At 40.1% G+C, this 72,089-nt stretch overlaps 2 protein-coding genes across 8 annotated transcripts in view; both read left to right on the forward strand.

Annotated features, from left to right (window-relative positions):
- The first annotated feature begins 4,078 nt into the window (after window positions 1-4,078).
- ano5a (anoctamin 5a) lies at window positions 4,079-54,762 on the forward strand. 7 transcript variants are annotated; one of them, XM_077211437.1, is made up of 22 exons: window positions 4,124-4,394; window positions 8,247-8,308; window positions 10,365-10,496; window positions 14,602-14,643; window positions 26,356-26,463; window positions 29,234-29,302; window positions 30,084-30,368; window positions 31,101-31,211; window positions 31,354-31,469; window positions 32,157-32,291; window positions 33,137-33,242; window positions 33,347-33,407; window positions 39,231-39,382; window positions 40,354-40,434; window positions 46,160-46,388; window positions 46,739-46,917; window positions 47,113-47,210; window positions 47,570-47,700; window positions 49,524-49,729; window positions 50,843-51,045; window positions 51,141-51,246; window positions 52,578-54,762. In XM_077211437.1, the coding sequence occupies exons 1-22, from the start codon at window positions 4,322-4,324 to the stop codon at window positions 52,812-52,814; spliced, it is 2,922 nt and encodes a 973-aa protein (XP_077067552.1). In that variant the 5' UTR covers window positions 4,124-4,321; the 3' UTR covers window positions 52,815-54,762. The 7 variants fall into 7 exon arrangements, with proteins under 7 accessions (XP_077067556.1, XP_077067552.1, XP_077067553.1 ...); XM_077211438.1 differs by lacking the exon at window positions 40,354-40,434 and adding an exon at window positions 40,701-40,775; XM_077211439.1 differs by lacking the exons at window positions 14,602-14,643; window positions 40,354-40,434 and adding an exon at window positions 40,701-40,775 and having other exon boundaries at window positions 4,125-4,394.
- Window positions 54,763-67,487: 12,725 nt separating this feature from the next.
- Window positions 67,488-72,089, forward strand: part of slc17a6a (solute carrier family 17 member 6a) — a 22,830-nt gene continuing 18,228 nt past the window's right edge. Inside the window, exons 1-4 of the mRNA XM_077209946.1 lie at window positions 67,488-68,071; window positions 69,536-69,791; window positions 70,014-70,132; window positions 70,943-71,057. Coding sequence (XP_077066061.1) covers window positions 67,986-68,071; window positions 69,536-69,791; window positions 70,014-70,132; window positions 70,943-71,057 — 576 coding nt within the window. The 5' untranslated portion in view covers window positions 67,488-67,985. The remainder of the gene's footprint in view (window positions 68,072-69,535; window positions 69,792-70,013; window positions 70,133-70,942; window positions 71,058-72,089) is intronic.

Consider the following 72,089-nt stretch of genomic DNA (forward strand, 5'->3'; position numbering starts at 1 on the left):
CCTTTAAACTGTGTAAATAACAGCTATCACTAAGAAAATGTGCCTTTTGCACATAGTGTAAAAATTATCTAACGCTATTTACACAATGTTAATAGCATCTATTGCTATTTGCTTTTAGTGCAAATAGCCTCTGAATTAACATTCTTCTTCTTCCTCTTCCGTTTTCTTCTGAGACAAATTTTTCTGAAAACTCACCAAAGAGCTTTAATGCTAAAAGGACCAAACTCGGCACAGAACTTCAGACTGTTCTGTATTTTTTTGCTAGATATTTTCAAACTGATCTGACATGTACAGTTTTCAAATAAATTACAATAAAAAAAATGACTTTGAAAAAAAATTGACAATTGACATTGGTTCTAATACTAATGCTGTCCTATAGAGGGGCCACAGGATAATAAATATTTTATGCCTACTCTATTACTCTCCGTTTCCATCAGTTAAAATGACAAATAAATTCATACTCTGAGTGCGCTTCACAAGTTATGTTTTTACCATATGGATTTTTAATATTTATAGGGTCAAGTCAGGTCACATTTATTTATATAGCGCTTTTTATAATACAGATTGTTTCAAAGCAGCTTTACAGAGATAACAGGAAAATAGTGCAACAACGTTTGTTTCCAGAAGAAAAGCGTCACAGTCCAGCTTAAGTAAGTTCTACCAGAAAGAATCAGGAGAATAAATACTGTAACAATTATACATTTATTGACAGCCCAGCAAGCAATATAAAGTTCTTTGGAGTAGGCCCCACCATAGCTCGCAATCCGAGGGTCCGGACTCTGCATTTCCTTCCTGAAGACGAAGGCCGGGGTGCAGCCGACCCCCTGGGAGGTATAGGAAGGGATCATCCTGGTGGTGGTGGGGAGGATGGTTTACCTGGATGGTATAATGGTGTCAATGCAGGCAGATCAATATTATTGTTGAAAATTAAATTAAATGTTAAAATTAATGTCCCCAACTAAGAAAGCCAAAAGCCAATGACAACAAAGGTGAAAAAAGGCCAAAAAGGCGACAGTGGCAAGGAACCAAAACTCCATCAGGTGGCAGAATGGAGAAAAAAACCTTGGGAGAAACCAGGCTCAGTCGGGAGACCAGTTCTCCTCGGGGTCAATGCATGTTTTAAATAGTTTCTTTTGTACAGGTTAAACTGTGTTCTAAACTAATGAGCAGCTACATTCAGACAGTAGTGCACACATCACATGCACACTCTCCATAGTGTTTATTCAGGAGAGAAGAAACGTGAGTCGGACGTACCGTACTGATTGGGATCATGCTTAGAGAGCCTGTCATCTTCGAGTATTGATAAAACGAGCCAATACACATTTGCATCTCGCGCTCCGCCCTTCAGCGTGGGTATAAATACGGAAGTGGATGCTTCCATTTGTTTTTCGCTGAGGAGCCGAGCAGAGCCCAGAGTCAGCGGTGATCCATCAATAGTGGCGACGGGACTCAAGTCTCCGTTCCCTAATTTAGGGAACGAGGTTTACATACTTAACCAAGATGTTCCCTTTCAGTTCGGTCACGTTCGACGTTAGTGGTGATTAGAATCCCAATTAACACGCCACCTAGTGGTGCCACCTTCCAGTGCCTAGCAAAAGCCTCCTGATCCTCCCGATGGGACAGGGCTAAAACCAGGGAAGTCCACTGCGGTTCTGCATGACCCACTCAGACAGACTTGGATAACACTGGGAAAGCGTGCCCTTTCGGTGGAAAGGGAGACGCTGCGGAAGCCACATCGTTCCCGTAGGGAGTTATCATGTGGAAGTTACACGTATAGACTGGGCGTTTCCGGGCAGTACAACATATGGAATGTCACTGAGGTGGCTCCGGCCTAAGCAGGGGGGAAACAACACGGGTCAGAGACGGCAGAGCGTGCTCTGTCAAGGGAAAGACACAGGCTCGACGCAGGGAGCCGTACCGTGGAAGAATAAATATATGGGGTCGCCATAGAGGATCACAACATATGGGACCCAGCCTAGCACAAGTTCCACCAATGCATACGAGTACTAGGCCTGGCGTCGGATGCTCCACCACGTCCGACTGCTGAGGGGTGTGGAGGAACTCGACAGGGTTCGGCAACGGAGAACTCAACTGGAGCAAGAATGGCACACGCATATATACAGTCCATAGGAGGGGAAGGGCACAGCAAGCCGACACTTTGAGCGGGGCCTACGGTGTTGACTGGCTTCTATGAGAAGAGAGCACACGGGAAGCTACTGGCTCGACACGAAGGCTATAGAATAGGGCTGGGTAATGCAAACAATTTGGCGATTCGATTCTTATTTATATAGTTTCGATTCGATATCGATTAGTTATCAATATTTAATTTATAATGTTAATTTTGTAGACATGGAATCCATATTTCAATATAAATGCTGGTAACTGAAACCCTCCTACTTAGCTATATTACTGAAATACACATTTGCATTAACAGTTGCATGCCCATTGTACGTGGCCCCCCAGCAGGTGTTGGAGGCATCTGTGGGGACCACAGCATACCTGTACACTTGATCTAGGGGCACTCCGGCCCGGATAAATGAAGGGTCTGACCACGGGCTGAGGGTTTGGTGGCAGGCCAGGGTGATTGTAACATGGAGCGTGCCACTCTGCCACACCCATCTCGGGACTCGGCCGTGAAGCCAGTGCTGAAGCGGTCTCAAATGAAGCAACCCGAGCGGTGTTACTGCAGGTGCGGATGCAATATGCCCCAGGAGCCTCTGAAAAAGTTTCAGTGGGACCACTGTTCTGCTCGTGCGAAATTGAAGCAGTTCAGCACTGACCGGATATGTTCCTCTCTGAGGCCAGCCCGAAGGGTAGGACTTTGTACTGATACACTCGTCCCTTGAACAGGAAGCGGAGGAATGGCCTGTGTTGCGGGAAGATGGAGACATGAAAATATGCGTCCTTCAGGTCAATCGCTGCAAACTAATCTCAGGGACGGATGCATTCAAAAATGCGTTTCTGCATCAGCATCTTGAACGGATGCTTGTAAAGGGCCCACGCAGGTCCAAGATTGGCCGTATCCCACCCCCTTTCTTGGGTACAATACAGTACGGTCTGTAGAAACCATGCTTCATATCAGCTGGAGGGACTCCCTTCACCAGTAGGACTGCGATCTCCGCGCGCAAGACAGGGGCACGTACTCTCAGCACCGAAGTGAAGTGAACGCCCCTGTACATGGGCTGGTGCCAGGAGGAACTGAATCGTATAGCCGAGTCTGATGGTACAGAGGAGCCAGCTGTCCAATGTGCATCGGCTCTTGAAGATGACAGGCTCCCTAAGCGTGATCCCAATCAGTATGTACGTCCGTTGAACATGTCCGAACTGAAAGGGAACTTATTGTCATCGCTTTTCTGTTATTTATCAATAATTACTTAGAAACTGAATAGGTATAACATAGTTCTTTCTGTTTTTGATGTTGCCTACAGTTTCACTATTAGATATGCTGCACAGACTGGTATCTTATTGTTCGACTTCATCTGTATCTGATTTAGAACGTGCAGAAATCCCTAAGAAATTTAACCATATTGACAAAATAGATTTTGAGTCGAGGTTCAGGCCAACATCAAAGTCCCAGGGACTGCAGATGAAATTTAGCTTTGTAGCTAATTCTGGGGCAGTTCTTTACTGTCCATTGTCCCTGATAAATAAAATAAAAAAATAAAAAAAGTTCACAAACGTTTGCCTCTAGATAGCAAAGTAATACTTTATTAATGAAATTATAACTGCATTTTAATATTCCATTGAATATCTTTGAAGTAGACCAATTCACTCAGGCTAAAGAAATTTCTCAGAAAGGTTGTTTTTCCAGCTAAGTGAATATAAGCGCGAGGGTTAAGAATTATGGATTTATATATTTGTTGTGTGTCGACAAAATTGCGGTCATTTTATGTCACTCCCCTTTAAATCAAGTGAGCGCTCAAGAGTGAGCGAATTTACCAATCCAACTATGTGGAAGGTTTAACTCATGAATTTTAAATAGACCCCAATGACGTGGCTTTGCAACCTCCCAATGCAAAGACCTGTTCTTGAATATGAATTAGTCCATGTTAACGTTGTAAGTTAACCTTCCAATAGTGAAGACATTGCTCATGCATATTAAGAGAGGGGCTCTTGCCATAGTAGGATCGTAATTTCGCCGACTGAGACCCAAGACAAACCCGAGTGGGCAAATCTGATCCGCTGAGCGTGAAGTGAACGGTCAATCCTCGGGCAGAGCTAAGATCGGATCACGGGGCGTGGGCTCACACGGAGCCCTGGCGGAAAGATCTATGATTTATATCAGATTCACATTTAGAATACATCAGGACACTTAATAAAAATGAATCGCGGATCGGGAAAGTCGAGTGATGAGACGCTTATAGAAATGAACCGAACTGCTTGGTCCAGCGGCGGTAAGTGTCTGGAACACGCCTTTACTCGTTTTCACACATGGACATGTTTTAAAAGAAGAAGAAAAAAATACAGTTTGTGCTTTATTCTGAAGTTAGCTACCACTTTTGCTGTTCATTTATCTTATTCAAATAGTCTTTTTAGAGTTAATGGCCTGAAGAGTATTTTACAAATGCGCACATCCGTTCCGTCCAAATTGTGCGCGACAGTAACATGAGACAACAGCTTTAAACTTATATTATTTTTATTTTATTATAACCATAAAATTATTATAATAGCCTACTAGTATAAAATAAAGTTTAAAAAAACTTTTTTATTGTAGAATTGTATTGTACAATTTATTGTAGGCCTATCTGGATGTATAGCCTGTAATTTGTGTTCTTCAGGTAGTCACGTTTACATTTTATTAGCCTATAGTCAATGAATTTTACTAAGGACAAAGAGCTTTACTATATTTTTGTAGTAGCCTACTGTTCTTGTAAACACCAGAAAAGTTTATACTACATGTTGATATAATACAGTTGTACTCTCTAACACAGTATAAAGTGTGAAAAGTATATCCTGTTAGCATGATGTTGATCATATTGATATGCAATACAGTGGGTGCACACTACAATGACAGTAATAAATTTTCTGTATAGTTAAACAGAATAGGCTGAGATACTCATGAACTTCCCCATTAAAATCCTTGATTGTGTTTTTACCTTAAAACGGACATGTACTTTTCCTTCTCTTTGTCATCAGTGTAGTCTACATGCCAACAGCCAAAGCAGTTTCTATTAAACTCATTGCAGTGAAGGGACCTAACAGACACACTGAACAGCTCAAAAACACTGTACATTCCTGATAACCTGGGCTATGGTCAGATGTTATAGAGTATATAAAATACCGGTAGTGTAGAATAGGTTTTTAAAAAGTAGCTTGATAATGACTTTGAACAGTTTTAGTGTTTGTAAAAAATCATAGAACAATTGATAGTTAATCCAAATGACTTCTCATATTTACTAATGGAACCACTTGATATGAATCAAGACACAATGGATATTGCTCCCTTTGTCAGACTTGTTTGAATGTTGCTGACTTCAGGTCGTCTTCACTTGTCCCTGCATGATGTGCAGCATTAGGGGAGTTCCCTGATAAGCTGATAAAGGGCTCTATAAACTCATCTGCAACATTTGTTTTCAACTTTGTCTAATTCTACACACACTAATTCTCTGCCACTTTAAACCATAAAAGAATTCCACTCAAAAGAACTGTAACTAATATCACTTTGACATCATGGTTTTATGCTGCACATAGCAACTAACCACAAAATAGGTCTCATGTGCTTTGTGTTCATAGTTTCCTGTTAGCAACCATTCTCACTTCCAGTTTCACACCATGTACCTAAAGTTGACTCATTTTCTTAAAGCAGTCAAGTGTTCATGAAGATTGTATCTATTAGCTGGTTCAGGTTTGATTAGGATTGGAGCTTAACTTGGCAGGATGATAGATCTCTTGGAACAGAACAGATCAGTCTTTGTCCTAAGATATGCAATACATTAAGACAAGACTGATTTATATATCCTGTCGCTCAAACAATAAAGAATGCTAGCAAAACTAAAGTCATGCAAACAGGGTACTATATCTTCAATGTATTCACGTTGCTTTGAGTAAAAGTAAAATAATTGTGAATGTCAATCAAAAGTCAGACATCTTCATGCAATGAAAATAAATATTAATTGAATCGTTTTTAAATGAATCCTGGCTTGTTCGAAAGACCACTGTCACATGGATAGGCTATACACACACACACACACACACACACTATACAATTATAAAATGTTATCTTTATATAACAGCAGAGATTGTTCATCTAAAATTCATTGGTTTGATAACACACTATTGCATGATTTTATGGGTTTTGTCAAAGCTTCCTTTCTGTGAGTCAGAGACATAAACATTGGACAGGAGACGAGTTCACCCAAACATGACAATTCTCTCACTCACCCTCGTGTCTTTTGTGTTTGAGATTCATTTGAAAAGTGAGGGAAAATATTAAATGAACCCTATAAAACCTACTGTATCATATTTGATATCAACATTTATAAATTATCAACAGGAATGAAACTGTTGAACACAATCTACCGCATGCCTTCTGTCGTCTGATTGATAGTTTAGCCTATACCTTTTTAGAAAGTAAAAAGTCTAGTATAATTTTTAAAATGTCTCCTTTCAGCATGTGGTTCACATGTTTTTGTTTTTTTTAGCTGTGAAATCTTTAATGATTTTTTATAAAGTAAACATAAGGATAACATTTATATTGTTAGTATTATTTTAAGATGAACACTTACTGGACTGAAGCAACTTAGGTTTATTTGATTATCCATACCTACTTTTTAAAAAAAAAATTATTTCTTTTAGAAAATACATGTTCAAATATGATACATCAGGCTTTTGAATAATGTTTAATTGTACATCTCTAAATCATCACTGTTTTGCATTGCAATGTTTTGCCCTCCAAAATAAAAACTACAGCGGTGTAATCATAAAACTAAGCATTTACATATCATCTTACAAAGACAAATCATTTGCAGACACAGACCTGGTTTAACAAACAGGGTTTAGATTAAGCCAGGATTAGGCCTTTGTTGAATTAGGACATTTATAGCCTTTATAAACATGCCTTAGAAAAATAAAATAAAAACATTGTTGGTGTGCATCTTCTTGAGACAAAACAACGACACTGAGATTTTAAGATATGTCAGTGAAAGTTGCTTTCAGTTAAAACAGCTCAAACATGCATTTTTAGCCTGTGACTAGACAGTGAGAAGATTCGTCAAGAATTCCCCACACACTCAAATATCTACTCTGCATACTATGAGCTCTGGAGCAATTCTCCTCTGGTAGGTGTTATACATGAGCTTGGCCTGCAGTACATTTTGCCTGATCTGATAAGAAACCATCTAGTATTCCAGCTGTATTTAGATGTAAGAGCTGGTTTTGGACTATGTGGCTTCATACAGTCAGTGTTGTGGACTGACGACTGCCATATTTACTATCAGGCGTGACAGTCAAATTGTCCTGTTGACAGACTGAAGTACATCATGTATTTATTTATTGATATATAACCAAAGTCAGCTCTTATACTTGCTACTAATGCGTGTAACCATAGTTACACACAAACAGATGATTAATATCAATGTTTGCATTGCATCTTCAAAGATTTCCTTTTGTCATTCTAAACTGTTCAGCTTTTCAGGACACTCGCACTGTGTTCTTCCTCTTACGTTTGCAGTCAGAAACTCTTATGATACAATATAAAGCAATATAATAATCAATGTTACAACAATAAAATATTCAGATGTAAAGGTTCCAGAAACAAAATGTTCTAAGACTTGATCATAAAAATGAAGATGAATGAGAATAGGGACAGTCTTGGTTATTTCACTTCAGTAAGTTGGACAACTAACTTAAGGTTTTGGATAAGTAAACATAATTTGTTTTTGGAATTTAAAAAATAAATGTCTGTACCTTATTGTGCTTCTGTGTTAGTATGACCAGTGTTTTTGTGTATCTGTGTACTTTTCTGTTCAAGTATGTAAATATTTTTTGGATTAATGTGAGGAGCAGAAAAACAAGGGTTTGTTATATTAGATAGTTCAGGATATATGTTTGACCATAAGATACTTTTCACCTAATTTATATCCCCAAAAGTTTGACAATGTTACAAATTGTTTTATCAGACGGAATTTACATTGATTTCACAACAGCTAATTTTTGAAGAAACAACTAGAAAAGGGAAGATTTTGTTGAAAAAGGGAAGTCATTTGAACATCTATTAACATCCCTTATTTTGTCTTTTTTCTCTCCAGAAGAAAACAATGGCTTCCATACCAGTTCGGATAAGGAGTCATTTCAACTTGAAAATGCTGCGGTAAAAAATCTTATACATTCAGACACCAGTTTAAGTCCTCCTGATCTTCAGTTTCTACGTCAAATCAATTGATAGTGCCAACACTAGTCTTAATACTGTCACAAACCTGTTGTAAAGATCTGCGTAGACCAGAATGAATTTCCATGCTGGTCCAGGCTGATTTATGCAGGTTTGTGGTAGTTTGGTGCGGTTTGGTGCTGGTCAAGCTTATGGTTGCTGTTTACCGCCAAATAATCTGGTCAACCAGCATGATGTTTATTGGTCTTAAGTTGGATGAGCAAGGAAATATTGCTGGTTAAGAAGCCTGTTAACCATATCTCACTAGCAGGTGAAAAGATTTCATATCTTAAAGAGATACTTGAGATTTTGTCCAGTAAGGGACCCCTTGTAATCGCATAGCAACAAGCTAACAGTCCTCGGCAACCACCCAAAACACACTAGGATTGTTTATTTTAATCATTTTTAATCATTTTTATTGGGTTTTCAGTGCATTCATTGTTCAGCCAACTCTATAGAAATCAGAAGCAGGTGTCATATAGCAGGTTATTGCATAAGTTAGTAATGCGTTATTAAAATCTTTTTTTTAAAACCATCCTTTGTTGAGATAAATAGTTAAATAGACATGCTGCGACTCAATAGAGAGGTTTTCAAAGAAATGCTCATGTCTTGTGAACAAAGTGTGTTTTGTCACAGGTCAATGCATTAATTAAGAGATGTTTATGTTCATTAAGAACACAATGCAGGGAAACCCATATCCAATTATAATTAATTAGCTCATATTAATGGTCAGTGGTCAGTTTGTGTTTGCGTAGACAGGTGTCCTTCCATCATGACACATTCATTCAAATCAGTTCACCTTTGCCCATGCACGTCCATTAAATTTGCATATGAAAAATAACTTGTTCCAAAACAACTTCCATTGTGTTTGCTGTTTTCTTAGTCTTTGTTTTGGTTTTCAGGATTGTTCATTGTGGTGCCGTTTTACCAGTAAAACAAGTTTGTTTTGAGAAAACTCTATTGTGGACTTGAGAAACAGATGTACTTGATGTATTGGAGTTGCACGATTACAGATAAATTGAGAATCACGATTGAAAAAACAAATAGAGATCACGATTCTCCCATAATTCTGAATAGACAACTAAACAAAATAAGATGCGATTGGACCGCATTAAGGGTTTTCTGTTAGAACGGTGTTTTGTGAGCACGACTAAGCACTAAGTTAATAACTAATGATCATTGCGATGGAAGTGAATCGATCAAAACTAACTTTAGCTGGACAATAACTTTATTCTAGATCTGCTTTAAAGTAGCATTTTTAGCAAGTAGTCACTGTAGCAATTTTTATTGTTAATCATTGGTCAAATATATATTATGGGGTCTTAAGTTACAGTAAGTAAAGACCAAATGTCATGTTCATTTTTTTGTGATCTAGCTAGTTTTCAGTCAGCTAGCTTCCCCATACTATAGTGGGGTTGTGTGAATTCGTTCTATGGAGGTTTGTTAAAGTGGGTTTTAGGGTAGGGCTGTTGTTGGGCTGCTGGCATGACAGTGAAAACACAGCTTGATTTGGTCCTCGCGGCTCGAGATGCGATGCTATTGGCCCGATATGTTGTTAGCCCTGGCTCGCACTGGCTGGCTGTGGAAAAACGGCCGGTAATACTAGTGTCTCCAAACTGATCATGACACATTGATTTTGAATATGCGCATTCATAAAGAAGTTTTTCATGAAATAACATGAATAAATATTTAAATTTGAGTCAGTTTCCCACAAAGTTATCTTAAACTTCAGAAGACTTGGAATATTAGTCAAATAGACTAATTTTCTGATATATTTATAATGCTTTAAAAAAAGAAGCAGACCCCTCAGACTCAGATGAAATACTTGGAGTTTTGCTGATGTCATCAAACAAATACTGAAGTTCACTTTATCTTCACTGTTATCTGTCCACCAACCCTCTTTTTCTTAAACTGAATCAAGATAAGCACACTCTGTTTCTCATATGTGACTGCCACCCTTTCTCTTCTCTCTTTTCTGTTTCTCTTCCTGTCTGTGTAGTCCATGGTGAGTGTTGTCTCTGAATGCACAAGCACTGTGTCTGTTTGCTCAAGTCATTCTTCAGTGATTGAATGTGAACAGTGTGAGCGAGAACACACTGAACCACAGCAGCACCTCTCCAACTTTAAGGGGGTAAGAAGGGAGTGTGTTTGTGTTGTGTGTGAGTTTGAAGTGTGATTTAAAGGGGCCATCATGGAAAACACATTTTTTATCATATACACTGAACAAAATTATAAACGCAACACTTTTGTCTTTGCCCTCACTTTTCATGAGCTGAACTCAAAGATCAAAGACTTTTTCTATGTACACAAAAGGCCTATTGCTCTCAAATATTGTTCACAAATCTGTCTAATAAATCTGTGTTAGTGAGCACTTCTCCTTTGCCAAGATAATCCATCCACCTCACAGGTGTGGCATATCAAGTTGCTGATTAGACAACATGATTATTGCACAGGTGTGCCTTAGGCTGGCCATAATGAAAGGCCACTCTAAAATGTGAAGTTTTATCACACAGCACAATCCCACAGATGTTGCAAGTTTTGAGGGAGTGTGCAATTGGCATGCTGACTGCAGGAATGTCCACCAGAGCTGTTGCCCGTGAATTGAAGGTTCATTTCTCTACCATAAGCCATCTCCAAAGGCGTTTCAGTGTTTGGCAGTACATCCAACAGGCCTCGCAACCGCAGACCACGTGTAACCACACCAGCCCAGGACCACCACATCCAGCATCTTTACCTCCAAGATCGTCTGAAACCAGCCACCTGGACCGCTGCTGCAACAATTGGTTTGCATAGCCAAATAATTTCTGCACAAACTGTCAGAAACCGTCTCAGGGAAGCTCATCTGCATGCTCGTCGTCCTCATCGGGGTCTCGACCTGACTGCAGTTCGTAGTTGTAAACGACTTGAGTGGGCAAATGCTCACATTCGATGGCGTCTGGCACTTTGGAGAGGTGTTGTCTTCACGGATGAATCCCGGTTTTCACTGTACAGGGCAGATGGCAGACAGCGTGTATGGCATCATGTGGGTGAGCGGTTTGTTGATGTCAACGTTGTGGATCGAGTGGCCCATGGTGGCGGTGGGGTTATGGTATGGGCAGGCGTATATTACCACGACCACCACCTCATGTTGCTGCATGATAATGCACAGCTCCATGTTGCAAAGATCTGTACACAATTCCTGGAAGCTGAAAACATCCCAGTTCTTGCATGGCCAGCAAACTCACCGGACATGTCAACCATTGAGCATGTTTGGGATGCTCTGGATCGGTGTATACAACAGCGTCTTCCAGGTCCTGCCAATATCCAGCAACTTCGCACAGCCATTGAAGAGGAATGGACCAACATTTCACAGGCCATAATCAACAACCTGATCAACTCTATGCTAAGGAGATGTGTTGCACTGCGTAAGACAAATGGTGGTCACACCAGATACTGACCGGTTTTCGGAGACCTGCAAGACCTGCTCCACCCTCCAGACCCGCTACTGGTGGCCCAACATGCTCCGCGATGTCAAGACCTTCATCCAAGGATGCATCCTGTGCGCTATGAATAAGAATCACTTACTCGCTGGAAAGCTCATGCCCCTACCTGTTCCACAAAGACCCTGGTCACACATTGGGGTTGATTTTGTGACTGACCTTCCACCCTCAGAGGAAAACACCTGTATCCTGGTGGCCATTGATCGCTTTTCTAAAGCGTGCAAATTGATTCCCCTGAAGAACTTACCCACAGCATTTGTAACCGCAGAACTGTTAATGGAACATGTCTTCCGGAATTTCGGCCTTCCAGAGGACATTGTGTCAGACAGGGGGCCACAATTCATCTCAAAGGTGTGGCGAGCCTTCTTTGCATTAATGAACGTAACCATAAGTCTAACTTCAGGGTATCACCCACAGGCGAATGGGCAGGCGGAACGTAAAATCCAGGATGTCAGCCGTTTCCTCCGTACCTTCTGCCATGCCAACCAGCATCTCTGGAGCCGCTATCTCGTATGGGCAGAGTAAGCTCAAAATTCCCTTCGACAAACCTCCACCAACTTAACCCCGTTCCAATGCATTCTGGGTTACCAACCCCCACTGTTCCCGTGGTCCGGGGAGTCCTCAGAAGTCCCTGCAGTCAACGCCTGGTTCCGGAACAGTGAGAGGGTATGGAACCAAGCTCACCATCACCTCCAACATGCCATAAACCGCCACAGTCACTTCGCAGACGCTCATCGTCGCAACGCCCCCGAATACCAACCTGGCCAACTGGTTTGGCTTTCGACCAAGGATATCCGGCTGAGACTACCTTGTCGCAAACTAAGTCCAAGATACATCGGTCCATTTCCCATAACGAGGCAAATTAATCCAGTTACCTACCAGCTCCGTCTGCCAAACCAGTATCGCATCCACCCCTCATTCCATGTCTCCCTTCTGAAGCCCCATCACTCACCTGTTCCAGTTCCCTCTACTGATCTTGCGCAAGATGAGAATCCTCCGGTACTACCCATTGAAGCAGAATCCATCTTCGCTGTAAGAAGGATCCTGGACTCCCGACGTCGGGGTGGTCAACTCGAGTACCTGGTTGACTGGGAGTTTTATGGACCAGAGGAGAGGTGTTGGGTACCTCGTAAGGACGTCCTCGATCCCATGCTACTCACTGACTTCCATGAACAACATCCTGAAAAACCTGCTCCTCGACCTCGAGGTAGACCCCCGCGACATCGGGGTCCTGGGTCCGCTGGCGCGGACGCTGGAGGAGGGGGTAGTGTCAGGAATCAATCAGATTCATTCCCATCCACCACTCAAAGATCACTCTCCCCGGAATACTAACCACTCACACCTCTGCACCATCAATTACCTCATCACCCAGCTCTACAAAACACCCATGCACACTTCAGTCTTTGTCAAGCCTCCAACAGGAATAGACCATAACCCTCTGTCTCCTGAAGTCTCCAAGTCAACCTGAAAACCACCACGTAACGTATACTCACCTTTGAAATACTCACCTTTGTATCCTTGTCCCGCTGTTCCCAGAAGTCCTGCCTGGTCCCATGTTCCCCGAGTCCTGGAGATTCGTCTGAGTGTCCCACGTTCCCGCCAATATCTCCGTGTCCGCTACTGGATCTGAAATAGAAAAGGAGACGTATCAATGAACAGTGTCTACTCACGCCAAGCTAACTAAAGGAGGATCTGCTCACCTGGAATCCACTCTGCACGTAGTGATCGTCACCGCACCTTCACCTGAACCTTGCCTATTCACCTTGTCACTTGAATCATTGTAAATAAACTCACGTTTGAATTCACTTACCTCCGCCTCTGTGCCTGTATCCTGACACAACCAGAGTGTTTGCATGTCCTGTTACTTTAGACGCTCATAGCGATGGCCGTTCACTCACTGCTGAGGGCCTTGGAAAACCAAAGGCAAATAAGAGAATCTTTAGCCGCGTTTCCACCGCAGGAACTTTCCCCAGGAACTAGGAACTTTGGGGTGGTACTCGGTGTGTTTACACCGCAGGAACCAGGGTCTAAATGAAGTTCCGGGTGAAAATTTCCCCCCAGAAAGTCCCTGCTGGCGAGGTAGTACTTTTTCAGAGTTCAGGAACTTTCGGGGTGGGACTTGTGCGCTGAACATACTGATTGGTTGAGCTCACGTCACATTTGATTGGTTGACTCCATGCAGCATTTTATTTTAGCCGCCATTTTTAAAAATCGCGCTTCCTGGCTTCGTGCAGTAAAGAGTTGTCTGGAAATGAATATGGAGTTTACAAAAAAATACGACCAGAGCAAAACGCACTCAAAACTCAAAACAAACGCGCAGACTGGGAGGAGCAGTCGCACGCAGTTCAACGTCACCAGTTACATAATCTTCCCGGTACTTTAGTCCGCGGTGTAAACGCAGTAAGCAACCGGTCTGGGGCAAAAAAAGTTCCCGGGACAAATAGTTCCTGGTAATTGCGGTGGAAACGCGGCTTTAGTCCTTGTAACTTAATGCACAGAATTTGAGTAATATTACAATATTGCTGTTGATAACATGCTATTAGATTATTTTTTATAGACTTTATCTGGTTTCATTATTACAATAAAGCATTCTGAGATAAATTAGTAACAGATGAACATTAAATAGACTTTTGCCCGGATGGTTTATTGTGTAGTGTGAACATAGACCAGGCGTTTACGTCTATTTGTGTGCTTTATCTTTGTTACTGTGTGTATTCTAGTGTTATTAACCTCACAACACACTCAATTCATCCACAGATCTGGAGAAAGAGAGCATTATTTCTGAAGTATCGCTCCAGGGTACGCCACGGTAAAGAGGGCTGAACTGTGTGTGTGTGTGTGTGTGTGTGTGTGTGTGTGTGTGTGTTTGCTTTGAGTGAGCATCTTGCATTTTGATCATATTAGACTCTATTATTGTGTTGTGAAAAACATCATGAAATGCATGGCAAAGTTTCTATAAAGTGACTTATGGTTGTGTAAAACTAAATATTCAGTGGGAAATAATGCAGGCTGAGACCTAATTTTATAATTGTATGTATTGGATTGTGAAAAGACAATTTAATGGATTGTTTGAATTACTTACCTTGAGTATTGAATGTCAGGTTGTAACGCATCCTGCAGTGTGCCATGACTTTCCTAACAGTTTTTGCCTGATGGATAATGAAATATTCTTGAAGGAGGGGTTCAAGCCATATCTAGGGACACAAGCTTAACCTATACAGTTGACGCGCAGACTCAGGCATTGTGTGGTGCAAGACAAACACACGACGAAGAAAATGAAGGATAGCAGGCTTTAATAATCCACAAGGCAAATTCCAACTCAGATAAGCAGTCCAACACAATGTGGACACTGATGAGAACCGACAATAAAACTCAAACAGAACTGAACTTAAGTAGTGGAGATAACGAGACACACACCTGAACATAATGATGAGATCAAAAGAATAACCACGACAACTAAGGCAGGACAGAACAAAACACAAACAAAGTCCACGTGGTGTGACAACAGTATATCACACACTATTTTTTTTACTTGTAAGTTGACTTGTGAAGTATTGATCATGTCAGCTAAAATAGTCTCATAGGCATTATGTTGTAAAATTTTCAGAAATATTATTTTAAGGAAATATTTAGAAAAACATTTTTTTCTTTAGAAATCTGAATCGGGATTTTTTTTTCAGAAAGTAGATTGATTTTATATTGAATTCTCTGAAAAATGTAAATGCTATGGCGTGATCAAAAGTGGTCTGAAACGTCTACATCAAATGATGGTATGTTTTGCGCATGACTATCGGTTTAAATAACATTAATGTTTGAGAAACCTGTTTGTATTATTTTCCAATAGCATTTGCTAATGTTAGTTGCACAGAAACACTGCAAAAAGGAGTAAAAGTACATTTTATCCAGCAAAATAGCTTTTTGACCCACAAAACTAATGAATGTGAATTACTTTGAAACTCTACACACACATTTTAAATCCACAATATTATCCTAAACATTGTTGTCCAAACAAACAATTTCATACTGAACAATATTGTTGATTTGTTCAGGGTTTGTAAGCTCCAAGCCTGCATTGCAGCATTAATAAATTATGTTTAGTGTGGTTTTTGAAAGCAGCATTTAAAAGCATCAGAGGAAAGAAACAGAAATGGAGGTCACAGACAGGGGACTTTGAAATCTTTAACCCATTTGTTTAGATGTTAACATGTTTGCATGTTAATATATGGTTTGCACATTATTAAAAACGGTTGAGAGAACCTTTAATTTTTTTTTTAACTTTCTTAAAAATACTTTTTTTTGTATGTGTACTATTAAGTCTCTAAAAAACAAAGTTCCTTCCCTGTATGATAACATGTCTGTGAACATATAAGTTTGATAATGTTCATTAGCTGTGTTTTTTATAGAGCCTGAGTCTCTAATTGTGTCATGTTCCATAATTATATATCTGTGTTGGAGATAGAGTTTTTTTGTGGCTGAAGGCTCTGCAGCTCACTCTGTCCCGGCCTGATTTACCTAACCACGCATATACTTACACTATATGTCAGTGCAGGAGTGTATGGTTATTATTGACTGCTTTTTTTTCTAGCATATGTTCATATGCATCATCTTCAACTTGTAATTATGGTAAATGAAAGAGGGAGAGACCTGTAGTGAAAGAACAGTTGTCGCTCTGCCAGGTCAAACATACATGTATTCCTGCTTACAGTAAAGAGACAGCAGGATGTTAATTAGATGATGTTTGCACAGAAGAGTATTTCTATGTGTGCCAGTGAGATTTGTTTAGAAAGGGATCAGGCTACATCACTCTTAAAGGGACAGTTCATAAAATTTTTTTAAAAAGAATTGTTAGCATTTACACCATGGCAGGAATAATTTTGTACCGATTGTGAACAATATGATGTGAGTGAGTAAATAATGCCAGAATTGTTATCATTACCAAATTTGGAAATACAAAAACATGGGGAAGTACAATACGGATGTGAAGAAGAAATAGTGAATCAGATGGGAAAGTGATGAGATAAGCCTGATAATTTACATTCTATTGTAACTTTCTAACGCTGAGGTTGGTCCCTTTGAAACATGTCACGATCTGTATATGGGTTTTGAGCTTGGTATGCAAATGACAGCAGAGAGAACATTAGGCCTACTGTGGAAATTGTATTGCCCAGAGGATACTCTTTCATAGCTCAGCGAAGTGTTAGTTCACCCAAAACTGACAGATTCAGTTTTCACCCACTTGACATGTAATCTGTCAATGTAAATGATAAAAAGAAAGAATAATTTTCCTAGATTTATATCAAGGCAGGGACTTAAGCCTTATAGATACCAGAATATCATAGCCTTAGGGATGGACTCTTTTACATTTGGCCAGTAAGCAAGAACACCATAGCAACGCCCTAACCACCCAGATCACCTTCACGACAGGAAAGCAACATGTTTGAAAACACCCATGTAACTACACATTAACTGTCTGACGACCACCTAAACATTTACTTTACAATGCCCAAGCCGCCACCTAGCAACACCCTTTCAACAATCTCTAGCAACCATGGAGCAATGCCCTGCCAACTACCCACAATCCCTTAGCAACGCCCCAACAACCACCCAGACACCTTCGTGACAGCAAAGAAACATACATGTAAACACCATAACACTAGTATACACAGAAACTCTGACAACTAATCTTATACTTTAGTTAATGAATTAACTAACATTAACAACGAGCAATATTTTTTTTTACAGTAGTTATTATTCTTTGTGAACATTAGTTGATAAATAGCTCAAGTCCATTAAATAATATTAACAGATGCAACTTTGGATTTTAATAATGCATTAGTATGTTGAAATTAACAAGATTAACAAGTGTTTTAGAAATTCATGTTAACGGAAGTATTAACTAATGTTACTAAATGGAACCTTTTAGTAAATGTTACCGAACAATAATAAGGAATCAGGATATTTTCAATCATCATCAAGAACATGGTTTAGTCCAGAGTGTAAAAATGTTTCAAAATAAATAGCCTATTAAGGGCCAGATTTACTAAACAGGGCAAATTAGCGTGACAGCGCAATTCCATAAAAGTGCCGATGAGAGTGTAAAGCTCTGCACATGATTAGTGGTCGACCGATATGGGTTTTTTTAAGGCCGATGCCGATATCTTAGAGAGCAGGGTGGCCGATGGCTGATATTTATATTTATATATCAAACATATATATATATACAAACACACACATATATAATATATATATATATATATATATATATATATATATACACACACACTTTATATAAAGTGCAATCCTATTAGAGTATTTTTCACAAATAAAGTAATTGTTTAAAAATATATGAATATGTGAATAAAAAGGAAGTAAACTAACAGGGCACTCAGTAATCTGGTAATTGCATGCGCACTGATAATCATATTTTTTTTACTTTGACTTTTGACAAGGTAACGCTAATTTTACATACAGCACACAGTGAAAACGACATGAATATGACACAGTGGGCAGCTGGATATAGCACAGCATATTTTAAAATGAAGGATTTAAAGTTTTTCGATCGCGTCTCCTGTTAAGCTGATATTCTGTTCGCATTTACTCACTGTTCGCACTTACTCACCGTCACTCGCAGGAACACGTTTATGCAGGCTACAAATGCACACTTCACAACCCAGATAGCACACTTCTATTTGATGTGATATTTACATCTGGAAGACGTATTTTTAAGAGTGTTTGCTCATCTGCAATACGTCTATAGGACGTTTCCTGTCAGATGTAAAATAGACGTTTAGAAGATGTCTTCAAGATGTAATGATTTAGAATGCATGTTAAACTGACATCTTCTAAACGTCTATTTTAATTCTGACAGGAAACGTCCTATAGACGTATTGCAGATGAGCAAACACTCTTAAAAATACGTCTTCCAGATGTAAATATCACATCAAATAGAAGTGTGCTATCTGGGAAGATATCACAGCTGGATTCGATTAAATCTGCAAGGTCTGTGAAATTAAATGTTTATTAGATATTCAGAGATTTGTTTAAATGAAGTAGATGCGCATTTGCTGAATGTTGACGGTAAATGAGAAAGTATTGTAGGCTGATTGTTTACCTTTTCGGTTACAAATAATATAAAAGCAAACGCATTACTGTTTCGCATATCATTTACTTTCTTTGATTACCAGTTCTGTAGCCAACGGTTCTGTCTAACAAATTATTACATATGACTGACAGAGAGACGGAGAATGTGAGTGAGCGCTGTGTGATCAGATTCAGGGGCTGCCGTTCTCTTCTCAGGTGCTGGTGTTCTCATAGAAATGCTGTTTCTATAATAGAAATGTTATAAGTCAAAATAAAAGTCAAAATAAAAATAAAAGTCAAAATAAAAGTCTGCAGCGCCGTCAAAATAAAAGTCCCGCTTCCAACACATCGGCCAATCAGAAAAACTTATCGGCCGATGCCGATATAAAAAAAAAAGCCAAATATCGTGGCGATATATCGGTCGACCACTACACATGATCTACTGACGACATGCAAATTAAAGAACACAGACTCAGCCGGATCATTTCCATAATGACCAACACAATCTAGTATCTGTTTTAAGACGTGCTTTTTTAGGGCATTAAATAATGGCGCAAATAATGGCCTGTAAATTGACTTGCGCAAACCTTAGTAAATCACCTTGCATGATTCATTTAAATATTCTCCTCCCATAAATTTTGCATCTGAAAGGGAAACTCCTACAAATGCATATGCAATAAGATCAGCAGCAAAAATAACCCTGTCTACGAATTTTCAGCGCTAATTTTCTTTAGTAAATCCTGACAGTTTTTTTTTTATGCCAAAAGAGGGTTTAGCTGTTAGTAAATCTGTATTTGGTGCTGTGATGAAAACCAAAGCAAATTTAACCAGGGTAACAGCTGCATTTCTGCTGTTCATAAGCCCATCTACAGTGAATGTCATGTCCATTTTCATTCAGCGCGTCTCTTTCACTTGTTTCCTTGTTGGACTTCTCATCCCCGCGTTGGGCTTGTGCGCATATTCATTATTACTCTTATGCCTGATGAAAACACTGTCTTTAATGTTTCTTGTCTCATCGCATTGACAGTTACGAATTGCAATGGATCACGTAATTTACAACCTTATATTTTCAGTTAAAAATAGCAAAATTAAACAAGTTTATTACTTTGCATCCCTAAATATTTCTGTTGGCCGTTTAACATTTCTATTATAAAACAGCTGTCAAACATTAAATGTTGGGTTTATCTCGTCAGTCCAGGCGGGTTTATGCTGGTCAGAGCTGGTATAGTGCTGGTCTAGCTGGTCCACCACCAGCAATCCCGCTTCCCATGCCGAGGACCAGCAACCGGCATCCCATGCTGATCCCAGCTTGCTAAACACAGCTTATGATGGTGACCACCATTTTTCATTATGATTACATTATCAGGACTGCCCTGCTGGCACAATGATGTCATCTCTGTGAGCCCCCTGCTCTCTATCTCTCTATCGCTCTCTTTCCGCTATATTAATGACTGGGCGTGTGTGTATTTTAAAGGAGGGTCCGCTTTACAGTGTGTGTGTGTGTGTGTGTGTGTGTGTGTGTGTGTGTGTGTGTGTGTGTGTGTGTGTGTGTGTGTGTGTGTGTGTGTGTCTGATTTACTGGGCTGTTGTTGAGAGGAGGTGGTCTCCGCCTCTGGAGACTCCCAGAATCGTGAATGATGCAGCACTTGATAGATGGATTGGAGGTAAAATGTTTCTCTTATCTCCATTTCTCTCTCCATCTCCCATCTTCCGCCAGCTGTTTGTGGAATAACGGAGGAGGATCTCTGGGGAAATGTCCTGACATTACTAGCCAGCGGTAATTGCGTGTACTTTGGTGTGTATTTCTTTGCCTACTCTAGTAGGGATGTGTTAGCCGTAGACTGGTGGTAGTCATCGGGAGGTTTTGTTTGTAGGAATGGCAATGGCAAGTAAATCAGCGGTGTTAAACCTCAGAGAAATGTCGTTTGGCTTGGTCACATCTCTGGAAGTGGCTGTGAGAGAATGTAGAGGTGTTTTACGCTCCGGCTGCCGTTGTGGTCACGGCTGTATTTGTTTGTGTTATGCAGTGTATGCAAGTTATTTTTAGTTGTTGGAGAACAGCTGCAGACGGACAGGGCTAGAGCAGCAATGCTGTTATTTTCCTGGCTCAAAATACAGCCTGCAGTCTTTTAACTTTGGGCAATGCCAGTTTTAGCTTAGGTTGAAAATGTCCCTCTCAGTGATGTCATGCACCTCGTAAACTGAGATTAATATAGGGTTTAATATGTGTATCTCTGCAGAGGCCTTCCTCTGTGTTTACATCTTTAAATCAGACAACCAGATTGTTCTGAACAGTAGGTGGCAGTAATCACACTGCTGTATAATGCAATACTTTGAACTGTAGGAGAGGAAGAGAGTTACGAGTTGAGAGCTGTGTCATGCTATTTGCCATTCTACCTAATTATTAAGTATCACAGTATCTGTTTTTAATGGTGTTTTTGCCTCTAGTAGTATAGCGTATAGTAAACCGGAAGCAAGGTGGGAGAGAAAGAGAGGGATGGGAATAGAAAGGACCATGAGCTGGCATTCGAATTTGGTTTGGCCACAAATGCGCTGCGTGTCAAGGTTTATTGAAAGTGTACAATTTGGCTATCCCTAGAAACTAACAAAAATATGACAATAACCTGGGATGTATTTGATTAGAAAAATGAATATAACAAATAAATAAATGTTGGGTTTTTAATCAGGGTTTGGGTTAATGTTAAGGCCCATTCACACCAAGGACATTTATTATAACAATAGGGACGTTCACACAACTATAACAATTATAACACAGAGGAACAATACCATTTGAATCACTTTCAGAACAACTTTGTTCTTATCATTCTTAATGAATGATAGAAATATTGATGGCCAATCAGAATCTTAAAAGAGCTTGAGCATGAAGCGACAGACGACAAAACTGCAGTGTGCCCTCTTACTGTAATAAGCAGACTATCATCATTGTCTGTTGGAGTGGACACTGGAAGCTTGTTTCCTGCTTTCCGCCACAGAATAAAAAATAAAAAAGGTAATTGCAACTTTTTTCCCTCACAATTCTGACTTTTTTTCCTCACAATTGCGTGATATAAAGTTGCTATTGTGAGTTATAAAGACAGAATTGTGAGAATTCTGACTTTATATTGCAATTCTGAGAAATAAAGTCAGAATTGCGAGATGTAAACTCGCAATTGTGAGATAAAAAGTCGCAATTATCTTTTAAAATGTTTTATTCTGTGGCGGAAACAAGCTTCCATAGGACACCAGTGTTGTTGTTACATAAATATTATTATTGGTATCAGTGGCTGCTCATGGGTTTTAAAATAGAGGAGCACACTAAATTGTCATGTCTGTTGGTCCCCTGCCGAGGATGATGATGACAATGATTATTATTTATTATTTGCTTAACTGCTTTAAATGGCTTTTTGGTCACTTTTAGACAGAAAATTACAATATAATTTCCCTCACCTAGCCTATCACTTGAAGCAAATATCCATCCCTTCTAAATGTCCGTGTTAAAAGAGCCCGTTGGGCCGTTTAGTGAAGCTGACTGCTGTAGCCTATATATCCAGCTTAGGCATGGAAGCTTCTTCATTTTTAATTTGTAGATACTTTTTAAGTGATAGCTTGGTAAATTTGTTGGCAATCAATATTCAATATCACTACTCTCCATAATTAATGTAGGCTGCCCTACTCACTGGTATATTATCAGCGCAGCGGAAGCAGTTCAAACTAATATCACGTAATTTCTCGTCTCTTCGATGATTGGTTGATATACCAAGGGAGGCTAGCCTCCCCTGCTACGCAACTTTTCTCAACACTCCTAAGCACTGAAAGTGAAATACTCAATGGTGATTGGCAATTTCTTTTTTTTTACCAACTGAGCCACAAGAGCACAGCCATGGCTTTGCCTCCCCCTCCCCTTCTCTATCCCTTAGCGGTTGTAATTACATTGGCAGATTCTGCACGTCCACGAAAGAAAAGCGGTGCTTTCAATTTCATTAACATGTTATGGTGTAACAGTGGTGAAATTACAAAATACAATTATATAAATTAATAATATGTATTATAAAAAAAATACACGAACATTAAATGAACATTAAATCATCCTTCTCCTATTTTCACCTCAAAATCTTGGGTGGCTTTGCCCCCCCTGACGGGCCGCCACTGCTTTATACACAGATGAGCCATTACATTATGACCACCTACCTAATAACCTATATGACCTCCTTTAGCCCACAAAACAGCAACCATGCCTATGTGGCGATAGGTGTCCTGGTGTATCTGGCACCATAATGTCAGCACCAGGTCCTCCAGTTCCAGCTCATTGGGGTGGTGGTGATGTAGTGTGAACCTGCTTTTCCAAGTCGAACCACAAGCGATTGATTGGGTTCATGTCAGGTGAATTTGGAGGCCAAGGCATTAACAGATACCTGACAGCTGTAAGGGATTGTGCTATTAGGAAGGAAACATCGCCCACAGCATAACTCTGTCGCGGCTGGCCTGTGCCCGCCCAACAGTGCATCCTGGTGCCATAGCCTTTGATGGTAATCCGTCCTTCAGATGAGATGTTAAACCGAGGTCCTGACTCTCTGTGTGCTCATTAAAAATCCCACGATGTCCTTCAAAAAAGAGTAGGGGTGAAACCCCGGCCTCCTTGCCATATTTGCCCCTTGGCCTCTATCCATAACGGCCTCCTAATCATCCCCATATACTGATTGGCTTTATCGCTCTAGCCGCGTTTCAATTACCCTTCAAATTGCACGAATTGAAATTGCGAATTGAAAATACGCCCAATGGAAACACGTCAATTTCGCAAAAACTCCCATTTATCGCAAAACTGCTGTAACGAGTAAGCTCAAAGGGGAAATATTAATAATAACTCATAAATTGTTATGATTATGAATATTTGGGTCAGTTAATTGGATTAATTGTAGCTACATTAATATTACAATCAATTAATCAGTTCGTCCAACAAACTCTTTTGATTATTCATTTATTCTAAGAAAAGGGTATCTTTCATGGCCACAGAAAAATAATTCTTTCTTAGGATGTACCGTGCTTAGAGCATGTAACAGGGTCAAGATCGTAAAATAAACTTTGTTGCAAGCAGAGGATCAGAACCAAATACATATTGTACACAAGTTTTATTAACAAAATCTCGAACACATAACTAACATACAAACAATTACACAGGTTAGATGGTAAATGACAGAATGAAACTGGAAATGAAATGAAGCTATGGAAAAGATTTATTGAAGTCAAGTCAAGTCATCCTCATTTATATTTTAACAATGTAGATTGTTTCAAAGCAGCTTTTTACAGAGATAAACATATAATTTAAGGTAACAGAGATTGGTTTGGTTTTATAGTGGTTCTTGAATAATGTTATTTCCAGCTAAAGTTAGTTTTGATTGATTCACTTCCGTCGAAATGGTCATTTGTTATTAAATTAGGGGCCGCTTAGACGACACCGTTCTCTCTAAACACACTTTAAACGCGAACCTGTGATAGACGCTGATGGCGTTCACATGCGCATTAAGAATTGATTCTATATTATGTGCGTTTGAATATATGTGCACAGGTTTGTAATTCCCTACAAACCATGCCTAAACAAACTACTTGTCTTGCCTATAAATTTTGATGCAGAATTTTATTTTATTTTATCACTTTGGGTAGGTACGCGAACCGAAAAATTCCACAACGCTTTATCTGTAGAGTGGTATAGGGATCCTCCATAGGGAGAGGCTAGTTGGCATTTCAGCACTGCATTGTCATCGGGTCCAGGCGAAAGTCCTTCGTCAGATCTGGAAACGGCCTGGATCCGACAGGCTGAACATGAAAAGATCCATCAGTTTATAATTTAATTTTCAGAGTACCTCATTAAATGTATATACTTGCATGGCCTTTGCAGTGGACACAATTCTTGAAGTTGTTGAAAATTGAAGTGGTTGATGGTTTTGTGAGTGTCAAATGTTGTTTGTCAATTTAAAGCCTGAGAAAGGTCCCACCTCTCAGGGTTGGCTCGACCAATAAGAAAGGTGGAGTTTCCAAGCGGGAGAATTTGATTGTAATTCCAGCGTAATTACCCGTAACAATTTGTCCCAGGAACTTTCTTAGACCTGTTGCTGTCTGCGGTCCACCTCGGTCTAGAGTACCGTGAAGATTAGGCAAATAGTCCGGTGACGTAGGACTGCGTGCTACTTTCCAGTTCCCGCTGGATTTCATCCTCTGAATTTAAGCTTAATAAGTCAAGTCAAGTCACCTTCATTTATAAAGCACTTTTAACAGTATTTATTGTTTTAAAGCAGCTTTTCAGTGATAATAGAAGTTGCCGTAACAGATTGTATAGGCTTTACCACAGCTCTAGGATAAAGTTATTGTCCAGCTAAAGTTAGTTTTGATTGATTCACTTCTGTTGCGAAGATCATTAGTTATTAACTTGGGGTCCGCTAACACGACACCGTTCTAACAGAAAAACCCTTAACGCGCTCTAGCCGCCCATCGTGAGCCTGAAACTCGTCGTCGGTCCATCAGCCATTTTTTTTAACTCCATTGTTTATTCGAATAGCAAACAACTCTTACTGCACGTACCGCAACAGACTTTGAAAAATAGTGGTTGACATAAAATGCTGTGTGACCTTAACCAATCAGCATGTTCAGGGCCCAAGTCCCACCTTTGAAAGTTCCTGAATTTTGAAAAAGTACTACCTCGCAAGCAGGGACTTTGTGAGGCGGAAATATTTACCCGGAACTTCATTTAGACCCTGTTTCCTGCGGTCAAAACACACAGAGTATCACCCCATAGTTCCTGGGGCAAGTTCCTGCGGTGGAAACGTGGCTAAACACTTTATTTTTTTACTAAAAGGTAAAATTTCACAGGCCAAAAAAGGTAAATTGTCTATTGTCAATAATGTAGCAATGCATGAAGCACAGCTCAGACAGAAGTCACTTAAAAAAGCAAACAAATAGCTTTCTGTTGGTCTGTGTTACCAACTTAAACCTGTTGCAAAATTTGTATGAAGAAATGTCAAAATGTGTGGATTCCTATTGAAATGACTGCAGTTCGAAAATTTGTAGAACAATGGTAAAAGTGACTACACTTTAAGTCTGGCTTTTCTTTAGCATGCAGCTTGTGCTGTAGTATTTGTTCAGGTTTTAATTGCACGCATGAAGCCTGTGAGTAGCAGGATGCTTGGATTTTTTAAGTTAAACAGCAGACTTATGAATTGGTTTGAAGTTTTGAAACTACTATAGTCTCTGTCATGTTTAATACTGAATAAGCCCTTATTAAATAAATATAAGATCACAACGTCTGAAAATGCACACAGCTCTGTTTCTATGCATCCTTTAATGTGATGATATAGAAAACATTCTAAAGCTGTAGTACTTTGTATAAAAGCTTGACTATGTTAAAATAAATCTAAAAAAAAACTATTTGTGTTTGTGCAGGTGGATAAGCAGCAGCAGAGTAAGGATTCGGTGTACTTCAGAGATGGCGTACGGAGGATAGATTTTGTTCTGTCTTACATCGATGACAAAGATGGAGAAAAGAAACAGGTTTGTTATCCACTCTATGATGTATTCATATAATAACATTTGGCTTCCCTCTGTGAAGTGTGTGTGTGTGTGTGTGTGTGTGTGTGTGTGTGTGTGTGTGTGTGTGTGTGTGTGTGTGTGTGTGTGTGTGTGAGTGTGAGTGTGTGTGTGTGTCATTTGCTAAACAAATTACTAACTTGTAAACTGAATAGCAGTCCTACAAAACAATGACTGATCCTAATCCTTAGAAGTAGTGACTTTCTGCAAACCACTTATGAACAAACATGTAACTAATTTTGGGTCAAATGAGTTTTGTGGTTTAATCATAATATAGATCTGTTCAAGGTCTTTCCGACTGTGTATGTCTTCACACTGCTGATAACACTAGCTGTCATAAATATTTAAGGCATCGTAGATAAACTTTCTCATGGTAAATTTTCTAACAAGGTAAAACTTGTCAGACCATGCATGTCAAGTTCTCCTCTTTAAAGGGATAGTTCACCCAAAAATGAAAATTCTGTCAGTAATTACTCTCCCTCATGTTGTTCCAACCCCGTAAGACATTCATTCATCTTCGGAACACGAATTAAGATATTTTTGATTAAATCTGAGAGCTGGTTCACTCCTCCATAGGCTTCTTCAGGGATTGAAACTTGTTCCCCGAAAAGTTATTAAAGACATCGTTAAAATAGTCCAAGTGACTACAGTGACTCAATCTTAAGTTTATCAAATGACGAGAATACTTTTTGTGTGAAAAAACACAAAAAAACCCCCGACTTTATTTCAACTATTCATTTCCTTCTCTGTGGGCCTCGAGTCAGTTCACTAGTGTAACAGCGCAGCGCTACGGTGTTGTACGTCGAACGCATCACACACATGACCAGCGTCGGCCAATAGTGAGCCTATGTGTGACGTAGATCTACGCTATCACACTACGTTAACTGACTAGAGGCCCACAGAGAAGGAAATGAAAAGTTGAAATAAAGTTATTTTTGTTTGTTTTTGCGCATAAAAAGTATTCTCGTCGCTTGATAAACTTAAGATTGAGCCACTGTAGTCACTTGAACTATTTTAACGATGTCTTTAAAGACCCACTCCGATGAAAATAATGTTTTTCTAGGTGTTAACATGTTCTTGTGGCATTTTTCTTATGTTAGAGGACATATCTTTAGAAAAATAGGCTCAAAGTTGTATTTCTGAGTATTTCTACATTCAAATGGCTGTGAATCAGTAGCAGACGCAAAAATGCCGTTTGAAATAGACTGGAGTTGTGACGTAGTAACTCCACTGGGCGGGGCCACAAGCTTGATTCTGCAGCACTATGATTTATTCTTTGTGTGATAGCTATGAAAACTTCAAAAAGGTTAATCTGACTAAATGTTTGGAGCATGTCCACAAACATATTTATTTACTAACATGTTATTAGGAGTTATTGGCCTGAAATAGTCAATTCAAGAGATTACAAAAACAATAACGTTACCATTCTGATACATCCACTTGTAGACGACTAGATCTATGTACGTCCTCTTGTTCCTCGTCCGAGCTGGCATCTGGCTCAAAACTGTACGGCTGGATAGCTCCAATATTGTTCTCCATTTTTGTTGCACCGGTATTGACAGGTTGGGGATGTAAGCTAGCGGGAGAGACAGAGCTCTCAGCAACGGGGAGGGGGAGGGTCGTCCCCGTGCCTCCGTGCCAACGGCTCCGCCCACAACGCAGAGGCGAATTTCTAATGAGCTACTGCCGCTCTGCTGAAGCGAAGTCCCAGAAAACGGCACAGGTTTTGTGATTTTGGCTAAAAATGGCATAATCATAATTTAAAGACCACTGGGAATGTTTAAAAATAGCTAAAAAATATGATCGGAGTGGGACTTTAATAACTTTTCGGGGCAGGCAAGTTTCAATCCCTTAAGAAGTCTATGGAGGAGTATGGAGGAGTGATCCAGCTCTCAGATTTAATAAAAAATATCTTAATTCGTGTTCCGGAGATGAACGAAGGTCTTACGGGGTTGGAACAACATGAGGGAGAGTAATTACTGACAGAATTATCATTTTTGGGTGAACTATCCCTTTAAGTGACAGTGCTTAGTACTTGTATCTTTGTTTTGATCAGCCTACAACATTTATGTCACATTAAGAAAATAATTCAATATTGGTCATGTAATTTATTTAAGGCATACATTATGTTAAGAAATTACACAGATAATTTGAAAAAGAAAATGCGCACTTTAAATACCCGGATGGTGCACTAAATTAACAGGAAAAGCGAAGTGTGCAATGTCGGACACTTCATGCACTCGACTGTAGCAACTTTAATTACGTAGCTTTTTAGACTCTGATGTTGAATGACAAAATAACCTTATAGTACATGAGTACATGGAGTAAAAGTGCATAGTGTATCATTAGGGGTGCAGGGAGGACAGAAAAATGAGTCATAAATACACAATTATATCCACTAAAATATCAGTAGTAGAACAGACTGTAATTTTATTAGCTACACATTGTGTAGTTGGCACTGTCCACTCGTAGACCCTAAACTGCTGTCAGCCCTTACTTTGTGAAGTTTCACACCACTGTGTGTGTATCATAGTCTTGTGTACTTCCACATTCTTGTTACTCATAAATTATGTGCTTTACCAGGCCTGGGCTGGAACTCACACACACTTTACACACATAAAATAATCTTGTCACCCGTAGTTACCTGAAAACCATTTTTGTGCTATGTACAGTACGTATTGCACCAAAAGCACAAATCTGTGATTGTCAGATGTGTTATTGATCTTTCATGCAGGATCGAAGGAAGGAGTTTGAGGCTAACTTACAGAAAGCCGGACTTGAGCTGGAGACTGAGGACAAATCTGTGAGTAAAACAATTAAAATCACATTTCACCAAAAAAGCCATTTCAGGACATCAATATGTCATTAGATTAGACCTCACTGTATCCCACAAATAAATATATTGATTCATAAGCACTAGATTATCATGATTCCGCATTGTCTGATCATCAGCAATAAATGTCATTGTATTTGTTTTGCTGGGTGCAATATAAAGGATTGTTTTATCAGTTGGTATCCATTAGAGGGCAGTGAACTTCATGATAACACACTTACATGCAAGTCATTTGCCCTCGTGTCTGTTCAAACCTGAGGACTTTCTTTCTTCTGCGGAACACAAGGAGACATTTTGGCAAAGAATTGGGATGGGGGTTTTTGAGTTTGTTAAAGGGATAGATAGTTCTCCCCAAAAAATTAAATTTCTCTCATAATTTACTCAGCCTCATGTTGTTCCAAACCGGTATGAGTTTCTTTCTTCTGTTGAACACAAAAGAAGATATTTTGAAGAATGTTGGTAACCAGTTGTCGCCACTCTTTGACTTTCATAGTAGGAAAAAAATCGTATGCAAGTCAATGGGGCCATCAACTGTTTGGTTAGCAACATTCTTCAAAATATCTTCTTATCTTCTTTTTACTCAAAATTAATTCCTCCTGAAGCATGAATGATTGTGCTGAAGCAATGTTCATTTTTACCTGTTACTCTGCATTTAAAAGAAAAGAAAAGAGAAAACTGTACCAGAGAGGGCATTAGTAAAAAGTTATAAACAAGTTCCCACTTTTCTTATGTCACTTATGTGTCTTTCCAGGAGTCAGAAGATGGAAAGACATACTTCCTGAAGATCCACGTACCATGGGAAGTGCTGGCAACATATGCAGATGTTCTGAAAATCAAAGTGCCTTTTAAAGCCAATGATATTCCAGCTAAAAAAGAAGTGCCCATGAGTTGGCTCTTCACGCCCTACCGTCTGCCTGATCATGTGATGAATCCTGAGCCGGATTACTTCACCTACACGTTTGACAAGAGCAAGATTGACTTCTTCCTCATCGAAGATAAAGAAACCTTCTTTCCTCCGTCCACGAGGAACAGGATTGTAAGAAAAACGTGATTAGCCATTAGAAATGCCAAAAATACATAAATGTAATTTATATATAAAATACATTTAGACTTCAGTGTTACACAATCACACAATAAATCATTATAATATACTGATTTGGTGCTCAATCATAATCAGTTACTGTTAGTCTATATTATTAATAATGATTCTTATTATTATCGATGTTGAAAACAGTTTTGTGGAAACCATTTTTCAGGATTCTTTTATAAAGAAAAATTTAAATAAACAGAATTTATTTAAATTATAAATCTTTTGTAAAATTATAAATGTATTTACTTTGGTCACTTACAGTAACTTTTGATCAATTGAACGTGTCCTTGCTGAATACAAGTTTTTTTTTAAAGTCATGCTTAACCCAGACTTTTTAAGTATATCACAGTTTCCACATAAATATGAAGCAGCGAAAACTTTTCAACATTGGTAATAGTAAGAAATGGTTCTTGAGGATCAAATTAGAATATTATAATGATTTCTGAAGGATCATTTGACACTGAAGACTGGAGTAATTAGTTTTACCATCACAGGTCTAAATTACACAGGAATATTATACATTACAGATTTATATAGATATAATTTTATTAAACAACCTCCATTACAGTGTGGCCATACTAACCTCTAAACTTCCAGAGCAGAGATGTAGACTTTTTTAGCTTTTACTGAGGAACTGCCCTGTAACCGAATGCTTGGCTTATTTTCTTCTCCATGTAGGTGTATTACATCCTTTCCCGAATTCAATACAGTAAAGATGACAAGGACAAGAAGGGCATTAAGAGGCTGCTGAACAACGGGACCTACACATCTGCCTTCCCTCTGCATGACGTAGGTCTTTTACATGGGAAGATGTGCCTCAAAACCATCAAACCTTTAGAGTCGATGTTTCTCTAGAGACTTGAAATGGTGGCAATGATTCAAAAGGTTTTGCTCCGTCGAAAAACAATAACGTCAATGTGTGTTTTTGTAGTGTAGGTACTGGACCAAGTCTCGTGACTCTAACTGTGAGAGCGAACGCTATTCCCTGTATAAACACTGGGCCCGTTTCAGCAGCTTTTACAAGGAGCAGCCGCTCAACCTCATACGGTAAGACCAACCGCAGCCTTGGTTTGTATTTAACTTCCTTAGAAAAACAGCTAAAAAAAATGTATCTTGATATTTGCGATCTTTTGACATATTTTAGTCTTGACATATATCTAAGTTTATATCACTATTTATATTTGGTCTCAAATGTACTTAAAGGCTGTTGTTTCTATTATTATTTATTTTTATTTTTCAATCAAGAAGAAACATCATCTTAATTAGCCATTGTTGTCACACTATGTTGTTACATTTTCATTTTCATTTGTATGCACCAGTATAACATTACAAGTGATAAACAGCCACATATATATACTAAAATATTTACCGTTAAATGCCACACAGCATTTTCAGATGACGAAAATAATTAATTGAATCAGAATTGTAAGTTGTATTAAAACATCTTTCTTAACACTCTCATACTCGCAAGCCAATGAAAAATCACATATCTTGTCTAATGACAGAGTAATCTTAATGGCATATTAAAAGCACTGCAATATGTTTATCAATCACTTTTTGTTACTCAAATAGACTAACACATACTTTGCACCATAACTTTTGTTAAAGAAATTAACTCAATATATAAAATACTCAATATTAAATATAGAGAATGTGATGCATGTTACTTTTTTTGACACCTTGAGCAAGTGGATGGACATTTTCATTGAATAATTTCTGCTTCCTGTACCAAAGGAAGTACTATGGAGAGAAGATCGGCATCTACTTCGCTTGGCTGGGTTTCTACACAGAGATGCTGTCTTATGCCGCAGTTGTTGGTCTGCTCTGTTTCATCTATGGTGTGGCCACCTTTGACAACAACGTCTGGAGGTGAGGATGAGGCTAGAAAACTGAGTGTAGAAGAAGACAGTTCATGCTAATGCCTGCGTTAGCGCCCCTTGTGGCAGTGCTGAAAGTGCAATGCATTAAAGGGATAGTTCACCCAAAAATGATAATTCTGTCAGTAATCACTCTCCCTCATGTTGTTCAACCCCGTAAGACCTTCATTCATCTTCGGAACACGAATTAAGATATTTTTGATTAAATCTGAGAGCTGGATCACTCCTCCATAGGCTTCTAATGGATTCAAACTTGTTCCTCGAAAAGTTTTTAAAGACATCATTAAAATAGTCCAAGTGACTACAGTGACTCAATCTTAAAGGTGCCTTGTGTCATGTCCGCCAAAAAATCAATTCATACTCCACATTCTCTATTACACTAGTGAACTGACTTCGAGGCCCACAGAGAAGGAAATGAATAGTTGAAATAAAGTTGTTATTTTTGTTTGTTTTTGCGCACAAAAAGTATTCTCGTCGCTTGATAAACTTAAGATTGAGCCACTGTAGTCACTTGGACTATTTTAACAATGTCTTTAATAACTTTTCGGGGCTGGCAAGTTTCAATCCCTGAAGAAGCCTATGGAGGAGTGATCCAGCTCTCAGTTTTAATCAAAAATATTTTAATTTGTGTTCTGAAGATGAACGAATGTCTTACGGGGTTGAACAACATGAGGGTGAGTAATTACTGATAGCATTTTTGGGTGAACTATCTCTTTAAGAATCACTCACATTTTGGGTCACATTTGGCTAAGACAACACTCAGAGGCCTAAAACACAAGTTATGAGTTTGGGTTCACAGAAACAATTTTTTAAGTCAGTTTTTGTTGTCTTCTGTAGTAAAGAGATCTGTAATGAGACCATTGGTGGGCAGATTGTCATGTGTCCTCTCTGTGATAAGAAATGCGGCTACTGGAAGCTCAGCACAACCTGTAGCTCGTCGTGGGTGAGTAAAAAAGTTTACATGGTGTAACAATTGTTTTTTGGAGCATGTTTTTTTGCATACTTGTTGATGTAAAGTCATACCTTCTTCATCTAATTGCCTTTTAGCAATCGTATCTGTTTGACAACACAGCCACGGTGTTCTTTGCAATATTCATGGGAATATGGGGTGAGTAAAGAGTTTTTTAGCTCTTTGTAACATTTGTGTGCTGGTTCTAGAATTGTTTTGTTATCTGTGTCTCTGTATTTGTTACATCAAACTACTACTGTCTGCTTCTCATCATACTTTTGTGCAGCTGGGTGCCAGTTGATCAGCCAATGAAAATAGGGATGGGCCATAATTTTAGAGAATAATTATGTTAATGCTTAGATGTCGTTTTAATTAGTTTAGTTTTAATTATTATGATCATGATTCAAATGACACATACCTTGACTAAGGTTTATAAATGGGGCTGTCACGATTCCTTGTTTTAATGTGAGTACCCGAATTTAAAAATCTTTAATTGCAATTTACTCAATTTACTTGATTAACCGGCAAAATCTGGAAGTGGCGCATTCCAAGGACGAGAAACCATGAACGCATTATAAGACTGTTTCTAAGGCTGCACAATGTATATAAAAAAAATCATAATGTAGCATACTATTGTGAAATCACAAAGTCAATTAAAAATATATATGTGCTGCAGGTTTCAGAGTGAAGCATGTACATGAGTTTATTGTTAAAAGGATCCCCATTAGCTGTCACCAAAGTGAGAAGCTAGTCTTCCTGGGGTCCACAAGAAAAAGAAAAATACATAAATTACATAACAATGATCATCTAAAAACAATAAAACATTGTAGACATCATTATAAACACCATCAAAAATTAATCAGAATAAATTATTTCAATATTACCATCATTATTACATTCATACATTCCCTACTCACAATTCTAAATAGTGCATTCTCAGATGGTACCTAAAAGAGACTTTGCCATTAATTTTACGTATATTCAATGGACAATTATTCCAATGATTAATGGCACGATAAATAACTGTTCTCTTTAAAGCATTTGAATTTGGACGTGGCAACATCATCTGGCCATCATCATCTGACCTAGTCAGATGAGAATGAACCTGATCACACCTAACAATTTGATTATATAAAAAAACTGGTTGAGAAGAAAGGACAGTTTTACTGAAAAATTTTATTGTATTAAAAAACAGTCTTTTCTCCACCATTAGCCATGATAGTCGACGTGCATACTGATAATATTTGTTCTAATAGGACAATGTAATACTAACCTGGCAGCTCTATTTTGGACAGTTTGTAATTTATTTAGTTGACGTTTAGATGTAGATGACCATACAGGGGCACAATAATCCAGGTGACATAAGATTAAAGATTTAGCCACCTGTCCCACGATGTGTGTAGGGACATAAGAAAGACATTTCCTCACCATAGAGATACCACAACCCATCTTCCTAACTATGATGTCAATATGTTCTGCCCATGACAGCTGACTATCTATTGTTGTGCCCAGTAATTTTACTTTATCTACCTGTTCTATAGGTTCCCCAAACAAGTTCAAACTCATATTTGGTGTTGATGACAGTTTATGACTCGATCCAAAGATAATTGATTTGGTTTTCGAGATGTTCAGCACCAACTTTTTTTTTTATCCAATCAGAAACCATATTTAACTCAGCTGATAAAACATTGTCCAGTTCACTGATAGTTTTTGCAGCATAATACAATGTGGAATCATCAGAATACATTTGTACAGTAGCTTTACACAAAACTAATGGTAAATCGTTTGTAAAAATGGTACATAAAAGTGGTCCAAGGCAGCTCCCTTGCGGGACCCCACAGTTCAAAACCTTAGAGCGAGACCAACTTCCATTGTAATACACCCGTTGCATCCTACTTGTGAGATAACTCTTCATAAATCTGATGGCAATTGGACAAAATCCATAACATTCTAGTTTACCAATGAGTAGATTGTGATCTATGACATCAAATGCCGCACTAAAATCAAGTAATACTGCACCAGTCATTTTTAACTAATCAATTTCCTTGAGCCAGTCATCTGTCATTACTGTAAGGGCGGAACAAGTTGAATGGTTATGTCTTTAAGCATGTTGAAAATCTGAGTTCAAACCATTACATTTAAAGTATTTCTGTATTTGTGAGTGAACTATTCTCTCCATCAGTTTACTAAGAACTGGGAGAATAGTGATAGGTCTACTGTTCTTCCCAGTGAATGCTAGTCTGCCATCTTTAGATTAGGGAATAATTTTACCTTCCTTCCAGATAGTGGGAAAAACACCCTTCATTAAGCATGCATTTAATATTTGACATAACGGACCGCAAACATAGTCAGCTGCCAGACCAAGTAATTTACTGTCCAGCATGTCAGTACCCACAGAACTGTGTTCGGGCAGGGACTTCAACAACTTCCTTACTTCCCGTTCCTCTACACTATTAAACTGGAAATTGCAACTCTTATCTAACATCACATTATTTTTTATGAGCTTTATGTAATAAGAATCAATATTGTCCATATTCTGCCTTAGTGCTTGGACCTTATTTATAAAGAAATCATTAAAATAATTTGCTATATCAGCTGGTTTGGTCAGAAATTTTCCTTCTGATTCCACAAAGGAATCCGCTCCAGTTGTCCGTCTCCCCATTATTTCATTAAGGGTTTTCCAGAGCTCTTTACCATCCTGCTTTACATCATTTATTCTCTGCATGTAATATCGTTTTTTCATCGATCTATTCAGCTTTGTCACCTGATTTCTAAGTTGACAGTACTTGAATCTGTCCTCCACCAATCCAGTCTTTACTAATACAGATTTGGTTTCATCTCTTTCCTTCATGAGGCTCTTTATAGTCCCATTCAGCCATGGGGCTGGTCTCGCTTTTACAATACACTTTCTCATAGGGGCATGCCTATCAACAATCTTCATAAAGCTTTCCATAAAGATATTTAAGGAGGCCTCAGGCTCCTCAGCAGCATACACATCAGTCCAATCAATATCACAAACATCTGCCAAAAAACTTTCCGGAATAAATTTCTTAAACATCCTTTTATGTACTATATTGACCTTACATTTAGGAATTTTAGTTTTCCTGGTAATTGCTATGATATTATGATCACTGAAACCCACAGATCGAGAAACTGGTTTAGTGCAGCATTCAGGAATATTTGTATAAATATGGTCTATGCAAGTGGCAGAAATATGGCCAGCACTGTTAGTAAAGACTCTGGTTGCTTGAGAGATCATCTGAGACAAATTACAAGCATCGATCAATGAAACCATTTTTTGTTTCATTGGACATTGAGTAGCAAACCAGTCTATGTTCATATCCCCTAGTAAAAAAATATCACAGTTCACATCTGTAACTCTTTCAATTAACACACATAAATCATTCAGATATTGCACATAAGTCCCAGGAGGCCTATAGCAGCAGCCGATCAGCACCGGTTTAAGATGTGGAAGATGCGCTTTGACCCATAAAGATTCTAAACCATTTGAGATAAACTCAGAGCACAGTGTTGCCGGGAAGTTATCTCTGATATATAATGCTAATCCACCCCCATGTTTATTCCTGTCCCTTCTAAATACATTATAGCCATCAATAGAAATCTCTGTATCAAGGACAGTAGCATCCAGATGGGTCTCTGATACTGCAAAGATATGAATGGTGTTTTCTTTAATCAGATAATTAAGTTCAAATACCTTATTTCTGATGCTGCAGACATTCAAATGGGCCATAACAAGACCCTTTGAAATAGGAAGGAGATGCTTATCATCATTGGGCCTACTATCCATAAATTTTTTTTAGACTCGAGTTAAGGAAACCGGAGAACTAGTCTCTCGCTCCAGCTCCTGTCTCCAGCTCCAGTTCCTGGCCGTTGGTGCCATTCTAATCCTTATGCTTTTGGGCAGGGGGATGGACAAAAAGCTTGTCATGTCGGATGTAGGCTATGTCACCTCGTTCTCTGGCAGCTTTCATGGCTGGAATGAGTTCCTTGCGCTTTTGCCTGACGGCTTCAGTGTAGTCCTCATTCACATAGATGTTAGTCCCTTTCAGATCCTTAGTTTTTCCCAGAACAGCCATTTTATCTTTGTATCTGAGGAAATTTAATCATAATAGGCCTAGGTCTCTTTCCAGAATATCCGGATGGATTTCCAGTCCTATGTGCATGTTCAATCACCATCTGACTACTATCCAGGTGAAGTTTCTCATTTATCACACATCTGACTTTGTCCTCAGTCTCCTTCCAGCTTTCACTCTGGGCCTCAGGAATGCCATCCACGACAAGGTTATTCCTTCTTGTTTGACCCTCCAAGTAGTCCGCTTTCTCAGTCATCTCTGCCAATTTTCCCTGCATTATTTTGGTTTCAGCACCAGCAATTGTTCTCTCAGACTCAATTTTCTCATTTTTCTTTATTAGATCATCAATGTCCTTCTGGGAGAATTGCAGGCTGCTTCTCAGCTCCTGTGTCTCCTTAGTCAATTTGTCAATCCGAGTGTTCACATTGTTCACAATTAGTTCCACAACAGTCTTAAAGTTGCTTTCTTGCTGCTGCAGAAGTTGCATGAATAGATTCCTTTGTTGACTCATTAGATCTCTTATCTGTGAAAGTGACACCAACTCCTCTCCATTGCTTTGGTCCTTCTTGGGTGGCATGGTGTGCTGAGATTCTCTGCTAGGAAATCCTCAGGCTTCAGCTGACGAAGTAGGCCGAGATAGTATCCACCAAAAATCTCAAAGTATGAATATCATCCGCTGCTTTTCACTAAGTTTATTATAAGATATAGAATTTCAGAGTGGATATTAAAAAAATCTGTTGAAATTCTTTTGTTAAATAAACCCTTAAAGTGCAGTCAACTGTAGAGCAAAGGCTGAGCTGATCAACTGATCAATATGTGTTGCAGTGTCATGAGTGCAGGTTACGTGTTTCTTCCAGCGTCTCAGAGCGGCACCGTTCACAGTAAATTCTGCTCCACACGTCTCTGCATGCGCTGTTTGTTTGGGTTTCCAATAATGTGTATTTGGGAACACATAAGTCTGACACGCTTTGTGTTTCATTGTGTTAGCTCGGTTAACAAACTCTCTGCGTATTCTGTGAGTTTGGGTTGCTTATAACATTCATCTAGGAACACAACGTGCCCCATTTCAATACATCTGTAATGTAAATGCTTATATACCCACGCCAACACACAAGAATACATCAATATGTTTTGTAAATATGCAAATTGTTGTTCATCGCAAATTCAAAATGAAAGTTTAAACCCTCATAGCATTTCAATTGTAAAGAAGTGGCTAAATATTAAAGATTAAGTGGACATTTTAATTAAATTTTATTTGGCCAACATTAATCAAGGATTTGATCATGCTGTAATGTGTAATAAAAACAATTGCCAGGCTGTTGGCGCTCTCTGCAGGCATTTGTTATAATACGTTATGTACAAACATTGGTTGTTTATATTATGTACTGTATATCACTTTATGTATTTTAACAGTTGTTCAATAAAATCATATGATTACTTGCTCATAAAACTTTATTTGAACCACTTATAATTGCCTCATTGTTATTATATAGTATAAGTATTTTAACTCATTTTAAAGGCTGCTGTTATCTTACCACAATTATCTGATTACTTGATTAATTGTCAAAATAATCGACAGATTACTTGATTACCAAAGAAAATTGTTGGTGACAGCCCTTTTTAATTAATATTCCCTTTTACTCTAATGGTAATAGATTATTCTTCTACTAAAACTAGGAAAGTTGTCAGTCATTCATTTGTTTATCATCACATACAGTCCAGATTTTCAATAAACATTGTATTTAGCTTGTCATGACATAAGCATGGAAACCATAATTTTTTTTAAAGGATATATATTTAGTATTTTCAGGCTGTAATGTGCAGTTCTTCATGAATGCTGATGAACAATGCATATGAATTTTAAGCTGTACTTTTGCTCTGGTGTCAGTGACTCTGTTCCTGGAGTTCTGGAAGCGGCGTCAGGCCCGACTGGAGTACGAGTGGGATCTGGTTGACTTTGAGGAAGAGCAACAACAGCTGCAGCTTAGACCCGAATACGAGATCAAGTGCACCAGTCGACGGCTCAACAACATTACACAAGTAAGCATCTATTTTCCTTTTGACTCAGAGATTTTATGTGATCAAATTTAGCTCATGTAGAGCAGCGTTCGTCGTTCCTGCTCTTGGAGAGCCACTAACCTACAGAGTTTAGATCAGATCTGCTCCAGTTCAACTGGCCATCATTTGATTCAGGTGTGCTGGAACCAAACAACTCTCCAGGACCATGAATGAGGAAGCCATGGTATTAAGGATTTGTAATTCATTTTAATGATTGATTCATTTAGCAGTGTATTATACTACTGACATTTTTTTCTTTATTCTACAGAGAATTTAATGTTTGCTCATAATGTTCATTGCAAGATTTCACCATTTTCCCTGCATTTAAATGTTTGTCAAACTTATATTGCAGCTGTTCTTCATTGTTTTATCTCTTGTTTCAGCAGATTTTATATTAGCTAAGCATATTCTTTCAACTGTACATAATTGTAAACTCAGGCAAGTTAAAAGTATTACTAGGCTAGTTAGAAAAGGTTTAACTAGACTCAGTGATATTGGTGAGTTGTGAGGTGGATCCCTTAGTCAGTGCCGTTTAACATGAAATGAACATGAGACCGATGAATAGATGTACAATATGTTCAGTATGTTGTACTGCATTAAGGTCTCTGGTCAAATCTAATTGTCTCAGTCCATGTTTTATGAAGTTTTTCAGTGTTTCATTAGCTGAACATAGTGAATGACACGTGTACATTAACACAAAGCTGTAAAAAAAACTAGTTAATCTGAAATGCAGTCAAATTCAATTTCAAACCATATAAATATAAATGTGGTTTGGATTGGATTTGTAAAAATCTGCTGTCTAATAGTGTTAAATGGACAGAAAATGAGTTTACAGAGTCACCTTAGGTGTTGAAGATAAACTCCAGAGTTTGGACGTCAAGGTTAGTTTATCCAACAACCGACTGAGAAACTAGATAATTGCGTGTTTGTTTGACTTTGCTCACGCTGTATAGGAACAGGAGTGGGTTCTAGACCAGACACCAGCTGATAAAGCAGGCAGGTTTATCCTGTGCTGGACCACTGTTGTCTTGTGGGTAAGGCAGGCACAGGACAAAAAGAGATTGGTTTGGTGTGTGTGAGTGTGTGTATAGCATTAGCGACCTGCTCGCAGTGTGATCCCAGCTAGTCGTAGAATTGATGTGATTCTAGCGATCTCTCTAGAGACAGGAAGAGTCCTCGTCTAGACTGCAGTGTGGACACTGACAGCACTAGTACAGTGCTAGATCAGGATTCAGGGCTTCTGTCCCAGGTGTGTGGTGGTGGTTGCTCATGTTCCCTGCTTTGCTTGCTTGCTGTGTAGGAGATGGAGCCCTATTTACCTCTAACAAGCAAGTGTGCTCGCTCAATGCTGTCTGGGGCCACCGTCCTCTTCTGGGTGAGCATCAAAACATCAAAAGACTTTCATTTTCCTTATACAGTAAAGTTCAAATGTTGTCACCTTTTTATATTAGCACATAATGTACAAAAATACAGTGGGGTTCAAAAGTCTTAGACAACACTGAAAATCTGGGATTCAAATTTGAATTAAACTTGGAGATACTTGGAAGTTTTAAGTTTTTTTTATAAATGTTATGACATAACACCATGTCCTAACTAGACACGATGGGATAAGAAAACCACAGCCAATCAGCGTGTTTGAGAGAGAGTCTCTCTGCAAGCGAACTCGCAACCAAATTGATAAGCACATAATCAAATTCATAAATATTTCACAATTTTATCATTACTACAAATACACACTGAATGACTAAAACAATCTTTGTCATAGAGTGCACTTTCACAGTTCACTTTTTGTTCACAGTTTATGCTCTTGGTTCCTTTCATTTATTTTCAAGGTAAATGATCCATTTTCGCTTTCAGTATGGCTTTAAAGGTCACGCCAGATGATATTCAAACTCGCATTAAATTAAACATTAAAGAAATAGTTACCCAAAAATAAAAATTACCCCATGATTTACTCCCCCCTTAAGTCATCCTAGGTGTATATGACTTTATTATTTCAAATGAACACAATCATCTGTCGGAAGCTAGTTATTTTAGTTTATCAAGTTTTTCATATGGATATTTGGTAACACTTTATTTTATAGCGTTCTTGTTACATATGTTACATGTAATTACCATAGTAATAACAGTAAATGATGCATAATTACATGCAACTAACCTTTATCATGTGTCGTGGTGTCCGTTGCATCTGGTTAGGACACAGTGATAAGGTGAACAAGAAATATTTTAGATTCTGCACTATTTCTTCAATAAGCAAATTTGTTTAATTCTCTTTGGAACTTTTTAAATCATGCTGGATAACGTCAGATTTGGTTTAGCTCGAGTGCTGCTGTCATTTACACAAAATAGAGACACAATAAGAAATTCTTATTTCTTTCCATTTTTTTTCTTTCAAATAAAACCAATTGCTCATTACAAAATATATATAAAAAAATTTCACTTGTGGTCTCAGATTTTTTAACCCCATTGAATATATTAGCTCTGTTCCAATGCCTAGTGAGCTGACTAGATACAACAGGCAGGGGTTCCCAATCCCTCTCCTGGAGATCTGCCTTCCTGCAAAGTTCATCCAACCCTGATTCAACACACCTGAAGCAGCTAATGCAGATCTTCAGGAGCTCTTGATAATTACACACAGGTGTGTTGGATCGGGGTTGATCGACATAACTCTGCAGGTAGGTAGATCTCCAGGAACAGGATTGAGCACCCTTGGTCCAAGGCATCGTGTGCAAAGATGTTATTTAATACCGAAAAGTCGGTTAGCAATGGACTGTTTACCCAATATATGCATGTGCTATGCTCTTCCATGATAATTAGAGTATTGTGTCATTAGTTAAGCAACATGCTAATATCAAAAACAGTTTAAATCCATTGTGAATCAAATCTTCTGTAAACTTTGCATATAGAACGCTTTTTGTTTAATGTTGCGTATTAAATTATATATTATTATTGTATTGTATTTAATGACTGACTTTGTACTGTGTTCCAAATTAATCATTTAAGAGGTTTCACTGCAGTTAGGTGGCATTTACACAACATCGTTTCAACCAAAAACTGAAAACTTTTTTTGCGTTTTGGTGGCCTGAAAACTCAAGCTTTTGATATCGGATTTCAAAGTGCACGTTTTTGAAAATTATACCGTTATTGTCTTTATGTAAACTACAAAACCGTGAAGTTGTGAAAACAGTGACGTCATACGCATGCGTATCACGTGTTCAGTCTAGTGATGTGTCGTACATGAAAGATTCGTTCATTTTGAACGAATCTTTAATATGACTCGGGACTACCGAGTTGTCTCAGAGAGTGATTCGTTCATTTTGTGTTGACCGCGCATGCGCTTTGCGCAACACATGGGTTCTGAATCTGTACTGGAAACAGAAATGATTAGTTGATCTCTCTCGAGTCTTCGGGTTCGGGACGGGTCCGAGTCTTTCGTTCTTCCTGTCAGTCCCATATAGGCTATGCTGTCAGTACCGGAGAGAGAAATGATTAGTTCATTTTTTTCGAGTCTTCGGGTTTGAGTCCTTCGTTCTTTTGTCACGTGACTTGTCACAGTATTAAATAGCCTACTAATTCACAACCTTTTTACAAACAAGCACGTAGTTAATTTATGATATAATAGTAGTTAATTAATGTATAATATATAATAAAACACACCACAGATGCACAAGAAACATTTAGAAAAGAGACGGACAAGGACAATAGTCTAATAAGATGGAACTTTTATTTTTCAGATAATGTTTATTGCACATTGCATGTGTTTTAATTCTAAATATATAACAATATACATTCAGACGCAGTCAATAATACAAATCTAATGTTGTGTTTGATGTGAGATACCAGCGGTCACGTGACAATAGAACGAAGGATTTAAAACCCGAACTCGAGACACGAAGAAAATAAACTAATCATTTCTCTCTCCGGTACTGACAGCATAGCCTCTATGTGACTGTCAGGAAGAACGAAAGACTCGGACCCGTCCCGAACCCGAACCAGATGAACTAATCATTTCTCTTTCCGGTACTGACAGCATAGCCTATATGGGACTGACAGGAAGATCGAAAGACTCGGACCCGTCCCGAACTCGAGACTCGAAAGATGAACTAATCATTTCTCTTTCCGGCCCTGCTGTATCGCACACGGCACGGTCGGCCCAGCAGACAGATCAGAGTTAGACACGAGTCGACAACTAACGTCTCGAGACACGAGAGGAAAACTAACCTGATAAATATGAAGTTGCAGAGGAAAGAACGTCTCAGATCAGGAGGTGAGATGAATTAACAGAATCAGACTGCAATAGTCTGAACTTAAGACCCAACAACTAATCAATTAATAAAACATTTCGGTTTCTTATAATTTGGCTTTGGCTGCATTACCCTATAGTTTATTTTTATTCTTTTTACAAATGTAATCAACATTTTCGTAAGTACTAGATATGTTGGGATATTTAACATGCCATTTTAATTATATTATGCTGAAATGAACGAAATGACTCGAACAAAATATTCGTTCTTTTTGCTGAACTAGACTCAAAGATCCGAGTCAGTAAAATGATCCGAACTTCTCACTAATACAGGTCCTTCTCAAAAAATTAGCATATTGTGATAAAGTTCATTATTTTCCATAATGTAATGATAAAAATTAAACTTTCATATATTTTAGATTCATTGCACACCAACTGAAATATTTCAGGTCTTTTATTGTTTTAATACTGATGATTTTTTCATACGGCTCATGAAAACCCAAAATTCCTATCTCAAAAAATTAGCATATCATGAAAAGGTTCTCTAAACGAGCTATTAACCTAATCATCTGATTCAAATAATTAACTCTAAACACCTGCAAAAGATTCCTGAGGCTTTTAAAAACTCCCAGCCTGTTTTATTTCTCAAAACCGCAATCATGGGTAAGACTGCCGACCTGACTGCTGTCCAGAAGGCCATCATTGACACCCTCAAGCAAGAGGGTAAGACACAGAAAGAAATTTCTGAACATATAGGCTGTTCCCAGAGTGCTGTATCAAGGCACCTCAGTGGGAAGTCTGTGGGAAGGAAAAAGTATGGCAAAAAACGCTGCACAACGAGAAGAGGTGACCGGACCCTGAGGAAGATTGTGGAGAAGGACCGATTCCAGACCTTGGGGGACCTGCGGAAGCAGTGGACTGAGTCTGGAGTAGAAACATCCAGAGCCACCGTGCACAGGCGTGTGCAGAAAATCGGCTACAGGTGCCGCATTCCCCAGGTCAAGCCACTTTTGAACCAGAAACAGCGGCAGAAGCGCCTGACCTAGGCTACAGAGAAGCAGCACTGGACTGTTGCTCAGTGGTCCAAAGTACTTTTTTCGGATGAAAGCAAATTTTGCATGTCATTCTGAAATCAAGGTGCCAGAGTCTGGAGGAAGACTGGGGAGAAGGAAATGCCAAAATGCCTGAAGTCCAGTGTCAAGTACCCACAGTCAGTGATGGTCTGGGGTGCCATGTCAGCTGCTGGTGTTGGTCCACTGTGTTTTATCAAGGGCAGGGTCAATGCAGCTAGCTATCAGGAGATTTTGGAGCACTTCATGCTTCCATCTGCTGAAAAGCTTTATGGAGATGAAGATTTCATTTTTCAGCACGACCTGGCACCTGCTCACCATGCCAAAACCACTGGTAAATGGTTTACTGACCATGGTATTACTGTGCTCAATTGGCCTGCAAACTCTCCTGACCTGAACCCCATAGAGAATCTGTGGGATATTGTGAAGAGAAAGTTGAGAGACGCAAGACCCAACACTCTGGATGAGCTTAAGGCCGCTATCGAAGCATCCTGGGCCTCCATAACACCTCAGCAGTGCCACAGGCTGATTGCCTCCATGCCACGCCGCATTGAAGCAGTCATTTCTGCAAAAGGATTCCCGACCAAGTATTGAGTGCATAACTGAACAGAATTATTTGAAGGTTGACTTTTTTTGTATTCAAAACACTTCTTTTATTGGTCGGATAAAATATGCTAATTTTTTGAGATAGGAATTTTGGGTTTTCATGAGCTGTATGCCGAAATCATCAGTATTAAAACAATAAAAGACCTGAAATATTTCAGTTGGTGTGCAATGAATCAAAAATATATGAAGGTTTAATTTTTATCATTATATTATGGAAAATAATGAACTTTATCACAATGTGCAAATTTTTTGAGAAGGACCTGTAGTTCAGTCTATAGGCGCATATGTTTCTTTACAAAGTGACATCGCCAACTACTGGCCTGGCAGCAGAATACAGCGATTTTAGTCTTTTTCGGGGATCCGTGTGAACGGGATCGATTTGACAACGTTGTCTCCTGTATGCAAAAAATGCAAAGCAAAAACATATTCCATTGTTTTAGTACATTGTTGTCATATAAATATACCCTTAGAAGCTGCCTATGTTGGTAGTAGTTTTGAAACAGAGCTATTATATACAAATGTTAAATAACATGCATCTATTTGCATAATATTTGTGTTAGACTTATGATTGAATGTTAATAAGTCACTGGACTGTATGGACACAGAATCACACATCAGTAAGTCAGTAAGTTAAATCACCAGCATTTTGCCTGAGGATGCATGTTTTTACCAGCATGAGGCAGTTTACTGTTTGGCATGACGTAGTTCCTAGTTTCCACAGTGTTCTAATTAACAAAAAAAAAATTACAATGTTTTTGTATGAAGAATTGAGTAGTATACTAATTGCAGTGTATGAGTTGTTTTGTGTGTGACGTTCACCTCTCTCACCCCACAACCCAGATCTCTCTGATTATCGCCAGTATAATCGGTGTGATAGCGTACCGTCTGGCAGTGTTTGCAGCGTTTGCCAGTATCATGAAGGACAGCCCAACCAATAAGCTGGATGTGGTTGGAAGCCTCATCACACCCCAGTTTGCCACATCCGTAACTGCTTCCTGCATCAACTTCGTCATCATCATGATTCTGAACTTCCTGTATGAGCGCGTAGCCATCAAGATCACTGATATGGGTGAGATTTTAGCTCCCAGACTCTTTCTCAACCTCAAACCTTTAACCTCAGTTATGCCGACTAAAAAATTAAGTAATGTTGTTACATACATACTTTTTATGTAAGATTATAAATAAATGTTATTAATTATCATTTCGATTTTCTTTTCTCCAAAACTATTCTATTCATTTATTGTATTTATTTGTTAAATTGCAACTTCCAATTTGTGAACTGATTTATTCTGATATGTACCAATCAATTCATAAATGCTGGTGAATAAATAATTGTACAATTAATAAAGTATTTCCGTAATAAACATATTTTTGTAGGTTTGCAGACTGACTTTTATTCACTTGATGTTTTGTCCACAGAGGTTCCCAAAACCCATGTGGAGTACGAGAACAAGCTAACAGTGAAGATGTTCCTCTTCCAGTTTGTCAACTACTATTCCTCATGTTTTTACGTCGCCTTTTTCAAGGGCAAATTTGTGGGATACCCTGGCAACTATGCCTACATGTTCGGGAAATGGAGTGGGTTGAGAAATGAAGAGGTAGACCTGACATCCCATGAGAATTATTTTCCATTATTATTTCACCTTTTAAAATGTTGTTTTGCATGTATTATTGTCCGTGTAACTTTAATTTATATGAATTGTATATAGAGTTAAAGCACAATAAAATGCATATTATTGTATAAAATTCTATTGAATGAATCTTATTTGTGATGATCATAATTGTCTTTCCAGTGCGAGCCAGGCGGCTGTTTGATTGAGTTAACCACTCAGTTAGTGATAGTGATGGTGGGTAAACAGGTTTGGGGGAACATACAGGAAGCGCTCGTCCCGTAAGTCCCCATGACATCATAATCACACATGATATTCATAACCATTATCATTTGTTGCATGACCAGGGGTATATACCTAAAGTAATACTTAATTTCATGACTAAACAGAGTATAATAAAAGCTCTTTTTAGTGTTTATAATATATAAAACACTACCCACTACCAATAAATAAATTATTAACACTAATAAATAAATTAAAAACACAAAAAAATACAGAGAAACTCACAGCCACATTGAGTCTGGATTGAGTTTGTAAGTATTTGTTTGTGTTTTTAATTTATTTATTAGTGTTAATTGTTTATTTATTGATAGTGGGTAGTTTTTTATATATTTCTATATCTTCATGTTCATGTATGTAGCTGGTTGCGTAACTGGTGGGTCAGCAGAAGTGCTCGTAATCATCCGGAGAGTCTGTACAGCCGCTGGGAGCAGGATCATGATCTCCAGACCTTCAGTCAGCTCGGCCTGTTCTACGAGTACCTGGAGATGGGTGAGTGGAGACACACACACACACACACACACACACTCTGGGCAAGAAAAAGTGTGCAATGCAATTCAAAGTGCTGTACACAGAAAGGAAATAAAATAATCACAAAATAAAAGCAAGGGAAATTAAAAACGTTATAAAAGGAATTATAAGAGAATTATGATAAAGTTATCAAATGAATTAAAAGAGTTAAAAGATCATAAATAGATAAACTTCTCATCTGGCAAAACACCGGTGTATCATGTTTTTCATACTGTAGATGAAGAAACTCAGCACTGAATAGCAGCGTTCAGACGCTTTTCACAAGAAGAGGAGTCAGTGTTGTTCCTCTCAATGTTAATGTCTTTAAACAGTTCATGACTGTTGAAAAATGTCTCCCAGTTCGTTTGAGTTTAATGTGAGACTAAATATTCAAATCTGGACTAAACATGTGTTTGAACACTTCTTGGTTGTGTTTGCAGTTTGAGCAGGAGCAAAAACAACATCTGATTATTCCTCTTTAGATGACAGCTTTTCATTTCTGCAGTCTTCTCCTGAACTCCATGAGTTTCACAATGAAGCATCAGCTGAAAGAATCCTCTACCTCACGCTTCACTGAGCTACAATTGCATTTATTATTATATTTCTCAGCAGATTTTTGAAGACATCGCTCATGCAACTCGTGTTTTATTGTGATTTATCACTGATTCATCGCATCAAACTTCATTCGCATCAAACCTATGTTTTTCTGAGACAGCAGTGGCTTTTTAAATACTGCATTTGCTTAAATTATGCTTATTTCCTGACCAAAATATTTGGTGAAGACAATAAAAAGCTTAGTGTTTCTCCATTTGGGGGTTGGCCCTTTTTTTGCCCAGGAGTGTTTATATAAAATCATATATAAAAAATACAAGCAATATATTACCTTCAATTATTACAAAGCCGTCTAGAATACTTGATTCTGATTGCTTTTTGTTCTGTCTTTTTCTCTACAAGAACGCTAATGAAATAATTTAATCTCAAATCAATATGTCATGCCCATGTATTAATTTCATACGTTACTGTGAAATGAGTAGACTTTGCACTGAGGCCAAATAAGCAACTTTGGTAACACTTTAATTTAAGGTGACGTAGTTACACCTTACATGTACTTACTATAGTGATAACAGTAAATTATGCATAATTATAAGTAACCAAACCCTATACTTAACCGTAACTCTATAGTAGGTACATGTAGTTAATTAAGATTATCTGAGTACAATGTAACTGTCACCTTAAAATAAAGTGAAACTGTAACTTTTATGTAAAATATGACCTGTTAGCTATAGACCTGTAGGCCATATTGAATTTCACACTGAAGAAAATGAGGCTGTGAGGAACTTGCTTAACCGTGGCACTGGTCTTAGTTTTCAAAACTCTCAACTTTCAAGTTTTATGTCAAATGAAAGTTATTAGAAAAGATGTTTCGTGAGCTGAATAGTTGGCATGTTGTTAAACAACAGTGCAATCCATTGAACACACTGTACTTCTGTCCCTCACAGCCTCGTTTTCATTCCTGTCAAATATTAAATATGGTGCTTTCTTACTAAGGTCTACAATTTAAAAAATATTTTATCAAATGATGCTATATGTTGAAAATGACTTTATAAAAGAGTATTTTTAATGTGGCCTAACTAAATTAAATTAAATTATGAATTGCTTGTAACTTAACAAGAGTTTCAAAGTAGCTTTACTTGCAACTTTTATTTGAACAACCTTTCAACCTGCAATAACTCAGTTTTGCAGACAGATGGTGCTGTAGCTTATCCTTGTGTGGAGTAGCACTTCATCTCATCATTGTTTTGCAGTTATCCAGTTTGGCTTCATCACCCTGTTTGTGGCCTCTTTCCCGCTGGCTCCTCTGCTGGCTCTGATGAATAATATCTTGGAAGTGCGAGTGGATGCCTGGAAGTTCACTACTCAGTTTCGCAGGCCCATGGCAGCAAAAGCACACAGCATTGGGGCATGGGAGGAGATCCTCAACATGATCGCTGTTTTCTCAGTGGTCACCAATGTGAGTCTGTACCACATTATGGTTCTGGTTTCGATTCCACTTGATAAACTTTTTTACTTACAGTTATGATGAAAATGATAAGTCAGGAGCCGTTCTGACTACTGTAGACTTGTTTGAAGTATTTAGGCTGATAGCTCACGAGTCTTTTAGACTGATTCATTTAAAACAATGTAACCGGTTTTAAAAAAATCATTGGTACACGTACACATGGAAGCTTGTTTCCATGAATGAATAATTAAAAAGGTAATTGTGAGTTTTTATCTCACAATTCTGACTTTTTTCTTGCAAATCTGACATATTTCTCAGAATTGTGAAATATAAACTCGTAATTGCATGTTCTAAAGTCAGAGTTGGGAGATAAAAACTTGCAATTGTGAGAAAAAAGGAAGAATTACCTTCTTTTTTTTTATTCCATGGTGGAAACACGTTTTCATACCTACATCTCATTACCATATTCTTGGTTAATTATTTTCAGTAATTGTTATAAAGTGGTATTTACTTATAAACTGGTTATGAATCATATCATGACCAGAAAGGGTATAAACTGGTTATGAATCATATCATGACCAGAAAGGGTATCAAAGTAGGTCATGAAACAGCATTAAAGTAGTACATGTCATTTAGGGCTGGGTGGTATGGCGACCCAAATCGTGGCAATGGTATAAAATGTCAATCGTTAGAGATTTAGCAATATCGTGTATGTCCCCGTATGTAAATATACGTGTAGAACAGCACTATTGACACTTTAGATGAAACGCATGACTGAGACAATAAAGAGCGGGATGTGCTTGATGTTATAAGCGGTGAAAAAGAACTCAATGTGGTGCTCGTGCTGACTGACAGCTCAATCGCTCGTGATTGCGAATTCAGTTCTCTTTTACATCCTATTGCGCTCAATGGTCAAATACACACACAATTATGTCAAAATGCCAATTGTGTGGCGTGTTCATGTTATCCTATCCCAAGTAAAAGTAAACAGTTTGGTGTAAACCGGATTTGTATCAGTATAATGGATCCGTGCATTCTGTCCTAAAGTGACAGCCGCATAATAATCCTTCTGCTCTCTGTGCCATTAATGTTAGTAAGACCTAATGTTATTGATTTGTTTGTCAGGCTTTCATTGTCTCATTCACGTCTGACATGATCCCTCGGCTGGTGTATCTGTATGCGTATCACCCGGGCACTGAGATGACGATGGATGGATACATCAGCAACAGCCTTTCAATCTTCAACATCTCCGGGATTCCAATTGAAAACCGCCCAGAGGAGGGCGAGAACCCGGATTGGTACGACAGCACCAACATCACCACCTGCAGGTACTGTTGTGCATGTCTGTGCTGTGTCTTTCTATAGATATGTATGGTAACACTGAACAAATGTGTAATAAACATGAAGGCTGTTGATCTTCTAGGTACCGTGACTACCGCTACCCTCCAGGACACGAGAAACAGTACAGTCATACTATGCAGTTCTGGCATATTCTAGCTGCCAAATTGGCGTTTATCATCATTATGGAGGTTTGGGCTCTTTAAATTCTTTATTTCTTAATTGTTTATAAATTCTAAATTCTAAAGTACATTTTAGCATACTTTGAAAAGTAGTGCTTATTATGTAAATCATATACTTTAAAATAATATATTCATTTGCTAATTGAATGTGATTTTTTTGACACTTATTTGCATGTTATTTGCAATTTATGGAAATGTATTATAGTTTAAATTTAAAATAAATACAATTCGCTTCTTGGATCCTCTTAAATAGGACGCAAGTACATCTTTAAATGTTATTTCATAATTACTTGTATTGTCTTTGAAATGTCAATCATTTATGGTAGTCCAAAATATACTTTAATGTAATTTCTATTGAAAACTTGTATTTAAATATATTTGTAATTACACATTTGCATTGATGTAGTTGTGATTTAGTACATTTAAAATATAATAACTTTAAATGTAATATTGAATAACGCACTACGGTTTAGATTATAATCAAGTACTATACATGTGCTTTATGTTAGTTAATATAAAAATAAGTGTACTTTAAAGCATGATAATTTAAAATGTACTTTTAAAGTTAAATGTTTATTTTGACATTATTAGAAAGTGCACTTTTTAAAAGTGTACTTCAGTGTGTTAAGAAATATAGTTAGAATTTGTACTCTTTTAAGTACATTTATGTGGACTTTTATTTCAACAATATATTATCTACAAGTACAGTTGTTTTAAAAATATCCTTTTAAGATTTGAAGTACACTACAAGTGCATGTTCAGTGTAATTGAACACTGGAGCACTTACAATGTGCACAACGTTTCACAACAGTTGTCTCTAAAAATAGCAGATCCAACTCTGAAATGTTTAAATGTGTTAATTGTGTTCTATAAAACCAGGTGACTCTTTGTTTGGTCTGTTTACGCCATGATGCATCACAACAACTGTGATGTAAGTTGTAAACAATACAACTTCACACCCGAAAAATTCATACTTTGAGCAACAACTTTTGAACAGAAATGAAAGTCAAGGCACGTTTTGTTTTGTCAAATTATTAGCAATTCAGTGTGATTAAATATAAAAAAGTGATTAAAAAAGTAACACCCTGATTCGCCAAACCACAGGATGTCATCAAACAGGACCAATATTTATGTAGAAAAACAATTAAAAATAAAAAACTTTACTGATGGAATATAAGAGTGTGACCTGTGTGAACGGCCATAACGCACTCTTGCTCGTGTGATATTGCATTATTGTTTGTGTTTATCTTACTTAGATTGACTTTTATAATATATTCATGTCATCAATATTGAAATAAACGCTAAACTTTTTCTGCAATAATAATCCTCTTCTCTCCCAGCATGTGGTGTTTGTGGTGAAGTTCTTTGTGGCGTGGTTGATCCCCGACGTGCCGTCAGACGTGAAAGCTCGTGTAAAGCGTGAGCGCTACCTCATCCAGGAGTACCTGCACGACTATGAGCTGGAAAAGCTCAAAATCCAGCTCAGCCGGAACGGCCAGAACATTGACCAGTGCACCTGTCCGACCACAGCTTCCACACCTATGAAAGTCGAGATGTTATCCGACTGTCTGACTTAACACAGGCCTATCTGACCTCTCTAGCACCTGACAGCCAATGAGGGAAGCTTACACTTAGCTCATGCCACAAAACAATCCTCTCCCTTTCAACACAAGATCACACGCCACTGGTTCCTAACATCTCATAGTCAATGTTGGATAATCTTTTTCCTTTGTTTGGGGTATTCCTTGACAAATCACTCCCATTTTATGACTCCCAGAGTTCTCATTATCAGCCATGTGATGCCTACATAAAGGAAGCATCCAGCATCCAGAATAAGAAATACGAAGTAAAAATCGTATAAATCTATTCATGTGCAGTAGACGTATCTAAAGCTGCATGAGTTCAGCTGTAACTCATTTTCTGTCTATGCAGAATGACATTTGCACATGTACAATCAAGTCTTCTCTCTCTTTCACGTCATTGTTCTCTGTTTATGTTGCCAATGTCTCCTATAAGACACTACAAACATACAGTACAGGCTGTTAATGTTCTCTGTTAAGAAACACTGTGTGGAAATCAGGCAGTTGAAGTGTCAGGTTAGAAATGTAAACCAGACATTTTCTTGGCAGGTTTGTGTGTTTCACTCTGAACTACAAGAAGAATGTCTCCTTCACACGGTGCCGAAATACAAGCACTCAGCAAAAACTAAGACTTTATTGTTTAGAATGCCTTTAAGCTACCAAAGATAAAATGCCTTAACATCATAGTCATATGCATGGATCCTTTACGTTATTTCATATGAGACTTTAATATAAAACACTTCTATGTACTACTTGTTCAGAATTTATATAAAAAGAAATTCATATCTAAAAAGGGTTTTCAGGAAAAAAATTATTTTGTTTCCTATTACGTACAAGTTTTTATTGTTTTTTTTAAGTACATTTAGTGTATTTTCTTTTATGATTAAAATATAAGACAGAAACTGGCACCCAAATTATTTAGCAGTATTATTTCATAGATTAAAGCAGCACCGATATTTGCACATTACACAGTGCTGTTTGGGTGATGGAGGTGTTGGATTTTCACTCACGCTATTTATAAAGCAGTTATCACTATGTTCATAGTTAAAGATTATCTGCACTTTAAAGCTTTTCAATGATGTGCAGGAAATCTTCTCAAAGCCAAAGTTGCTCCTGTGATTTAAATGGCCAAATTAGAAATCTAATATTTTTAATGTGCCTTTGTTTGTCTAAATATAAAATCCATGCTGAGTGATTGATTGTACTTCCTTTCCAATTCGTTTACTGCGTTGTCCTGGTCGGAGAAGGACAGTCACTTTGATTTTATGTTTTGCACAAAGCACTTATTGAGAAGTCACTTATCTCAGTGTTATGAAGCAAGATGTGTGGACAAAGAAATCTTGTGAATTTCTCCAAAACTATGAAATGATCATTTGGCGTTGAACTAAATGCTTCAGAAACTTCAAATCAAACAGTTGTAATGAGGACCATGAAGAGTTGACAATTTGACGTGTGCATATGCTAATGAGGATGGAAAATCTTAGCACATTGCACATCGCATTTTGCTGTTATTTGTGACTTGAATATTTAAGTTGGAAATTATGATACTTTTTCTGTAGTTTTTCTCTGGATCTGTCATGAAGAATTTGATCATTGTTTCATCATTTGAAGAACTGTTATTCATTAAAATATATGCCGTTTGAATATTTCACTGTTGATGCATGTAGCTGACAATCTGCAAGCTACAAGATCCATTTATCTTAAAACATTATCCGGCCTTTTTAGCATTTCAGCTAGATGTTGAAGTTCTGGGTGATCAAAATGAGCAACATTTACGCCTTAACCTTAATCTGTGTTTTTCTTTACTGTTTTAAGTTGTTTTTATGCATTTTATTTTGGATGTGGATATGGTGTTTTCCTCCACTGCTAGTGTACCAGAAATGTACTACATTTTTCATACTTTAAGCAACCCACTGTCACCCAAATAAACTATTGAATCCACAAATTCAATAGTATTTAATTGTTGTACATGTTGCTTTAACTCTTATGTCACACATTTTGGAGTTTTAGGAGAGGGTAAGTTTCAGCACCAGCTAAATTATGTTTCAAATATCCAGTAGGCAGATCAATAATATTATTGAATATCAAATGTCCCCAACTAAGCAAGCCAAAAGCCAAGGCAACATTGGCAAGGAACAAAAATCAGGTGACAGAATGGAGAAAAAAACCCTGGGATAACCCAGGCTAAGTCGGGGGCCTGTTCTCCTCTGGCCAACGAACCAACAGTGTATGATTATAATTCAGGCAGCATTACAGGTCAGAAGTCAGATTGGATCAGAACATTTAGAATATTTATCCAGTTTCATCTGGTGGTCAGACCAGAGTGGTTAGATGAACATGAAAGTGAATTGTATCGTCTCCCATGACCTCCACACCAGATCTGAACATGGCTGAGCCTCTTTGGGGTGCTTTGGAGGATCGAGTCAGAAAAGGTTTTCTCCACCAGCATCACATAATGACCTGGCCACTGTTCTGGACGACGAACAGCTCAAAATCCCTCTGGCTTCTGTGAAGGACTTGTATCTGCTATTGCCAAGACGAATTAATGTTGTTTCAGTTTCATTGTTTAATCCCTGTATATACAAAGAAATTAAAATAATTCCAAATTACTTAAATTACTCGTCTCCATACCGGCATGATGACTCCGACCCCCAACCAGATGAACTGGATAAATATTGTGAAAGTTCTGATCCAATCTGACTTCTGACCTATAATGCTGCCTAAATCATAATCATACACTGTTCATTCATTGGCCAGAGGAGAACTGCCCCCTACTGAGCCTGGGTTCTCCCGAGGTTTTTTTCTCCATTCTGTCACTGATGGAGTTTTGGTTCCTTGTCACTGTCGCCTTTCTCCACCTTTGTCGCCATTGGCTTTTGGCTTGCTTAGTTGGGGACATTTAATTTTATATTTAACAATACTATTACAACATTATTTTCCTGTTATCTCTGTAAAGCTGCTTTGAAACAATCTGCATTGTAAAAAGCGCTATATAAATAAAGGTGATAACTTATATGCCAACATTTCTTTATCTCTTTTTTTCTCAAGAATTGTATTCTTTCAATGTCAATTCTGACACTTACACTGAAAAAACACTGAACTTTAGTAAACAAAGTCAAATTTAAAACAAGATTAATAAAAAAGGTTACGACTGTAACCTTTGTTCCATGAGAACAGGGAACTCCCCTGCGTCAGAACGCTAGGGGAACGCCTCAGTGTGACTGATAACTGAAACACTGTATAATCACGACAATCGTATTGGCCGGCGACAGCCACGACGTCACTCTCTAGCGCGACCAGGAAGTTTAAAGCGGCGCCTAGAGAACATGTCATCCACTTCTTCGTCTGAAGGGACTGTAAAAGCAGACCGGAGGCTTGTTCTCAGGGAACAACGGTTACAGTCGTAATATGAGACGTTCCCTTTCGAAAGGGAACTCGCACTGCAAAGGAACGCTAGGGGAACGATCTACCCACGCTGCCATGCTGAAGTAGCCTGCTACTTCGCTTTGCTTCATAGACAGAGTCTGGAATGGCATCATTGAAAATGATCATCATTGCGCTTGTCTGAAGTATAAAATCATTGGTCACCCGTAAGCCAATCAAATAATGTTTGGTTAAGACATGTGTTACTCGCCAGCTCAGCCGCATCGAACTTCCACTGTAAACAGAAACCCATGTATGATGCGAAAACGAAACCATCGAGCGAAATACCGGAGTGAACATGGCTGACCGAGTTTTGCTGCCTCGTTAACCTGATCCTCCATGAGTGCAACCAAGGGGGACGCAATCACAACTATCGCCTTGCCGGCCTTTGGCCTCCCCAGTTTCTCTCTGAAGATCAGTAATATTTGATAAATTAAACTTTTACCAAAACCTGTCGGGAGTAGGGCCACAACATCACCTCCATTCAAAATGTTTACCAAACACTCTTCTTGTTCGGCCTTCAGTTTGGAAATGGCTGTGAATGACAACAGGCTGTCAGTAGCACTACTCCCTACAGCCACTGCCCGAGCTTCATGCTAAGCGAGGAAGTACCCTTGTGCTTTCACATGAATACTTGACCCAGAGCCAGCTCAAGGGCCTGTGCCCGGTTGCATAAAGCACCTTAAGTTCCCTTTCGTTGTCACTCCGAGTTACGTCGGATGACGACGAATGGGGTTTCGCTTAGAAAGCCTATCAACTTCGAGTATTACAAAACGAGCCAATGGCAAAGAAATGCCATGGGTCTGCGGAATTTGCATGGCTTAACTCCGCCCCACCTCGTGGGTATAAAAGGAGGAAGCCGGCAGCAAGCAGATATGTTTTTCGCTTCGGAGCCAAGTGTATTCTTCTCTCCACAAGCCATCTCTGAATTGTCAGCTTTACAAACGAGTACCTCGAGTGTTGGTGTGACGGCGATCTACGGCGAGAGCGTGCTTCCTGCTGATCTGTTGCAGTGGTCTGCCAGTCGGTGCGTTTCTCCCCGGGTGCTTCAACACTTGAGTTTTCTCTCACTAAAAGAGCTTACACGTGGCACGTCTTTTTAAAGACGGCTCGCCCGTGCATTTCTGGTTGCAGCGGACTGGTATCGGACTCTGATGGGCACGAGCGCTGTCTAGTGTGTTTGGGCTTTGATCATGCTTGAACAGCGCTCGTGGGTGACTCATGTTCTCGCTGGGAACGTGATCATCGCGTCATATATAGGTCGAGACTCGGTGAACTCGCAAGAGTGAGAGTCCCCTCATCCACCCCCCGATCTTCGGCTGGTGGCCAGGGTGACCTGAGGGTTACGGTCTGGATCTAGGCGCCGACTATGTGTCCGTGTCCCCAGCCCCCCTCTTCAATGACGGTGCCCGCTAGTGAACTGCTGATTCCCGCGAGTCTACCCTCTGGTGGCCCGCGTGTTTCAGTTGAAGCTACAGAGGAAGATGCCATGTCTGTTGCAGCATCACTAGGTGGGTTTGAGTCTTCTGGAAGTGAGGGCTCGTCACAGCTGCCACCCTCCGGTGTGCATACGGCTGTGCCTGAGTCTGATCCGGAGATGACGACCATGCTTTCCTGGGACGATGGGTTTTGGGTAAGGCCGCCGACCCTCGTCCACGGCAAACCCCAATACCTCTCTTCCCGGACGTGCATGATGAGATCTCGAAGTCCAAGAAGACCCCCTTGTCTTCTCGGGACCGCTCGCTGATCTCATCCGCCTTTCCTCCCCTCGATGGGGCCGCTGCCCATGGGTACACTGGGGTTCCCCCGGCTGAACGCTCTGTTGCGATGCTATGTGTCCTCAGAGTGCTTCTTCTCGGCGCAATCCTAAGCACCCGCCCGTGGCCTGTAGTTTTTCGTCTACGCTTGTGGCGAGATCCTATAGCACCACGGGACTGGCAGCCGCCTCACTGCATGCCATGGTCATTCTGCTGGTCCACCTGACCCAGATGCTCATGGACCTGCACGAGGGCGGGACTGACCCAGGGCTCTTCACTGAGCTGCGCGCCGCCACTGACCTTGCTCTCTGAGCGACGAAAGTGGCCGTACGCTCCCTGGGTCAGGTGATGCTCACCAGTCTGTGGCTGAACCTGTCTGATGTGCTGGATGTCGCTGTCCGACATTCCCATATCCCAGGTCGGCCTCTTCGGCGGTGCGGTTGAGGGCTTGCCCAACAGCTCTCAGCCGCCCATGAGCAGAGTGAGGTTGATTCTGTCCCGACGGCCCCGCCGTCCGCTCAGATCCCTCGTCTGCCCACCGCCGAAGGCGCCCTCCCGCGGCTCCCACCCCGCCCGTTCACGGGCCGGCTCTGGGGGCCGCGGGCGGACGCCACAGCCCTCTCCAGCCCCGCCCCCCGCTACACGCCGGGTTAAGCGGCGCTCGTGAGACGGGCACCTCGGCGATGGAGCAGACTGAGGTTGATTCTGTCCCGACGGCCCCGCCGTCCGCTCAGATCCCTCCATCTGCCCACTGCCGAGGGCGCCCCCCCGCGGCTCCCACCCCGCCCGTTCACCCGGGTCGGCTCTGGAGGCCGCGGTCGGACGCCACAGTCCTCTCCAGCCCCGCACCCCGCTATACGCCGGGTTAAGCGGCGCTCTTGAGTTGGGCTCCTCAGAGATGGGACTCAGTTCTTTCCAGGAGTTGGTAGCAGGACCGCTCCTTTCCCCGGGGAGGGCCGGGGAAGAATCCTTATTCTCCAAAGAGCTGATTCTCCCGTCTCTGAGCACAGAGTTCTCGGACGTCACAGAGCGCCACCCACAAGCCGTGCTCTCCTCGTCCCCCTCTGTCCCAGAGGTGGTTGACATGGCGTGCCGTCCACGGACCGCTTCGCCGCTGTCCCCCTCTGTCGCCAGACCCCTGGCAGAGCAGGCCCCCGCGGGACGACCAGCCTGGTCCTCCCCTGGCCCCCTCTGCCAGGGCGCGGTTGCTAACTGTGCCCCCTCTCCGGGCCGCTATGCCGTCCACATCTGGGCCAGTTACTCCGCTTCGCTGCCCCTCCGGGGGGACGCCTGTGGCTCGCATGATCCCGTTGGTTCAGTTCCTGGGAGCCTGGCTAGAGCTTCCCCGTCTGTCCCACTGGATCGTGCGTACCATCAGGCTCGGCTATGCGATTCAGTTCGCACGGTCTCCTCCCCGCTTCAGGGGAGTCCGCTCCACTTTGGTTGGTGGCAATGCCCCTATCATGAGAGCAGAGATTGCCACCCTGCTGGCGAAGGGTGCAATCGAAACTGTCCCTCCAGCCGAGATGAGGTCCGGCTTCTACAGCCCCTACTTCATTGTCCCCAAGAAGACCGGTGGGTTACGGCCAATCCTGGACTTGCGCGTGCTGTACCGCTCCCTTCACCGGATGCCGTTCAAGATGCTCACCGCCAAACGCGTTTTCGAATGCATACGGCCCCAGGATTGGTTTGCAGCGATCGACCTGAAGGACGCCTACTTTCATGTCTCCATTCTTCCTCGACACAGACCGTTCCTCCGGTTTGCTTTCGAGGGGCAGGCATACCAGTACGCGGTTCTCCCTTTCGGGCTAGCCCTGTCTCCTCGCATCTTCATGAAGGTCGTCGAGGCGGCCCAACTGGGAGAAGAGCAAACTTTGCCCCGTGCAGAGGATCTCTTTTCTCGGTATGGACATCGACTCGGTCGCCATGTCCGCGCAGCTTACGAGCGAGCGCGCGCAGTCACTGCTGACTTGCCTAAGACAATTCGAGGGCAAGAGTGCGGTTCCACTGAAACTTTTTCAGAGGCTCCTGGGGCATATGGCATCTGCAGCCGCGGTCACGCCGCTCGGATTGCTTCATATGAGACCGCTTCAGCTTTGGCTTCGCGACCGAGTCCCGAGGTGGGCATGGCAACACGGCACGTTCCGAGTACCAGTTACTCCGACCTGCCGTCAGTTCTTCACCCCGTGGGCGAACCTCGTTTTTCTCAGGGCCGGTGTCCCCCTGGCACGAGCTTCCCGGCATGTTGTTGTCTCAACAGATGCCTCCACCACGGGCTGGGGCGCCATGTGCAATGGACATGCTGCTGCGGGCTCCTGGACAGGACCCCAGCGGCTGTGGCATGTCAATTGCCTCGAGTTGTTGGCAGTACGCCTTGCCCTGCACCGCTTCCGGGCGTTGCTCAGGGGTCAACACGTACTAGTCCGTTCAGACAATACCGCCACTGTGGCGTACATCAACCATCAAGGTGGTCTACGCTCCCGCCGTATGTCACAACTCGCTCGCCACCTCCTCCTATGGAGTCAGAAGCTTCTGAGGTCGCTTCGAGCCATCTTCATTCCCGGAGCGCTGAACTGTGCAGCCGACGAGCTCTCATGGCTTCAGCCCCTCCCTGGAGAATGGCGACTCCATCCCCAGTCGGTTCAGCTGATTTGGGACCAGTTCGGGGACGCGCAGATAGATCTGTTTGCCTCTCACGACTCGACCCATTGCGCCCAGTTCTATTCCCTGACCGAGGGCACGCTCGGCACGGATGCTCTGGTGCACAGCTGGCCGCAGGGCCGCAAGTATGCGTTTCCCCCAGTGAGCCTTCTTGCGCACACTTTGCGCAAGGTCAGGGAGGACGAGGAGCAGGTCATTCTGGTTGCCCCTTACTGGCAACCGGACCTGGTTCCCCGAACTAGTACTCCTCGCGACAGCACCTCCCTGGCCGATCCCTCTGAGGAAGTACCTTCTTTCTCAGGGACGGGGCACCCTATGGCACCCTCGTCCCGATCTTTGGAACCTCCACGTGTGGCTCCTGGATGGGACGAGGCAGGTTTGAGTACCCTACCACCAGCGGTGGTGGCTACCATCACTTCCGCTAGAGCGTCGTCCACGAGACACGTCTATGCGTTGAAGTGGAACCTCTTCGTCAACTGGTGCTCTTCTCACCGAGAAGACCCCCGGAGATGCTCGATCAGTGTTGTGCTTTCCTTCCTTCAACAGGGGCTGGAGCGAAGGCTGTCTCCCTCCACCCTGAAGGTCTATGTTGCCGCCATTGCCGCACATCATGACCTCATCGAAGGTAAGTCGGTGGGGAAGCACGACCTGGTCATCAGGTTCCTGAGAGGAGCGAGGAGACTAAATCCTCCTCGTCCTCCTCTCGTTCCCTCTTGGGACCTCTCAGTGGTTCTAACTGCCCTGAAGAGTGCTCCCTTTGAGCCCCTGCAATCAGTCGAGCTTAAGTTCCTGTCTATGAAGACAGCGCTCCTGGTTGCACTGGCCTCCATCAAGAGGGTTGGGGACCTGCACGCATTCTCCGTTGACGAAGCGTGCCTGGAATTTGGGCCGGCTTCCTCTCACGTGATCCTGAGACCCCGGCCTGGATACGTGCCCAAGGTTCCTACCACTCCCTTTCGGGACCAGGTGGTGAACCTGCAAGCGCTGCCCTCGGAGGAGGCAGACCCAGCCTTGGCACTGCTCTGTCCAGTACGCGCTCTCCGTGCCTATGTAGACAGAACGTAGTGTTTCAGGACCTCAGACCAGCTCTTTGTCTGTTATGCTGGGAAGCTGAAGGGAAAGGCTCTCTCCAAGCAAAGGTTGTCTCACTGGATAGTGGACACCATTGCTTTGGCTTACCAGCAGCAAGGTCGACCGTGCCCCCCTTGGTGTGACTGCCCACTCCACCCGGAGTGTGGCGTCCTCTTGGGCTCTAGCGCATGGCGCCTCGCTAACAGACATCTGCAGAGCTGCAGGCTGGGCGACACCTAACACATTCGCCAGATTCTATAATCTCCGAGTGGAGCCTGTGTCCTCTCGTGTACTCGCTTCAACCAGCTAGTACCGGACCCGCTCAGGTGTCTTCGCTTGCTCGCCATTCCACTCCACGGACTGGATACGTGCGATATTTTCCTCAGGTGAGCTTTTCCGAAAGCCCTGAGCTCCTCCAGCACTCCTGACGTCGGCGCCAGTGTCTATTGCCTGCGCGTCGGCTAGGTGCCTCCCGTGTGCATGGTCCCTCCTCTGAGCGACCCCCACATGTGTATTTCCACTGTAAGCCTCTCTGAGCGTGTGTCTTTCCCTTGGCAAGCCACCTTGCCACCCCTGGGGTTGAAATATTCCACCTGCGGCTGGACACCCCAGTGTTTTCCATATGCTTCCTTCGGGTCATATGTGTATTCTCTAAGTCCCCCCCCCCCCTCCGGGCTGGCATTAATTGCATACTTCCCCTAAGCTTGGGATATGCTTCCCAGTGTACCATGGTATTCCTGTGATAAATGGAGTCCTTTGTCCAGGCTGACAGGGATCTCGATTTACGCAGGGCACTGGAAGACAGCTGAGAAGGTGGCGTGATTAGACTGGTAACCCCATTCGTCGTCATCCGACGTAACTCGGAGTGACAACGAAAGGGAACGTCTACGGTTACGTATGTAACCCTCGTTCCCTGAGTAGGGAACGGAGACGTTACGTCTGCCTGCCACTTTCCGCTGTACCGCGGGGATCGCCTGAGCTCAGTCTTGGCTCCTCAGCGAAGAAACATATCTGCTTGCTGCCGGCTTCCTCCTTTTATACCCACGAGGTGGGGCGGAGTTACGCCATCCAAATTCCGCAGACCCATGGCATTTCTTTGCCATTGGCTCGTTTTGTAATACTCGAAGTTGATAGGCTTTCTAAGCGAAACCCCATTCGTCGTCATCCGACGTAACGTCTCCGTTCCCTACTCAGGGAACGAGGGTTACATACGTAACCGTAGACGTTTTTCCCCTACGTATGATACTTAAGGGGCGATTTCCCCTTACCTAAGAGAATAACTTAAGGGTGTTGCGTATGATCTCTTAAACGGTTCTCTTAGGTAAGGGAAACATTTAAGTGTTTCACGACAGCGATCCTGGATTGACGTTATAAACGTCTGTTGTTGCCATAGATAGCCTACGCAAAACACTAAAACTAGCAATTTCGCATTTTAATTAAATAAAGTAGGCTAGGATATCGGGATGAATAAAGAAAAGAAAAAAAGAAAGCCTAATTGGAAAGAGGAGGAGAAATGTATTCTTCTTGATGAATATGATAAAAGAAAAACAATTTTGAAAAGCAAACTAAATCCCAATGTAACTGCAGCAAAAAAAAACAAAAAAACAAAAAAACAGAAACAGTGGGAAGAAATAATAATGGAAAAAATCAATGCAATGAATCTTGACGGGAAGAGGACGGTTCAGGAAGTCCTTATAACATACGAAAACATCTCTTTGGTCGCAAAAAAGCTGAGCGCTTTATAAGAAAGAAGCCAAAAAAACAGGTAAGATTAAGCAAGACTACGCTTTTAAGATTGTATGCACCGCACCGTGGTGAAGAGTTCGCTTTATTGCTGTACAGTGTTTGACCGTTGCGTTAAATGATGGGAAAGAGCCCCCGCAACCGGTGAACCACTCTGCTGACAGACGAAAATTACAGAAATTCAGCCATGTCGTCTTATTTTTGTCCGCGTTACTCTTAAGGTTAGGATTTCCAAACCTTAAGTTATACTTAGGGAAATGACCGTTAAGGGGGTTTATGCAACACTTAACGCTTTTTAAGGGATTAGTTAAGTGAAAAAACAGCATTTAAGGGAAATTCTAAGTGTTTATGACGTTTCAATTAAAGAAACCCTTAAGTAACACTTAAGGTTTTTTTCTGCAACACCCTTAGGTTTAAGGGAAACATAACGGCGAACTAAAGGGAAAATTACACTTAAGGTGCTTCATGCAACTGGGCACTGGATACCACAGCTTGCCTTTAAGGGTGTATGGCCCAGACACTATGGGGCCTAACCTGCTACTTTCGGGGAGACCAGTGTCAACCCCTATACCAGGGAGGCTATATATGCTTATTGCTGAAGCCATCAACCTGTTTTGGTTTTGTCTCTCTTATTACTCAAACACAGTCTGTAGCCAGAGACGATAGCTCCTTCACAGGGCTATGGGAAGCGCAGTCCTCAGCAGGATGACTCTTAAAGGGATAGTTCACCCAAAAATGAAAATTAGCCCATGATTTACTCACCCTGAAGTCATCCTAGGTGTATATGACATTTTTCTTTCAGACGAATACAATCGGAGTTATATTAAACAATTGCATGGCTCTTCCAAGCTTGATAATGGGAGTCAATAGCTGTTTGACTTTGGAAGTCACAGCGCATCTATTCGTGATTAAAGTGCTCCACGTGTCTCAGGGTGATAACAAAGGTCTTCTGAAGTGAAGCGATGTGTTCATGTAAGAAAAATATCCATATTTAAACCTTTATCAACCAAAATAACTAGCTTCCGGCAGACGGCCGTACGCATTGACTTACATACTGACACACGCAGTTGCCCAGCCCTGTTTGTTTGAACCGCGAGAGCAACTGCCGTCATTATGTTGTGCGTCAAGTTCAATGTTACTATTTTGGCGCAAGTAGATGCGTTGGCCATCTGCCAGAAGCTAGTTATTTTAGTCAATAACATTTTAAATATGGATATTTTTCTTATACGAACGCATCCTTTCACTTCAGAAGGCCTTTATTACCCCTCGGAGAGCCATTTCGAGCACTTTAATCATGAACAGATGTGATAACTCGCAAATGTCTCTTCAACGGGAGGCATCGACACATACCTGTGCTCTCGCATTCCTTCCACATTCGAGTAGCTAGAATGTTGGAAGTGGTGAATGCGAGCAGTGCATGGGTTCTCCCATGCCTTCATAACTTCCTTGTGGAGGTCGGGAAGGAATGGAAGGCTCTGGTGTGGTGTGGCCAGAGAGAAAGTGCTCGTTAAGCCTCCCATGAGTGGCTTTCTCTCTGACGCGACCATGTCAACTCAAGCCTAGTGGTAGCGCGCTCCATCACCTCCACCAGCTCCGCATACGCAGGGCAGGGCAGGGGGGCTGGGCAGGTTCAGCCATCTCGACATCTTCACCCGCTTCAGCCTCCTCCTTCCCATCTAGGCTCGAAGCCAGTAGAGCACTGGCTGCTGGACCAGAGGATGCATCAGAGAGGGCATATTTGCCCAGCAGCTGGTTCTCGTCAGCCGCAAACGACTCTGAAAGATTCACTCCTCTCTCAAACTCATCTGCGAGCTCCATCAGAGACCCCAACGATCTCAGTCTCCTCTCTGCCACGGCGCGAGCAGGACCCGAAACATGGGGTACAGATGACTGTCCCTCTTCTGGAGAAGAGACACTGAGAACGGAGCATTTTCATTGAAAAACGTTCACAGTTCGCGCACCCTGCCCCCAAGCGTGCGTGATCTTCACACAGACAAAACACGCATAGGTTGTGTCACCAGGTTTAAGAAACCTCTTACACGGGTTGGCACACTTCCTATATCGCTTGTTCCCAGCCATAATTTTCAACTCACAGTGTCAGTAGAACAGTCCCTGAAGACGAAAAGAGGATGAGATGTTCTCTAGGCGCCCCTTTATACTTCCTGGTCCTGACGTCATGGCTGTCGCCGGCCAATTCAATTGTCGTGATTATACAGTGTTACGGCCATCAGTCATGCTGAGGCGTTCCCCTAGCGCTCTGACGCAGTGTGAGTAGTTCCTCTTCGAAAGGGAACACCAGAAAAACTGAGAGAACTGAAGGCCTTAAATACACAAGATAATTAAAGTCAATATGAAACAGTTGAGAACTAATCAATGAAACAATGAATCTGGAAAGGATGATAACAAACTAAAAGTCCTTGAAAAACATGGCAACAGAGTGTTGAAATGCAAAACACATGCTGTATAAGCTTTACTGACTCAGAAATTATTATGGACTTCATGAATTTTTGTATATTTATTTTAGTCCAGAAGAAAAGATCATTTTAAAAAGACATCAGAATAAACATTACAGTCTTTCGAAGGCTGTGTCCAAAATCGCTCCCTATACAATTAAATAGGGTATTTGATGGGAGAGCCATTTCTAAGTGTGTCCAAAACCATAGTGGAAATTATCGTGTGCATTTATTCAATCCAACAATGCACCGCAATAGCGAGTGTACAATATACGTTCAACGGCTAGAGAATACCCATAATGCATGACGGTCGCACCGAAAGAATTCCCGCGTCTGACCAGAAGATGGCGCCGCAGCTGAAACAGCCATCCATCCATTTTCCAAACTGCTGGTCCAATGTTGCTACAGCGTAATATTATACCGGTTTAAATTCCTTTTTACCTTATTATTAAATTGTTTAATTAAGGTTTAAACTTTCTAGCTTCCATGGCAGAGTTCAAAATTTATCTTTTAATTACTACTGGAGCTGCCCGTTTGCTAAATTTCAAATAAACAGCAATTGCTTGAGCATTATCTTTTAATAAATAATTGGTAACACTTTACAATAAAGTTATTTAGTTAACATTAGTGAACATGAACTAATAATGAACTACACGTATACAGCATTTATTAATCTTCGTAAATGTTAATTTCAACATTTACTTACTTTATTAAAATCGTGTTAACATTAGTTAATGCACTGTAAACTAACAATAACAAAAAATGAACAGCTGTATTTTTTATTAACTAAGGTTAACAAAGATGAACAAATAAAGAAACAAATTGTTAATGTTAGTTAATACATTAACTAATGTTAACTAATGAACCTTATTGTACCAGTGTTACCAAATAATCTTTTACTTTGTATGAATGTTTTTTGTCTTTGTGAAAATAAATGTTTTTGAATAATATAAAATAGAAATTTAAAGTTTGAACCAAAACAAATATTATTTGAAAAAAAAAAACGAAAAAATGTGGCTGTAACAAATTACAGTGTCAATGTATCGTTTTTTTAGCATAGCCTACATCCCTTTACATTTCTATGCCCCACAAAATAATCAAAAACAATTTTAAGTAACTTAAAAAAATGAATGAAGAGTATTCACACAAACTAATGTTTTTTTTTATGAGTTGCACTGCTTATATGTATTTATGAATAATTTAACAGATCAGAGCAAACACGACACAGAGTCTAGCGCCCTCTTGTGATCATTATTCGAAATCTTTTTTTCATGCCCAACCCTGTTTTCCAAAATGATTATTAGTATTGTTGGTATAATCTATCATGAATATTCCTAAATCAATCAAAATAATTATAATTCTGACTCCAACAATAACCCACCCAATTGTCTCGTCCCAAGAGCCCATATAATCCCAGTCAAAACTGATGACTTGAAGGTTCGCATTTTTGTAAGCATACCTGATACCACTCAATGCATCAAATAATAATATACTATGACTCATAAATATGTTTGCCAATGGATTTTTGCTAATTGCTAGATGTCAATGCATTTCTTTTAAGCAGTTCATGAGTGCACGAGGGGAGCGCGCAGGTGTGGAGCGCGCAGCTCACTCGCTGTCTGTCTCTCTGGACGCGCGCTTTCCCTGTCCACGGTCCCGAACGCGCTCCCGCACCTAGTGCTGGCTTCCAACGCTTCACGTTTATTTTTCTTCTTCTTTCTTTGTCATTTTCCTCCTTCTAGCTTTTTAAAATGAGAATTCTCATGGATTATTCTCGTTTGTGATTATAAATATGTCGACAAAATGGAAATGCGAGGAATTACAGAAGTCGGAAAGGGAGTTTCAAAGGACATTTCAGTGACTGTGAAACAAGATTGTAATTGATTGATTATCTTGGTGTTTTGTAAGTCGTCTACAAGGAATAAAAACGCAAACCTTTTTTTTTTACTGGGTCAAAAAATACTGCTCAGGTTTTCACACTCAAGGAATATGCTGAAATATCTTACAGCCAATTCAAATTAAATTTCTTATTCTTATCGAGTGGAATATTATCTTTGGAGATGGATACGATGAAGGAACGAGTTTTGGCTCCCGGTAAGGAGAGATTGAGGAATCTGGCCGGGAAAACCCTGGGACACATGCACAGGTATCAGCCCCTTTCATTCAAACAAGGAAGACAGGAAAAACGTAATGATGTTTACACAAATATTAAAATTATTTTCTCGATGTCAAAGTACAATTTTCATGTCTATAGAAATTCAAATAGCCTATTTTTCCTCCCATAGCTACATAAAAATGGCTAAATAACGCATCATTTATAGTGATTATACAATTTGTAGTGTGGCATGTTTTTTTCGTAATTTTTCGTTAGGAGAAAATACGACAGAAATGACTGTGTGCGTTAAAGATCGAGATGTGATCGTGTGTAGATCTAGAGATGAAAGAATTCCTCCGAGGATCGTTCCTCTGCCCACAGCGCTCCTGAATCAATTAATTATTCATGAAAAGAAAGTCGTGACACGACCAGCTTAGAATAAGTCCCTTTAATTAAATTTTATAGTTATTATTATTCATTATTTTCATTATTTTTAAAAATTAAAACACACAATAAAGTAGGCTAGTAGCCTATATTTCTTTTTAGTAGCTAACTCACAATTCAATTTCAGAATAGAATCACAGCTTTTTCCGTTTTACTTTGTCAAAATTGTCTCAATGCTTTATATTGTAGGAAAACAGTGCGATGAAAACATTTTTCAGAGCGTATTTGTATTTTCTATATTTAATTTTAGGCCAGTGGTTATGAAACGCTCAGAGTCGGAACGAATCAGTGAATGGTTTTCATCACAGAAAATAAATAAATAAATGAATAAATCACTATGATCCGATACACAATGGTCAATCTAATATAGCCTAGGCTACCACACCATTATATAGAACGATATTTCTTGAAGGCTATTTCGTTTATTTTAATGTTTTTCCCCTTTTATATTTAACTGTTGAAGCAGCCACAAAATGTGTTGAAAAGCAAAAAAAAAGCTAAATATGGTCACGTCTGCATTTAAGGCTGTAGATATGTATTTATATAAGGATGTAAGAGATAAAAATGCTGCAATGCGGTGCAAATAACCAAATTTGCCAAATCGTGATCAGACAGAGATAGCCTAACTCTGTATGTTCTGTTTTTTTTTTTTTTTTTTTTACTGTATGGATGCAATTATGAAATAAAATAAACAAACATGATAACATCGTATCCAAAAACTGGAGGAATAAAATTATTTTAAAGAAAAATAAATGTGTATCTGTTTTTAACAGAGATAGCCTATGCTATGTATTTTGTACAGTCTATTAGCAAACAAAGAATAACGTTCGACTAACGTTATGATATTTATTTTCCCAGGAATAGACGGGTTACGAACTTTATAGTAGGTCTACAGTAACGTTTTTGTGAGATGATCGAATATTCGAATGTTGTAGTTTAGCCTAATGGTTATTTTCTCTTGCTTTTTTATTTATTTATTATAAACTTACGTTCCCAGAACACTAGGCACACGCACACACAATTATAGAATTGTTGTGTGTTTAGAAACTGAGCAATGCGTTATCTTCACAGGGTGATGGAGAAGAAACAGAAGACGGGTGAGGTGATCGAGCTGACGGAAGATGGGCGTCCCGCGCAAATGAAAGAGAAGAAAGCGCCTCTGTGCGACTGCACGTGCTTCGGGCTCCCGCGCCGCTACATCATCGCCATCATGAGCGGCCTCGGGTTCTGCATCTCGTTCGGGATCCGCTGTAACCTCGGAGTCGCGATCGTCGGCATGGTCAACAACAGCACCATTCACAGAGACGGCAAGATCATAATCACAGAGGTGAGACTGAACCTCTCCGAGTAATGCTCCTCCCTCACGTCCCTGTCACTCAGAGCATCCTCATGTGAAGAAACACTTCCACTGTTTCAAAAATAACTTCATTTTATGAGGGAAAACAAATGGAAAATGTTTCAAGGAAATCTTTGAAGTTACAGTGTTTCGTAAATTTATAAAATGACTGCTGAATTAACCGTGCGTTATTATATACATTTTTCCCATAAGAAAGCTAAGTTTAACTGGGATCCGGAGACAGTGGGAATGATCCACGGCTCGTTTTTCTGGGGCTATATAGTGACACAGATCCCAGGTGGATATATATCCTCACGACTGGCCGCCAACAGGTAGGCTAATTCACCACACGCATTTAGAAAATGTAGCTACGTTTAATTTGTACAAATATTTAATTATCAATTTATATGTTTACAAATAGCCTAGAGATTTATTTCACATAGGTGTTTATATTAGGTTGAAAGTCCATATCCTTCCCTGTCTGTGCTTTATTTGGTTGCCATGAACCGTGAATGCAGAAGAGCAGACACGCTTTCCTCTGGAGACCTCATTAACCAGCGACATGATCACGTGTCTGTGCGCTTCTGAGCCACAACATAACTCCCTTTGACTGATATAGACTCATATTTTTACATAGGACCTGTTTAAATAGGCTATATGCATATAGGATATACATTTTGCAGATTGTGTTTTTTTAAATGTTGTTAAATGTTGCGCATTTTGAGCCTGCATGTAGCTATATGAACAGGTCTGTTAAATGTCGACTTTTGATTCCATTGTCCTTGCATCTTGGCTTTAGAATTTTGAGATTTCAATTTCACTAACATGAATTTCACTCATTAAAACTGATGACTGCAGCTTGTGAAAATTAGATTCCACACACAATTAATAAAACATGTTTTCCTGGCTTTGAGCGCTCTTAGAATGATTTCTCTACTAGACACTGATGCCTTCGGGTAAAACTGAGTTAAACTGAGTAAATGTTCTTAGCTGTCGGGTCCTGGCATGTATTTCCGGCTCAGTTTCCTGCATCTGCACTTTCAGTCAGTGGAAGATTGCTGTCGATCTACAGTTTGACTGGTGCCCATGATGTCAAATAATTAAAGAGTATCACATTGTTTTCTGCTCACTGTGATTTCCAGGGTGTTTGGTGCTGCTATCCTGCTGACGTCCACACTCAACATGTTCATCCCCTCTGCTGCACGTGTGCACTACGGCTGTGTCATGTTCGTGAGGATACTGCAGGGCCTGGTGGAAGTAAGACTCTGGTCTTTTCTTTTAATCCATACAATGCTTATCAAATCACTGTTTAATTATTTAACACATGTTTTATCAAGAGCGTTTACACTGAACATAGAACAGGTCCAGCCCACTATAGCAACCAGATGTTGAAATATTATTGGGGTCAAGTTTAAATGGACAACATTTGTAACATGATGTCAGTTACCACAGAAAATAATTTCTACTCATCTCTCAATTCAGAACAAATTAAAATTGTGTTTACAGTAAAGCACTTAAGTCAATGGGACATGTCGGTACAGACAGATGAATGTTACAGTAAAAGGCACGATTTTTAAAAAAAATTATAGCCATTAAATTCACATTAGATAAACCTAAAATTGACAGTTAACATGAATAAAATCGATTACTATGCTTTTCTGTGTGATCTCAGTAACACTTTAAAATAAGGTTTCATTTGTAAAAACTATCATAAAGAATATGCATATCAATAATTTTGGTTTCATGCAGAACCTCTTACATCCTTGGAACAAAAAGTTCTTTACACTGAAAAACGGTTCTTTAGATTATTAAGAAAATGTTCTTAATTAATAAAAAAAAAATGGTTCTGGTAAGAACTGTTCGCTGAAAGGTTCTTTGGGGAACCAATAGTTCTTCGATGGCATCACTGTGAAAACCTCCCTTTTGAAACCTTTATTTTAGAGTGTACATCAGCACAGCAGACACACTGAAACCACAGGAGTGAATAAACAAATTATGAAAAATGAAACGCTTGAAAAGGAGAGTATACTGAGTTATGATGTCATCTCTTATTCAAACAAAACTCAAAATATGAACATTGAAAGAGTTTTAGCAGCTGCTTGCTGGCTTTATCCGTGTGCCGGTCGCCTGCTATTCTACACTATTGTTCAGTATATGATGAGTGCTGACTGTACATGAATTAAAACCCATTTGAGGTTATTGTAACCACACTAGCTTGTGTTGTGTGTATTGACATTAGCTCTGCGGATGTGCTTTTCTTTGCTGGCTGCAGCAATTTGTGTCTACCAG

The sequence above is a fragment of the Siphateles boraxobius genome, unplaced genomic scaffold (assembly GCF_051911475.1).
Source record: "Siphateles boraxobius isolate OS27281-9 unplaced genomic scaffold, OSU_SipBor_1 65, whole genome shotgun sequence".
Taxonomy (NCBI): Eukaryota; Metazoa; Chordata; class Actinopteri; order Cypriniformes; family Leuciscidae; genus Siphateles; species Siphateles boraxobius.

What these genes read in the sequence shown, in the direction of transcription:
- ano5a (XM_077211437.1), top strand. Translation starts at nt 4,322, where the DNA reads ATGAATCGCGGATCGGGAAAGTCGAGTGATGAGACGCTTATAGAAATG. An exon ending in ACCTCTCCAACTTTAAGGGG is followed by an intron (nt 10,497 to 14,601) that starts GTAAGAAGGGAG and finishes ATTCATCCACAG; the next exon opens with ATCTGGAGAAAGAGAGCATT. An exon ending in CAACCTGTAGCTCGTCGTGG is followed by an intron (nt 33,243 to 33,346) that starts GTGAGTAAAAAA and finishes ATTGCCTTTTAG; the next exon opens with CAATCGTATCTGTTTGACAA.